This window comes from Loxodonta africana, chromosome 1 (genome assembly GCF_030014295.1).
Source record: "Loxodonta africana isolate mLoxAfr1 chromosome 1, mLoxAfr1.hap2, whole genome shotgun sequence".
Classification (NCBI taxonomy): domain Eukaryota; kingdom Metazoa; phylum Chordata; class Mammalia; order Proboscidea; family Elephantidae; genus Loxodonta; species Loxodonta africana.
Genome location: NC_087342.1, coordinates 238056180 through 238128268, shown reverse-complemented (window position 1 = coordinate 238128268; position 72089 = coordinate 238056180).

Genomic DNA, 72089 nt, shown 5'->3' with positions numbered 1-72089 from the left:
GAGAAAGGACGCTTCCTGCTAGCCACAGGTCTGTGCTCAGGCACAGGTAAATCCAGACTGAAATACTCACTGTTACTCTGGACTGGGCCTATTATTGCTAAACAGTCATGGTGATGCAGCTATACTTTTATGAAAGTACTTTCCCATATCTGCAAACAGGTAACATGCTTGGCTGTAAATAAAAGGTAAGAGGTTCGGGTCCACCCAGAGGAACCTCAGAACACAGGCCTGGCAATCTACTTCCCAAAAGTCAGTCGCCAAAAACCCCATGGAGCACGGTTCTGCTCTGACACACTTGGTAGTTAACTTGGCTGCAACTGGTTGGTTAATATCACATGCAAATAAAATTTTGCTGAAGGTAATTCAGAAGTGGCTGCAGCAGTACCTCAGTAGGGAACTACCAGAGATTCAGGCCTGATTGAGAAGAGGACGTGGAACGAGAGAGATCATCGCTAATGTCAGATGGAGCCTGGCTGAAAGCAGAGAACAACAGAAGGATGTTTATGTGTGTTTTATTGAGCGCAAAGGCATTCAACTGTGTGGATCATAACAAATTATGGATAACATTGCAGAAAATGGGAATTCCAGGACACTTAATTGTGCCCATGCAGAACCTGTACATAGACAAAGAGGCAGTCATTTAAACAGAACAAGGGGATACTGCATGGTTTAAAGTCAGGAAAGGTGTGCATCAGGGTTGTATCCTTTTACCATACCTATTCACTCTGTATGCTGAGCAAATAATCCGAGAAGCTGGACTATATGAAGAAGAACAGGGCATCAGGATTGGAAGAAGACTGATTAACAACCTGTGTTATGCAGATGACACAACCTTGCTTGCTGAAAGTGAAGAGGACTTGAAGCACTTACTGGTGAAGATCAAAGACCACAGCCTTCAGGATGGTTATACCTCAACAAAAAGGAAGGAAGAATCCTCACAACTGGACCAATAAGCAACATCATGAAAAGTGGAGAAAAGGTTGAAGTTGTCAAGGATTTCATTTTTCTTGGATCCATAATCAACACTCATGGAAGCAGCAGTCAAGAAATCAAAAGATGGATTGCATTGGGCAAACCTGCTGCAAAAAAAAAAAAAAAAAAAGCTGCAAAGGACCTCTTTAATTCCCAATATTTAAAAAAAAATAATCGGGTGAGTTATATAGAACTGATAGTATCTTTATTTTAATGATTAGTAAATAGATATTGTTAAAGACCTGCTTGAATGCACACAGAAATAGTACAGTTGGGACTAGAAGCCGAGCGTATTTACTTCTGAAGGAGCCATGAGTCCTGGAACACAAGATGTTCATAGGTTCCCTTTCTATCTCTCTATCTCCACACTGATGGCTCAGTTTACAGTGAGCACGCCACGTGACTGCAGACTCCAGGAGCGGACCCTTACCATAAGTAGACTAGTGTAGAAGGACATGTTCTCACCAGTGTGTGGACATGCTGGCTGCGGAGCTAAGCAGAGCGTGAGAAATTATCACCACAGATCCATGGCTGTGTTTCTAACGGAGCAACGTCAGAGCGTGGGATTCTGCGTATACCATCTGTGCTGTCAGAGATGCCGATCCTGGGGCCTTTATGCTACGTTAATGTTCTTTTCTCCTGCAAATATATATTAACATGTACATGTGTGTGCATCCGTGTAGTATATATGTGAGCACATAACTGTGTTTGCATATATATGTGTGCATGTGTGTGTACGTATGCATGTGTATATGTGTGTGGGCACATGCCTGTGTGTGTATGGGTATATATATATGCTTACATGTATGTATATACTTATATGCATATATGTCTGTGTGTATGCTTACATGTATGTGTATGTTTACATGTGTATATGTGTGTATTGTGTATACTTACATGAATGTGTGTATACACACAGACCTATATTTGTTTTACTCAGCTTTATAACCTTCCATTTCTTTCCTATAAAAACTTTAAATCACATCTTCTCAATCATTAGAATTTTATTCCACAATCTATTTTAAATGCCCTGTGCATGGATACACATGTAATTAGAAATAGCAATTCCATTAGGGTGGGCTTCAGTTTATAACAATGTTAGAGGTGCGGATCACCCAGAAGGTCCTCACATTTCTGAGACGGGATCAAAATCAGGCATTCTTGGAGCTTGCCAAGCGGTGCCTTTCTCCTTTCCCGGGGAAGGGTAAGCTTCAGTTCTCACGGCCTGCTCTCCAAAGGCAAACTGCGCCATGAGGCACCACCAGGGCTGGGCTAACAGTGATCTAGGAGTGCATCCCTCCGTGCTCGGCCTCCCGCCGGGGCGACACCTCACTGTGTTCCTTGTCCCATCATCTTCCTGGCAGTCCCCTGAGCCCCCTAAGTCGCAGGTGGCACAGCACAACGTTGTCATGAAGAAAAGTGCAAAGTCATCTGCCAGGGTTCCCCCACCCTGGACCCCAGGTGTGTGGTGGGCCCCAGGTGTGTGGTGCACTCCAGATGTGTGGCGGGCCCCAGGTATGTGGGCTGTGCAGACTTGGCAGGTAAAGTTGGTGGGCCTGATGGCAGCTGCTTTCCTCAGGGTCCACGTGGGCACTCTCGCTTTTCACTGTCTGAGCACCTACCTCTCCGGTATTCCCGCGATGACCACCACGGACAGGGGGAAGGCTAGGTCCTGCTGAGACATTCAGATAATTCCAGATTTGCCCATGAGACGTGATTGGAATCTCTGCAAATTGAAGAAATTTGCACGAGGAGAAAGAGGCTGTGAGGCATTATCTCCAGGGCGTGCTGCACAGGAGCAGAAAGGACATTTGCAGGACCCTGTTAGGAGAACGGAAACCGTGGTGGTGTAGTGGTTAAGTGCTATGGCTGCTAACCAAAGGGTTGGCAGTTCGAATCTGCCAGGCGCTCCTTGGAAACTTTATGGGGCAGTTCTACTCTGTCCTATAGGGTCACTATGAGTCGGAATCGACTCGGTGGCACTGGGTTTGGTTTTGGTTAGGAAGATGAATCATGGCTACCGGCTGGTAAATTGTGAAATATGTAAAATGAAGAGCCTGACAAGCCAATGGAAGATATGTCGTGTGTCAAAAAGACAGGCAAAGAGTTATGAGCTCAAAACAGAAAAAATAAACAAAAAAGCACTATCCATGCCACAGTTGCACCAAAGTAAAATACGTGGCATTCTTTTCTTCAGCCAACAAACATGCAGTCACACATCTTAGGGTTCAGGCCCTGTGCTATGCCCTGGTGCTAAATCTGTTACCAAACACAGACAGGATTTCTGTCCTTGGGAGTCTTACAGCCCAGCAGGAGGTCGTCATGGACCAGACAAGGCACAGGACAGGGACAACCACACTGCGCTGGAAGAACCCAAAGAGGGAGGGACCCATCCGCAGGGGGTGAGGGGGCCAGAGCAGAAGCTTCCCAGAGGAAGTGAGATTCCTGCTCTGATCTGGGGAAGAGGACAGTTCCAGGCAGAGGCAACAGTGTGGGGACATCCTTAGAAAGAGTTGTTAGTTGGAGTTGAGCCGGCTCTAACTTATGATGGCCCCATGTACAACAGAACAAAACACTGCCCAGTCCTGAGCCAGCTTCACAATCAATCATTGGTATGCTGGAGTCCACGGTTGCGGCCACTGTATGTTTTAAGTGTTTCCAACCTAGGGCCCTCATCTTCCAGCACTGCCTTATTTTTAAGCAATTAACGCATACCTTCTACGTTTTTTTGCCAACCCACCCACCCCCCACCAGGTATTTTTGTAAACACTTTGTGTTAATTTTTTTTACAGTAACGTGAAAAAATTGGCATAGCAGCACTAATGAAAACACCTAACGGAGGGAGGGACTGGCAAACCAATGTAGAAGGTGCACGTTATTCGCATGCAGGTGTGGTGTATGGGACAGGGTGGTGTACGGGACAGCGTTCCGCTGTGATCCACTGGGTTTTCATTGGCTAAATTCTGGAGGTAGATCACCAGGCCTGTCTTCCTAGTCTGCCTTAGTCTGGAAGCTCCTTTGAAACCTGTTCGCCATGGGTGATCCTGCTGGCATTTAAATACCAGAGGCATAGCTTTTAGTATCACAGAACCACATAAGCCCCCACAGAAAGACACATTGACAGACAAGAAGTGGTAATAAAGAGTGGGCTTGCTGCACTCTTAAATAAATATAAATACGTAAAAAGCAACTGCAAAAATTAAAGAGAAAATTCTTTTCTAGAAGCAGATAGAATAAAAGGAATTTATAGTCGGTCACGACGGTAGACGAAAGCTATAAAAAATGGAGCAGGGTGAAAACCAGTCCTCCTTTTTTAAAAATATGAGACAATTCCTATAAAAATAGAACCTGTGACCTTTCATCACATCTTTTGAACTCAGCAAACGCTCCTTGAAATTGAACAGCTGAATACTTTAATAGATTCAGGAAGGCTTGAGATGGACTCCTTAGCAATTGGTTTACAACAACCGGTAGCTGGAAACCGTCTGGTAGGTGCTTGGAGTCCTTAAACTGATGTCATGGGACATAAACGTGCCATTTCTTGTTGTCACTTTGAGAGCAGAAGACTGGACATAAAGGAACGTCTGTTCATGATGGTGTTTCCTGTGCTTCTTGTGTGGTGTAATTTCACGGCCTTCTTTCTCTCACTCACACCAGAGACTCGTTGAGCTGCGCCTGCGTATCAGCAAAGACTAGATTATTTATTCATTGACCAAGCGTGGTGCTGCGAGCTGGGGCGCGTGACAGTGTATTTCAGAATCTGCGAGTTCTGCTGAGTGGCTGGAGTGTGAGCTGGAGTGGGGAGTGCCTAGAAAGGCCGGCAGAGTCTTGAGCATTGGCGGCACCAAACTGTCAAATCTTTTTATATAACAGATACAAATTTTTTACTCTATGCTAGTAACTGTGCTAAAAAATTTTAAAAAACAGATGGCGTGGAGTTGCCCCTGATTCATGGCAAGCCTGTGTGTGTCAGAGTAGAACTGTGCTCATAGGGCTTTTAATGGCTGGTGTTTTGGAAGCAGATTGCCAGACCTTTCTTTTGAGGCCCCTCTGGGTGGACTCAGTGGTTAGGCATTCAGCTGCTAACCACAAGGTCAGCGGTTTGAACCTACCAGCCGCTCTGAAGGAGTCTGCTCCCAAGTAAAGATTTATAAATAGCCTTGGAAGCCCTGTGGGGCAGTTCTGCTCTGTCCTACAGGGTTGCTGTGAGTCGGGATCTCCACAGCAGTGGGTTTGGGTTTTGGTCTGGGTGGACTAATCTCCAGCCTTTGGGTTAGCAGCTGACTGTGTTAACCACGGTGCCACCCGGGGACCCCACTACCTGTGCTAGACTGAAACCAAGCGCGTTGCCCTTGAGTCGATTCTGACTCATGGCGACCCCATGTGTTTCAGAGCAGAACTGTGCTCCATTGAGTTTTCAGTGGCTGGTTTTTTAGAAGTAGATCATCAGGTCTTACTTCCGAGTTGCCTTTGGGTGGACTTGAACCTCCAACCTTTTGCTTAGCAGCTGAACACTTTAACAGATTTCACCTCCCAGGAACCCTTATTTGTGAAGATAAATAGGACATACCATATTTTTTAAATCACATATAAGCAAAGACGGTGCCCTGGCCTTCTAACTCAATGAGTGGCCCTGTCTGTATAGGGGGGACAACGAACACTATCTACCCCATACTTTATGGATTTTATTTGCCCTTGTTTCCTTTACCCTGAAAACACCCCCTTCTCTTCCCTCCCTTTCCGCACTCACCCTCCCAGGCCAGGTGCAGAGTATTCCAGCCCAGGCGGGAAATAATTCATTTGTCTCGTAGCTCAAAGCCGCACTAAATCGAAAACATGACTTGTTTTTAAATATCTGTCTCTTGTCTGTCAGGAATAGCTGTGCATCTGAAACAGGGGCTGTGTCGGGAGGAAAGAGACATTCCAGGCGGAAGCTGGGGTCTGATTGTGGAGTGACAACGCAGGCAAGGAGAGAAGCCTCCCCACACGGGTGAGTTAGAGGCTCAGCCGACAGGCACGCTGGCTCAATTGTTTCTATTCCAATTTCAGCAAGTTAACAGCCCCCAGGAGGAACCCGGTGAATACCGAGCTTTTTACCTTGCTCAAAATAGAGTCCCGATTTTCGTCTGTACGATTACATGTTACTATTTAAGGGCGTGGACAAATGGCCATGCGTTGTTTTTTTTTTTTTGTCCCACACAGACTTCATGTTTTGAAGGCGTCTGCCTGCTTGTCGGGTTTAGGGATTGTATTGCTTTAATCAACCACAGTGACTCAGGGCTTCAGAATGAAGTCAATCAGTCCCTCACACTTAGAAAAGGAAGAGCGGTCTCATCCCCTGTCCTTGAGGCACCTGCCCTCACCGCATGCCTGTCCCCTGGGTTTTGCAGAATGGATGGTCCTTGCCTTCGTCTTTTGATAGAAAATTGTCAGTCATGGCATTTTATAGGATGGCCTCACTAAAAAAGATAGCCTGACTACTAGCCTTTAAAGCACCGTTTTTATTACATCGAATTCATCGCTGTCTTGTGATATCTTGTTCGCTCCAGATTCCCGGTTGCCTAGGAAATGAAACAGGGCATTGTTGCAGAAAATGTGAGCTCCACAGATGGGGCTCTTCCAGGTGGCGGGGCGGGGGGGGGGGGCCTCTTTCTCTGGCAGGAATTTCTGCAGCGAGGGGGAGGCTCGTTACGATTTTCCCATGCTGCTTCACAAAAGAGGGCCGGAAAAAACAAACGTGTGATGTGAACAGGCCATATTCCTTTGTCCCGGAGAGCCCAGCCCCTCCATCTCCCAGGCCACGCATGCATAATTCGGGGCTGCTGACTGTGTTTATCGCCTCCCAGCAGAGAATGGGTTGGCCCTGGGAGAGGAGGGGCTGAGGGAGATTCTGGGCCAGTCTAATTAGCAAGGCGCACTTGTCCTTAATATTTACAAGATGCAGAGTTAAAATGACCTGTCTGTCAGGAAGGAGAGAAAGTAAGAATTGATCTGTGAGAACAACAAGGAAGGTAAATGGAAGTGGAATGTCTCTAATTCAAGGAATTCAAGGGCACTGACCCTCTTGAACTTGTGGTTTGCATGCTCGCATGCGTGAGTCAGAACACAGTCCAGCACGATTTCTCTCTGGGCCATGTGCGGGGGCGCTGCCTTTCATTTCATCCAGAGCTTTGTGTAATATGTACGGCTTAGGTCAGCTGGTCCTGTCGGGCTCTTGTTCTTGTTGGCTGCCATTAAGCTGGCCCCTCACTCATTGCTATCCCACTCACCATGGAACAAAACACCGCGTGGTCCCGCGCCAGCCCTATGATTGGTTTTGGATGGGACCATTGTGATCCGTAGGATTTTCATTGGCTGAATTTTGGAAGTAGATCACCAGGCATCTCCTCCTAGTCTGTCTCAGTCTGGAAGCTCAGCTGAAACCCGTTCAGCATCACAGCAACAGGCAAGCCCCCACTGACAGAGGGTGGCGGCTGTGCCTGAGGTACACTGGCTGGAATCGAATCTGGGCCTCCTGCATAAAAGAGGAGAATCCTACCGCTGAGCCACTACTGCCCCCATTAAAGCAGCTCTACTCACCACTTCATGGATTTAAAAACAAAAGCTGTGGCTTCTTTAAGTCACAGAGACTCCGACTAAGGAGCAGAGCCAAGGCTTGAAACCAGGGTGCTGGCCTGGTTATTTTCACTCCTTCATGCTGCAGTCATCTCCGCATCCCGTCGTCCTCTGCTCAGCGTCCCCCGACATCAGCTGGAGGAGGCAGGCTTCTGCTGTGGCTCATTGCTGTCTGGTTTTCTCTCTTAGTTATCTCCTGTCTGTCCAATCTGAAGAATGTGTGTGTGAATGGAAGCAGGAGAAACGAAAGCAAGACAACACCTTTTTTGTTTCCATAGTAATTCAATAGTAATTACAATATTAAGCAAAGTAGGGTTGTTTTTGTTTTTACTTTTAATTTTAAGAATTCAGTGGGAGGCACCTTGCTCTTTAAAAGAGGATCCCCTGATTTCTGATTGGGTGTCTCCAGTTTCCAGCGGTTCTTAACACACTTGACATCCATTAGAATCATCAGTGTTGTTGTTGTCAGGTGCTGTTGAGTCGGCTCCGACTTACAGCAACCCTACCTACAACAGAACAAAACACTGCCCCATCCTGCACCATCTTCACAATCGTTACGCTTGCAGCCACTGTGTCAACCCATCTGTTTGAGGGTCTTCCTCGTTTTCAATGATCCTCTCCTTTACCAAGCATGATGCCCTTCTCCAGGGACAGATTCCTCCTGAAAACATGTCCAAAGTGAGACATAGTCTAGCCGTCTAGCCATTCTTGCCTCTAAAAACCGTTCTGGTTATAGTTCTTCCAAGACAGATTTGTTTGTTCTTTTGCGAGTCTGTGGTATATTCAATATTCTTTGCCAGCACCACAATTCAAAGGCATCAATTCTCCTTCGGTCTTCCTTATTCATCGTCCAAATTTCGCAGGCGTAGGAGGTGACTGAAAACACCACGGCTTGGGTCAGGCACACCTTACCCTTAAGGATGACATCTTTGCTTTTCAACATTTTGAAGAGGTCCTTTGCAGCAGATTTACCCAATGCAATGCATCTTTTGATTTCTTGACTGCTGCTTCCATGGGTGTTGATTGTGGATCCAAGTAAAATGAAATCCTTGACAAATTCAATCTTTTCTCCATTTATCATGGTGTTGCTCATTGGTCCATTCGTGAGGATTTTTGTTTTCTTTATGTTGGGGTGTAATCCATACTGAAGCCTGAGGTCTTTGTTCCTCATCAGTAAGTGCTTCAAGTCCTCTTCACTTTCAGCAAGCAAGGTTGTGTCATCTGCATAACGCAGGTTGTTAATGAGTCTTCCTCCAATCCTGATGCCCCGTTCTTCTTCATATAGTCCAGCTTCTCGGATTATTTGCTCAGTTTACAGATTGAATAGGTGTGGTGAAAAGCTACAACCCCGATGCACTCCTTTCCTGACTTTAAACCACTCAGCATCCCCTTGTTCTGTTTGAACAGCTGCCTTTTTTTTTTTTTTACTTTAACATTTTATTTCTTTGTATCACTTTATCTTCCTCTCCATATGGAAGGTGTATGATTACATTTCTTAGTCCCTCTTTATTATTTTAATGTTGTCTTCTTTTATATAATAACATCGCTGTCACCCTGTTTGGGGCTTTTTTTTCTTATAATCTTGCTTTGTTTTTTTGGATTTCCCTGTCTGGGTTGACTTCTGGTTGCTCTGCCCAGTGTTCTAGTCTTGAGTCGACACCTGATACTATTGATTTTCTAACCAAAGAACTCCCTTTAGTATTTCTTGTAGTTTTGGTTTGGTTTTACAAATTCCCTGAGCTTGTGTTTATCTGGAAATGTCTTAATTTCACCTTCATATTTAAGAGACAGTTTTGATGGATATATGATTCTTGGCAGGCAATTTTTTTCCTTCAGTTTTTTAAATATGTCATCCCATTGCCTTCTTGCCTGCCTGGTTTCTGCCAAGTAGTCCAAGCTTATTCTTATTGGCTCTCCTTTATAGGGGACTTTTCGTTTATCCCTCGCTGCTTTTATAATTCTCTCTTTATCTTTGGTTTTAGCAAGTTTGATTATAATATGTCTTGGTGACTTTCCTTTAACATCTACCTTATGTGGAGTTCAATGAGCATCTTGGATACATATCTTCTCATCTTTCACAATATCAGGGAAGCTTTCTGCCAACAAATCTTCAACAATTCTCTCTGTATTTTCTGTTTTCCCTCTCTGTTCTGGTACTTCAATCACTCGTAGGTTATTTCCCTTGATAGAGTCCCATGTGATTCTTATGGTTTCTTCATTTTTTTTTAATAATTTTTATTGTGCTTTAAGTCAAAGTTTACAAATCAAGTCAGTCTGTCACATATAAGCTTATATACACCATACTGCATACTCCCATTTACTCTCCCCCTAATGAGTCAGCCCCCTCCCTCCTTCCAGTCTCTCCTTTCGTGACCGTTTTGCCAGTTTCTAACCCTCTCTACCCTCCCATCTCCCCTCCAGACAGGAGACACCAACACAGTCTCAAGTGTCCACCTGATATAAGTAGCTCACTCTTCATCAGCATCTCTCTCCAACCCATTGTCCAGTCCCTTCCATGTCTGTTGAGTTGTCTTTGGGCATGGTTCCTGTCCTGGGCCAACAGAAGGTTTGGTGACGTTGACCGCCGGGATTCTTCTAGTCTCAGTCAGACCATTAAGCCTGGTCTTTTTATGAGAATTTGGGGTCTGCATCCCACTGATCTCCTGCTTCCTCAGGGGTTCTCTGTTGTGCTCCCTGTCAGGGCAGTCATCGGTTGTGGCCGGGCACCATCTAGTTCTTCTGGTCCCAGGATGATGTAAGTCTCTAGTTCATGTGGCCCTTTCTGTCTCGGGCTCATAGTTATCGTGTGACATTGGTGTTCTTCATTCTCCTTTGATCCAGGTGGGTTAAGACCAGTTGATGCATCTTAGATGGCCACTTGTGAGCATTTAAGACCCCAGACGCCACACTTCAAAGTGGGATGCAGAATGTTTTCATAATAGAATTTATTTTGCCAATTGACTTAGAAGTCCCCTTAAGCCATAGTCCTCAAACCCCCGCCCTTGCTCTGCTGACCTTCGAAGCATTCAGTTTATCCTGGAAAATTCTTTGCTTTTGGTCCAGTCCAGTTGAGCTGACCTTCCCTGTATTGAGTATTGTCCTTCCCTTCACCTAAAGTAGTTCTTATCTACTAACTAATCAGTAATAACCCTTTCCCACTCTCCCTCCCTCCCCCATCTCGTAACCACAAAAGTATGTGTTCTTCTCAGTTTATACTATTTCTCAAGATCTTATAATAGTGGTCTTATACAATATTTGTCCCTTTGCATCTGACTAATTTCACTCAGCATAATGCCTTCCAGGTTCCTCCATGTTATGAAATGTTTCACAGATTCCTCACTGTTCTTTATCAATGCATAGTATTCCATTGTGTGACTATACCATAATTTATTTAACTATTCATCTGTTGATGGACACCTTGGTTGCTTCCAGCTTTTTGCTATTGTAAACAGTGCTGCAATAAACATGGGTGTGCATATATCTGTTCATGTAAAGGCTCTTATTTCTCTAGGGTATATTCCGAGGAGTGGGATTTCTGGGTTGTATGGTAGTTCTATTTCTAACTTTTTAAGAAAACACCAGATAGATTTCCAAAGTGGATGTACCATTTTACATTCCCCCCAGCAGTGTATAAGAGTTCCAATCTCTCCGCAGCCTCTCCAACATTTCTTATTTTGTGTTTTTTGGATTAATGCCAGCCTTGTTGGAGTGAGATGGAATCTCATCGTAGCTTTACATTTGCATTTCTCTAATGGCTAATGATCGAGAGCATTTTCTCATGTGTCTGTTAGCTGCCTGAATATCTTCTTTAGTGAAGTGCATGTTCATATCCTTTGCCCACTTTTCGATTGGGTCGTTTGTCTTTTTTGTGGTTGAGTTTTGACAGACTCATATAGATTTTAGAGATCAGGCGCTGGTCAGAGATGTCATAGCTGAAAATTTTTTCCCAATCTGTAGGTGGTCTTTTTACTCTTTTGGTGAAGTCTTTAGATGAGCGTAGGTGTTTGATTTTTAGGAGCTCCCAGTTATCTGGTTTCTCCTTGTCATTTTTAGTAATGTTTTGTATTCTGTTTATGCCTTGTATTAGGGCTCCTAACGTTGTCCCTATTTTTTCTTCCATGATCTTTATCGTTTTAGTCTTTATGTTTAGGTCTTTGATCCACTTGGAGTTAGTTTTTGTGCATGGTGTGAGGTATGGGTCCTGTTTCATTTTTTTGCAAATGGATATCCAGTTATGCCAACACCTTTTGTTAGAAAGACTATCTTTTCCCCAGTTAACTGACACTGGGCCTTTGTCAAATATCAGCTGCTCATATGTGGATGGATTTATATCTGGGTTCTCAATTCTGTTCCACTGGTCTATGTGCTTGTTGTTGTACCAGTACCAGGCTGTTTTGACTACTGTGGCTGTATAATATGTTCTAAAATCAGGTAGAGTGAGGCCTCCCACTTTCTTCTTCTTTTTCAGTAATGCTTTACTTATCCGGGGCTTCTTTCCCTTCCATATGAAGTTGGTGATTTGTTTCTCCATCACCTTAAAAAATGTCATTGGAATTTGGATCGGAAGTGCATTGTATGTATAGATGGTTTTTGGTAGAATAGACGTTTTTACCATGTTAAGTCTTCCTATCCATGAGCAAGGTATGTTCTTCCACTTAAGTAGGTCCCTTTTAGTTTCTTGCACTAGTACTTTGTAGTTTTCTTTCTATAGGTCTTTTACATCTTTGGTAAGAATTATTCCTAAATATTTTATCCTCTTGGGGGCTACTGTGAATGGCATTGATTTGGTGATTTCCTCTTCGATGTTCTTTTTGTTGATGTAGAGGAATCCAAGTGATTTTTGCATGTTTATCTTGTAACCTGAGACTCCGCTGAACTCTTCTATTAGTTTCAGTAGTTTTCTGGAGGATTCCTTAGGGTTTTCTGTGTATAAGATCATGTCATCTGCAAATAGGGGTAATTTTACTTCTTCCTTGCCAATCCGGATGCCCTTTATTTCTTTGTCTAGCCTAATTGCTCTGGCTAGGACCTCTAGCACAATGTTGAATAAGAGCAGTGATAAAGGGCATCCTTGTCTGGTTCCCGTTCTCAAGGGAAATGCTTTCAGGCTCTCTCCATTTAGAATGATGTTGGCTGTTGGCTTTGTATAGATGCCCTTTATTATGTTGAGGAATTTTCCTTCTATTCCTATTTTGCTGAGAGTTTTTATCATAAATGGGTGTTGGACTTTGTCAAATGCCTTTTCTGCATCAATTGATAAGATCATGTGGTTTTGGTCTTTTGTTTTATTTATATGGTGGATTACATTAATGGTTTTTCTAATATTAAACTAACCTTGCATAAAAATACCTGGTATAAATCCCACTTGGTCGTGGTGGATTATTTTTTTGATATGTTGTTGAATTCTATTGGCTAGAGTTTTGTTGAGGATTTTTGTATCTACGTTCATGAGGGATATAGGTCTGTAATTTTCTTTTTTTGTGTGGTGTCTTTACCTGGATTTGGTATCAGGGATATGGTGGCTTCATAGAATGAGTTAGGTAGTATTCCATCATTTTCTATGCTTTGGAATACCTTTAGTAGTAGTGGTGTTAACTCTTCTCTGAAAGTTTGGTAGAACTCTGCAGTGAAGCTGTCAGGGCCAGGGCTTTTTTTTGTTGGGAGTTTTTTTCATTACCTTTTCAATCTCTTTTTTTTTAATGGGTCTATTTAGTTGTTCTACTTCTGATTGTGTTAGTTTAGGTAGGTAGTATTTTTCTAGGACTTCATCCATTTCTTCTAGGTTTGCAAATTTGTTAGGGTACAATTTTTCGTAATAATCTGATATGATTCTTTTAATTTCAGTTGGGTCTGTTGTGATATGGCCCATCTCGTTTCTTATTCGGGTTATTTGTTTCCTTTCCTGTATTTCTTTAGTCAGTCTGGCCAATGGTTTATCAATTTTGTTAATTTTTTCAAAGAACCAGCTTTTGGCTTTGTTAGTTCTTTCAATTGATTTTCTGTTCTCTAATTCATTTAGTTCAGCTCTAATTTTTATTATTTGTTTTCTTCTGGTGCCTGATGGATTCTTTTGTTGCTCGCTTTCTATTTGTTCAAGTTGTAGGGTCAGTTCTCTGATTTTGGCTCTTTCTTCTTTGTGTATGTGTGCATTTATCGATATAAATTGGCCTCTGAGCACTGCTTTTGCTGTGTCCCAGAGGTTTTGATAGGAAGCGTTTTCATTCTCATTGCATTCTGTGAATTTCTTTATTTCCTCCTTAAAGTCTTTTTTGAGCAGGGTATTGTTCAGTTTCCAAGTATTTGATTTCTTTTCCCTGATTTTTCTTTTATTGATTTCTACTTTTATGGCCTTGTGGTCTGAGAAGATGCTTTGTAATATTTCGATGTTTTGGATTCTGCAGAGGTTTGTTTTATGACCTAATATGTGATCTATTCCAGAGAATGTTCCATACGCACTAGAAAAAAAAGTGTACTTTGCAGCTTTTGGGTGGAGTGTTCTGTATGAGTCTGTGAGGTCAAGTTGGTTGATTGTAGCAATTAGGTCTTCCGTGTCTCTATTGAGCTTCTTACTGGAAGTCCTATCCTTCTCCGAAAGTGGTGTGTTGAAGTCTCCTACTATAATTGTGGAGGTGTCTGTCTCACTTTTCAGTTTTGTTAAAGTTTGTTTTATGTATCTTGCAGCCCTGTCATTGGGTGCATAAATATTTAATTTGGTTATATCTTCCTGGTCAATTGTCCCTTTAATCATTATGTAGTGTCCTTCTTTATCTTTTGTGGTGGATTTAACTTTAAAGTCTATTTTGTCAGAGATTAATATTACTACTCCTGCTCTTTTTTGATTGTTGTTTGCTTGATATTTTTTTTTTTTTCCATCCTTTGAGTTTTAGTTTGTTTGTGTCTCTAAGTCTAAGGTGTGTCTCTTGTAGGCAGCATATAGACGGATCGTGTTTCTTTATCCAGTCTGAGACTCTCTGTCTCTTTATTGGTGCATTTAGTCCATTTACATTCAGTGTAATTATAGATAAGTATGTGTTCAGTGCTGTCATTTTGATGCCTTCGTGTGTGTTGCTGACAATTTCATTTTTCCACTTACTTTTTTGTGCTGAGACGTTTTTCTTTGTAAATTTTGTGTTCCTCATTTTCATAGTAGTTGAATTTGTGTTTGCTGAGTCGTTATGTTTTTCTTGGTTTTTATTTTGAGTTACGTAGTTGTTATATCTCTTTGTGGTTGCCTTAATATTTTCCCCTATTTTTCTAAGTAAAAATCTACCTTGTATCGTCCTATATTGCCTTGTTTTCCTCTCCATATGGCAGTTCTATGCCTTCTGTATTTAGTCCCTCTTTTTGATTATTGTGATCTTTTACATAATGATTTCAGTGATTCCCTGTTTTGAGTATTTTTTTCTTTTTAAAATTAATCTTAATTTGTTTTTTGTGATTTCCTTATTTGAATTGATATCAGGATGTTCTGTTCTGTGACCTTGTGTTGTGTTGGTATCTGATGTTATTGATTTTCTGACCAATTTCCTTTAGTATTTCTTGTAGCTTTGGTTTGGTTTTTGCAAATTCTCTAAGCTTGTGTTTATCTGTAAATGTTTTAATTTTGCCTTCATATTTCAGAGAGAGTTTTGCTGGGTATATGATCCTTGGCTGGCAGTTTTTCTCCTTCAGTGCTCTATATATATCATCCCATTGCCTTCTTGACTGCATGGTTTCTGCTGATTAGTCTGAACTTATTCTTATTGATTCTCCTTTGTAGGAGACCTTTCTTTTATCCCTGGCTGCTTTTAAAATTTTCTCTTTATCTTTGGTTTTGGCAAGTTTGATGATAATATGTCTTGGTGATTTTCTTTTTGGATCAGTCTTATATGGGGTTCGATGAGCATCTTGGATAGATATCCTTTCATCTTTCATGATGTCAGGGAACTTTCCTGCCAACAGATCTTCAACTATTCTCTCTGTATTTTCTGTTATCCCTCCTTGTTCTGGAACTCCAATCCCACACAAGTTATTCTTCTTGATAGAGTCCCACATGATTCTTAGGGTTTCTTCATTTTTTTTTAATTCTTTTATCTGATTTTTCTTCAACTACTGGTGTCAATTGCCTTATCCTCCATCTCCCCCACTCTGCATTCCAGTTGCTCGATTGTGCTCCTCTGACTTCCTATTGAGTTGTCTAATTCTGTAATTTTACTGTTAATCTTTTGGATTTCTGAAGGCTGTCTCTCTATGGATTCTTGCAGCTTATTAATTTTTCCACTATGTTCTTGAATAACCTTTTTGATTTCTTCAACTGCTTTATCAGTGTGTTCCTTGGCTTTTTCTGTAGATTGCCTTATTTCATTTTCAAGGCCATCCCTGATGTCTTGAAGCATTCTGTAAATTAGTTTTTTATATTCTGCATCTGGCAATTCCAGGATTGTATCTTCATTTGGGAAAGATTTTGATTCTTTAATTTGGGGAGTTGTAGAAGCAATCGTGGTCTGCTTCTTTATGTGGTTTGATATTTACTGCTGTCTCCGAGCCATCTATAAGATATTGTAATGATTTATTTTATATTTGCTCACTGAGTCTTATCTCATTTTGTTTTCTTTCAATATACGCAGATGGGCTACTGGATTGTACTGTCTTGATTGCTGTATCCTTTGAATCACTTATGTCCTCTTACCACCTGGTTTGGGTTGTTACCAGAAATATAAGCCTAAGAGTCCATTCACTATTCTTGAGTAGAATCTGATTTTGGGTCACCAAGTGTGTGGGTTAGACTGTCACCTTTTCACTTAGACAAGTAGTGGTGATAGTTGTGTGTACCAGATTCTAGTAGCAGCAGGGGGCCACATTCCGGGGGGGGGGCAGGATGCCTACAGGCTTCTCCCAAGTGCCAGTGATGTAGGTGTGTCTCTATTCCTAAAACACTTTGGTGGGTGGGCTCTGCAGCTGTACCTTAGGTACCCAATGCACGTACCTCTACATACTGGTAGATGTCACTATCTTCAGACCCCTATGGCAGGAGGTTGGGTGGTTTGGGTGGAGCTTCAGCCCTCAGTTCCCCGTTGTGGGTCAGTGAGGGCTCTGTTTAATAGGTAGAGATATCAGACCTGGGAAACTTGTCTTTCCGGTAAACAATTATAGTCAGATCACTATCAGAATTGCCTTTGCTTTGTAATAGCCACCTTGTTCCCTGCAGAGATGAAAGCCCAAGACTGTGGATCTCATATGCTTGTCTGGAGCTGGTTCTGTATTTTCAGTCCAATTTCGGGAATTCAGGGAAGGATTCTTGGTCCCTGGGTTTTTTGTAACTGCTTCTCTCAGGCCAAGAGAATGGGTTAGGAAAAGACAAAAAAAAAACAAAAAACCACAGAGCACTTCACTCTCTGGCCCGGGAAATTCCAATGTTAATGAAGCTGCCTGGGAAGGGGAGGGGAGAAATCAGATAGATAGGAGAGAGTAGCACCCAGGAATATAGACAAAGTTACTTATCTTGCTTGGTTAGGACTTTTTTATCTGAGATTCCTGAGGGGTGGGTAGCCTGCGTGTTGGCCGGGTCGAGATTGCCCCCGAGGGTCAGGCCCGCGTCCTGTGCTTGTGCTGTCTCCGAAGCCGTGGTCAGCTCCTCTGCTCCCAATCTAAAGCCCAGTGCCAAGGTTCCCCGGCTGGGATGCTGCACTGTAGGCTCCAAAACCAGTCGCTGCCTCCTGGTGACTTCTCCTCCTGTCAGCCACATCACTGCCCTGCCTGCATGCACTGGCTGGGCTTCCCCCAAGGTCACTTCTGGGGGCTAGGGCTGCATCCCGTGTTTGCACCGTCTCAGGATGCTGTGCTTAGCTCCCCAGCGCCCAGTCCAAAGCCCGGTGCCAAGGTTTTCTGACTGGGACGCTGGCTCCAGGCGCCGAAAACAGCCGCTGCTTCCCCGTGGTTGCTCGTTCTCTTATTAGCCGCGTCAGTGTGCAAGCTTCTTGCACTGGCTGAGTCTCTACGGAGGTTACCCCAGGAGGCTAGGGGTTAGGGCTATGTCCCATGCCTGCCCCACCTCAGCAAACCGCTATCAGCTCCACCACTCGGCACCAGGGAACCACGAGGGCTCAAGGCTGTGGAGCAGAGTGCGGGTTCCAGAAGCGGTCACTGGTTCAGGGAGCAGCTTTTCGCTCACCTGTCACTCAGGTCAACTCTTTAGATCTGTGTTTGATGGTCAGGGTTCATAGATTGTCATGTATGTGATCAATTTGCTTTTTTTTTCGAGCCTTTGTTGCAAGAGGGATCCGAGGTAGCTTCTACCTAGTCAGCCATCTTGGCCCTGCTGGTTTCTTCATTTTTTAAAATTCTTTTATCTGATTTTTCTTCAAATATATTAGTGCCAAGTGATTTATCTTCAAGTTCTGAAATTCTAGCTTCTACTTGCTCAATTCTGCTCCTCTGACTTTCTATTGAGTTATCTAATTCTGTAATTTTATTGTTAATCTTCTGAATTTCTGATTGCTGTCTATCTATGGATTTTTCCAGCTTATTAAACTTTTCATTATGTTCCTGAATAATTGTCTAATTTCTTCAGTTGCTTTATCTGTGTGTTCCTTGGCTTGTTCTGCATTTTGTCTCATTTCCTTCCTGATGTCTTGAAGGTTTCTGTATATTAAACTTTTGTATTCTGCCTCTAGTAATTCCAGGAATGCATTTTCGTCTAGAAGGTCCCTGGATTCTTTGTTTTGAGAGCCTGTTGAGGTGATCCCAGCCTGTTTCTTTATGTGACTTGATATTGACTGTTTTCTCCAAACCATCTATAAGTTATTGCCTTAGTTTATTCTTGCTTACTGTGTTGTAGCTGCTTGCTTTGTTTTGTTTTGGTATACCCCTATGGGTTGCTTGAGTGAGCTAGCTTGAGTATTTTCACGTTTGGAGCTCTGGTGTCCTGTCCCCAGCTGGCTAGAGCTGTTATCAGGTATATTAATCTAGGAGTCCATTCAGTTTTCTTGTATGAATTCAGCTCAGGTTTCCAGGTAGCTGATCATCAAGTGTGCAGTACAGGCTCTGTCCTACAGTCTTAGAGGAGCAGGGGTGATTGTTGAATATACCGGTATCTGACTGCAGCGGGGGTCATGCTCTGAACAAGGCAGCGGGCTGAGAACTGACCCCCAAGTGTCTCTGAGGAAAACACGTGTCTGTTCCCTACAGCGTGCTGGTGGGTGGGCTCTGCAGAGGGACCATAGGTACCCAAAGTTTTTGTTGTAAGGACTGGGAGGTACCAGTTATCCCTGGACCCCTGTCGCGGGTGGCTGGGCGACCCAAGTGGAGCCACCAGTCCTTAGGTCCCTTGTGGGTAGGCAAGGACCTTGTTTAATAGGCAAAGCAATGTCAAATGTCAAACACCCACCTCTCCACTGCACAGTTGAAATGGTTGGAGTTCACCAACAAGGGTCTGTTCTCCCGAAATAGGCCCACACAGGTCCATGCAGCAGGGAAAGGTGCTCAAGGTCCACTGACAGTTTATGCCTGGACAGGAGCTGCTTCTGTCCTGAGCTCCCCCAGTTAATGGAGCTAGCAAATTATCTTTTCCCGCCAGTTGCAAATTTTTTTCCTTCCCCAAGGCCAGGAGGATGGCTCTAGGTGCTCACCAGGGTCTATCTCAGGCCCAGGGATTCAGCCACTGAAGCCGGTTTGCGGGTGGCGGGGGGGCGCAGTAAAATATAGGCAAGTACTTAGCTTTTGCTGAGAGCGCAGTTCTCCTCAGGTTCTGGAGGTCTGAGCGAGCTGTGTGGCTGGCTGTTTCTCCCTGAGGAAACTGCGGCCAAACGCTAGGACCAACCCGCCACTGCCACCGCAGCTCCGGGAATGGTGCCTGAGGGCTCCCCATGATTCAGGTCCAGTAACTCCTCTCCACTTCTGAACGGTCTCTTCCTCCCCCTGCCCCACAGTTCATTTTCTAAGCTTGCCTTTGATGCTCAGAGCTCCCAGCTTGTCACAAATATGCTTGTTTCACTTGTTTTTCTCGGGTCTTTGTTGTAAAGAGGGCTCGCCGGAAGCGTCTGCCTATTCCACCATCTTGGCTCTGCCTCTGGACAACTGTCTTTTGATCTAAGTACAGGTTCCTCATGAGCACAGTTAAGGGCTCTTGAATTCCCATTCTTTGCAATGTTATCCATAGTTTGTTATGATCCACACAGTTGAACACCTTTGCGTAGTCAAAACACAGGTAAACATCCTTCTGGTATTCTCTGCTTTCAGCCACGACCCATCTAATATCAGCAATGATATCCCTGGTTCCAGGTCCTCTTCTGAATCTGGCTCTAATTTCTGGCAGTTCCTTGTCAATATTCTGCTGTAGCCGCTTTTGAATGATCTTTAGCAAAATTTTACTTCCATTTGATATTAATGAAACTGTTCAATAATTTCCACATTTGGTTGGGTCACCTTTCTTGAGAATAGGCATAAATATGGATCTCTTCCAGTCAGTTGGCCAGGAAGCTGTCTTCCAAATCAGCGATGGAGCTGTAAAGACATTTGTATGTTCCTGATTACCTCAAGGCCTCTGTAATTAAAATATTCGAGGGTGTGTCTAGAGAGGCATTTGCACGCTTATGTGTGCACCCACACCCCCTTCCACAATCATATACGCATACATTTCTCAGGTAGTTCTGATGGAAAGTAGGATCACATGCCGCTGTTTGCAGCCTTACGGAAAGAATACTTATTTTATAGGCGGTGGTGGTGGTGTATGCTGTTGAGTCCATTCCAACTCATGGTGACTGTATAGCGCAGAGTAGAATTTTATAGGTAGCTGTGTTAAAACAAGAGTGAGGACCCTGATGAGTAACGTTTAGTCAGAGATTAAATAAACACCTCTGTTTCAACTTCTAATAAAATTCACATCACATGGAACCAGAACCAGAGGAGATGAATGGTGGGTCTTTGCATGTGTGTCGTCTGTTTAAAACAAATTTATTGAGATAAAAAATTACCCTCTTTAGTATAGAGCTCTGAGTTTTGACAAGTGTATACACCAGTATTAACCCACCTCCTAAATCAAGATCTAGAACATTCTCATCACCCAGAAGTTTTCCCAGTGACCCTTCCCAGTTAAGTCCTCACTCAACCCCCAGACCCAGGAGACCACACTGTCTGTCAGCATGGCTAGCTCCATCCCGTCTAGAATTTCCCATGAATGGAATTATACTGTATGTACTCGTCCGTGTGTGGCTTCTTTTACTCAACATGATGTTTTGGACATTCATCCATGATGTTGAGTATATCAGGAGTTTATTCCTATTTACTGCTGAGTAGTATAATGAATGATTTCTTTTATAAGGGTCAACACAAAGCTGGTTCCTATGCGGGGGGGTTTAAGATGTCCCAAATGTCCAACTTTTCCAAGCTACTATCTCTAACACCAACTACTCCCTGGCCCTTCAGCCTTCTCCCTCCTGTTTTTGGGTCCCATAATTGGATGCAATGTTTTACAGAACTCATGAACTGTACTTACGGTTCAGTGGTTTATTAGGGAAGTAACAGGGTACAACTCAGGATCAGGAACAACTCAGAAGTAACAGGAACAACTAAAGATACAGTTCTTGATTAGGACAGCTTCTTCCCTCCCTCTGCTGCTGGGCCCTGCTGGGGACTTTCCAGTACAAGTGTTACAGCTCTTAGCTCTATGGATCAGTAAGCCTCACCATAGCCATCTCTGCCAGTCTCCTTTTGCTACTGCTGGGCCATTGTCTCTCACTGTCATCCATATTACAATGCCTCCCTTCCTCCCTCCCTCTCTCTCTCTCTGTGTCCTTTGAAGCCTATTGGGATGGCAAAACTGACCAATCCCCTTCCTAGTGTCCCATACACCTTATTTGCATGGCCCTACCCCTACAATGCATCTTATTTTCATTAGCAGCAAGCTGTCCAATCCCCTTGGTGGACTACTTGCATCTTATTTACATAATCTCACCCAATCATTGTGTGGGCGTTCACAAAGATTATGGCTAGTGGGGCCATATTAAGTAGTTCACAGCACCACCCAAAACCCAAAACCCAGTGCTGTGTAGTATTTAATTGTAAGGACTTTGTTGAGCCCTTCCCTTATTGATGGACGTGAGGGTTGTTCTCAGTTGTTGGCTATTGTGAATAAAAGCTGCTATGAAAATTTTTGTACAAGTCTTTCTGTAGACATACGTTTTCCTTTCTTTTAGGTGTTTAAACCAACCAACAAACAAACCCACTGTCGAGTCAATTCTGACTCATAGCGACCCTGTAGGACAGAGCAGAACCGCCCCATACCGTTTCAAGGCTGTAATCTTTGTGGAAGAAAAGTACTAGATCTTTTCTCCCGTGGAGCTGCTGGCTGGGTTCAAACCATGGACCTTTTGGTTAGCAGCCAAGCACTTAACCATTGTGTCATCAGGGCTCCAGGAATTTTTAAGCTTGCCTTAATCTCTTGCTTCAGTGGAGCCAGACTTCTTTCTGCCCATTGATATGAAGTCAGACAAGTGAGGAGCTCGCTGTGGACTCCTGCACCATGGGGCTAACCAACTATTCGTTTCTCAAAGTATGTCCCATTAATAGTTAGATGGTCAAAGGTTTATAAGAAAAAAGAGCTATCTGTTCAAATAATTTGGAGAAACTGTGGTGTTATGGACTGAACTGTATCACCCAAAAAGATGTGTTGAAGTCCTAACCCACCTACCTGTAAATGTGACCTTGTTTGGAAATAGGGTCTTTGAAGATGTTATCAGTTAATATGAGGTCACACTGGACGAGGGTGGGCCCTAATCAAATATGAGCAGTGTCTTTATAAAAGGGTAGACACAGAGAGACACACAGAGGGAAGACGGCTGTGCGGAGACCCAGCTACAAGCCAAGGAACGCCTGGGGCTTCCAGAAGCTGAAAAGATGAGGAAGGACCTTCCCCTACAGCCTTCACTGGGAGCATGACACTACTGACATTCTGATTATGGACTCCTGGTCTCCAAGGCTGGGAGAGAACACACTCCTGTTCTTATGAGCTGCCTAATGTGGGTGTTTTGTTATAGCAGCATGAGGAGGCTAAGACAAGTGGGTTAAAGACAACTGAAAACAATGCCTTTGTTTTTGTTTGTTCGTTTCAACTGCAGGACTTCTAATGTATGTGTGTACTGTGAATTTCTAACAAAACTTTTCTCTCCTTTGACCATCATCTTGTTTTTAAAAGCACTTTGTAGGACTCAGGAATCTTGGTGGCTCTTTAGTTAAACGCTTGGCTGCTAACTGAAAGGTTGGGGGTTTGAACCACCACCTGCTCTGAGGGAGAAAGACGTGGCAGCCTGCTTCTGTAAAGATTACAGCCTTGGAAACCCTATGGGGCAGTTCTGCTCTGCCCTACAGGGCCACTACAAGTCAGAACCAACTCAATGGTGATGGGTCTGGATTCTGGTTGTAGGACTCATGTCCTATGGAACATAATCTGGGAAGCCAGGGCTTTGAACCTGTTCATTCCAGTTCAAACCCCCTCTAAGAATTTTCATTTCTAACAAGTTCCAGGCGATGCTGATGCTGCTGGTTAGGGATCAATTCTGAGAACCACTAGTAGAGCTGTGGTTCTCAAAATTCATTATACGTAAGAATCACCTGGGGATCTTGTTAAATGTAGATCCTGATTCAGTATGTCTAGGGTGGAAATGCAAATTTTCAGCTAGGATTCGAACCGGGATGAACTGATTCAAAGCCCTGTGGGAAACTCGTTAAATTCTCTTTCTTGGTAGAGGAGTCTGATCATGTAAATGTGACTGGGCCAACCATTCTTTCAGAGAATTTTTCTCGGATCTGTGGGGACCATCAATCTGAAGACAGCATATATGCCTGCAAAAGCTGCAGTTTCTGAAAATAAACTCAACCAAAGGCTGAAACTCGAGGATAACATGGCCTAGTTTAAAGCAAACCACATCACATTTAATAGTTTAAATGAGTCAGCTTCTTCTTTGAAATACGCCTTCATTAATTATCTTAGAAAAAAAAAATTGGAAGTGCTTTTCCTTGTCACTAGACCAGCTGAGTGCTTGAAGGGGACAAAATGTCCCAGCTTTTGTATAAAACACTTAGGGCCTTTCTCTGATGGAAACAAGACTGTGAGCCAGCAGCCTGAGGAACATTTAACATTTTAAAATCAATTACAAATAAAAAATAATGATTTCAGAATTGGGATCTGTGGGTTCTCTTTAAAAAATGGACATGCTTAGAGCAGAGGGCCCTCAAATGCAGGTAGTAACAACTGGCTGAAGCTGACAGTAGCTGACCTTTAGACAGAGGTGCAGTCTCCAGTCCAAGCCAGTTCCCACCACTCCTGACAGTGCCAGTTCTGGGCTTCCACCTTGTATCACTGCCTGGCCCCCAAGTGACTGTATGGATTGGATTGTGTCCCCCCAAATATGTTTTGGAATCCTAACCTCTGTACCCGTGAGTATAATTTTGTTTGTTCTTGGTTGTTCGTAGGTCCCGTGAGTTGGCTCTGACTCTTGGCGATGTTTTGTAAAACCGAACGAAACGCGGCCTGGTCCTGTGCCATCTTTGTGATCGTTGGTATGCTCCAGCCCATTGTTGTGGCTGCTGTGTCAATCCATCTCTTTGAAGGTTTCTTTTGTTTTCACTACTTTACCAAACATGATGTCCTTTTCTAATGATTGGTCTTTGTGGATGACATGTTCAAAGTAAGCAAGCTGAAGTCTTGCCACCCTTGCTTCTAAGGAGGATTCTGTTATATTAACTAGATCATAACTGAGGAGGGGGGGTTCTAAACCTGTTCACTCCTGAGTTAGAAAAGAGCAGATAAGACACACAGCGGGGGCAGACAGGGGCCACGGGAGGACCCCCTACAAGCCGAGGACCGAGGAACATCGGGGCTGCCTATAAGGAAGGAATTGACATAGCCAAGACCTTGATCTGAACTTCCAGCCTCCAGAACTGGGAAAAATACATTTCTGTTCTTTAAAGTCAGTTGCTCGTGGTATTTCTGTTATGGCAGCACTGGGAAACAAAGACACTGAGCATGGAATTTCTGCAAATGCTGAGAGGTATTTTGTTGTGATCATTACATTTAATGAATAAATTGCCACCACCCCCACCTCCTGCGTCAGCCAGGCTAGCATTTCACCTGAGTGGTACTCACACATGGGGATGAAGGATCTGCCACGTGCCATCATGGATGGATTTCAGTCAGTGAGGTGCAGGAGAAGTTAGACACAAAAGAACATGTGCTATCTCTTTCTATTGATAGAGCAAATATGTTGTTGTTAGGTGCTGTCTAGTTGGTTCCGACTCACAGCGACCCTGTGACAACAGAACGAAACACTGCCCAGTCCTGCACCACCTTCACAATCGTTGTTACACTTGAGCCCGTTGTAGCTGCCACCGCATTAATCCATCTTGTTGAGGGTCTTCCTCTTTTTTGCTGATCCTCTGCTTTACCAAGCATGATGCTTTTGTACCAAGCAAACCTATCCTTTTTAAGTCAGGGACCTTCTAGGGGATCGTGATTAGAAGGGGGCATGAGAGGGGCTCCCGGGGCTGGTGGTGGTGTGTTTCCTGTTCTGGTGCAGGTTACATGGAATATTAACCTGTGAAAATTACCAGGCTGTATGTTGTTGTTGCTGTTAGGTGCCATCGAGTCATTACCGACTTATAGCGGCCCTGTGTACAACAGAATGAAACATTGCCCAGTCCTGCGCCATGCCCACGATCATTGTTACGCTTGTGCCCATTGTTGCAGGCACTGTGTCAGTCTGTCTTGTTGAGGGTCTTTCTCTTTTCCGCTAACCCTCTACTTTACTAAGTGTGATGTCCTTCTCCAGGGACTGATCCCTCCTGACAACATGTCCAAAGTGTGCAAGATGAAGTCTTGCCATCCTTGCTTCTAAGGAGCATTCTCGTTGTACTTCTTCTAAGACAGATTTGTTCGTTCTTTTGGCAGTCCATGGGATATTCAACATTCTTCACCAACACCACAGTTCTAAGGCGTCAGTTCTTCTTCGGTCTTCCTTATTCATTGTCCAGCTTTCACATGCATTTGAGGCAACTGAGAACACCATGGCTTGGGTCAGGCGCACCTTAGTCCTTAAAGTGACATCTTTGCTTTTCAACAAAGAAGCCCTCGTGGCACAGTGGTGAAAGTGCTCTGCTGCTGACCGAAAGGCCAGTGGTTTGAACCCACCAGCTGCAGAAAACAGCAGAAAGAAGTGATAGTCTGCTTCTGTAAAGATTTACAGCCTTGGAAACCCTATGGGGCAGTTCTGCTCTGTCCTATAGGGTCCCGATGAGTTAGAATCCACTCGATGGCAACAACAACATACCATGATGTGTAAGCTTTCTTACGTATACTGTGCTTCCATAAAAAGTTAAATAGACATTGGGATCATGGTTGGCATTGCAAAAATTAATTTATTTAACTACAAAACAAGCTCAAGGCAGTCTTCAGTACCTTAGAAGAAAAGGTTATAAAGACTTAAAAAAAAAAAGTCCAAAACAAAAACAAACCTGTTGCTGTCAAATTGATTCCTACTCATAGTGACCCTACAGGACAGAGTAGAACTGCCCCACAGGGTTTCCAAGGAGCGGCTGGTGGATTCAAACTGTCTACCTTTTGTCAGCTGCCTGAGCTCTTAACCCACCATGCCATGAGGACTCCAAAAAAAAAAAAAAGTCCAGGAATCAAAAATCTGTAAAACATGAGTTCTAAAACAAGATAATAGAAGAGGAAAAAGAGAAACATTAATCAGAAAAACAACAGGGGAAAAATTTCCAGGTTAAACAAATACAGTGAAATCTGTGTGAGCTGGAACTGGACAGGACTGCCTTGTCTCTTCTGATCTCAAAAGTTTTCTGCCTTTGACAGGGTCTTCCTTCTCTGATGAGTTTTCTGCCTTACACAGGTTCCAGCTTTCACAGGTTTTAATGTAACATTTTATTTTTTTCAAAATGAAAGATACATGTTTTCATCTTTTCAAAATGAAGATACGTCTTCTCAGAGTAGAACTGCCCCATGGGGTTTCCAAGGAGTGGCTGGTGGATTTGAACTGCCAACCTTTTGATTAGCAGCTGAGCTCTTAAACACTGCACCACCAGGGCTCCAATATAAACATGTATAAAGTGGAAGCTGACTCCCCCAGCCCTGTAACCACCATCATCCGCCCACCCCCATCCTAAGTTCATTACTATATCTCTCTTCCTGGACATTTCGTGTACACACAAATATATAAATGTGGTATTTGTAATCCTAAGTAGTATCATACTATACCTACTGTTTAGCAACTCTGTTTTTTCCCATAAGCAATATATTGTGACGTCTTCTCCTAAGAGTGTATATAGATCCTTCTCATAACTCTTAACCAGTGTGTGGTTTTACACTTACGGATGTCTTTTCTATGAATTAATCAGGACTATTCTGTTTTTTTTTATTCTGGTTGCAGAGCCCTGGTGGCCCAGGGGTTAAGAGCTGGGCTGCTAACCAAAATGTCAGCAGTTCAAATCCACCAGCCACTCCTTGGAAACCCTATGGGGCAGTTCTACTCCGTCCCATAGGGTCACTACGAGTTGGAATCGACTCAACGGCAGCAAGTTTGGATTCATTTACATTCTGGTTGCAGGGGCCCCTGGGTGGTACAAACAGTGAACACACTCGGCTGCTAACTGAAAGGCTGGAGGTTAAAGTCCACCCAGAAGTTCCTCAGAAGGAAGGTCTGTTGATCTACTTCTCAAAGATCAGTCATTGAACACCCTACGGAGAGCAGTGATGCTGTGACAAAAACGGGGTCACCACGAATCAGAGTCAACTCGGCAGCAACTGGTACTGGTTGCAAGCAAAAATCCAGCTCAATCTAACTTGACATCAAAAGGGAGGTTATTGGTCGTCTCAGTCACCTAAGGGAGGTCACTGGTCATCTCAGTCACCTAAGGGAGGTCACTGGTCGTCTCAGTCACCTAAGGGAGGTTATTGGTCGTCTCAGTCACCTAAGGGAGGTTATTGGTCGTCTCAGTTACCTAAGGGAAGTCACTGGTCGTCTCAGTCACCTAAGGGAGGTCACTGGTCATCTCAGTCACCTAAGGGAGGTCACTGGTCGTCTCAGTCACCTAAGGGAGGTTATTGGTCGTCTCAGTCACCTAAGGGAGGTCACTGGTCGTCTCAGTCACCTAAGGGAGGTCACTGGTCGTCTCAGTCACCTAAGGGAGGTTATTGGTCGTCTCAGTCACCTAAGAGAGGTCACTGGTCGTCTCAGTCACCTAAGGGAGGTCACTGGTCGTCTCAGTCACCTAAGGGAGGTTATTGGTCATCTCAGTTACCTAAGACTGCTATAACAGCAATACCGCAAGTGGGTGGCTTTAGCACAGAGAAACTTATTTCCTCACAGTAGAGTAGGCTAGAAGCCCACATTCAGGGCATCAGCTCCAGGGGAGCTTCTCTGTCTGCCGGTGCTGGAGGAAGGTCCTTCTCATCAATCTTCCCCTGGGCTAGGAGCTTCTCCATGCAGGAATCCCAGGTCCAAAAGATGTGCTCTGCTCCTGGCACTGCTTTCTTGGTGGTATAAGGTCCCCCTGTCTCTCTGCTCACTTTTCTCCTTTATATCCCAAAAGAAACCAGCTCCAGACACAATCTAATCCCATAGATTTTGTCCTGCCTTGTCAATACAACTACCACACATCCCGCCTTGTTAACATCATAGAGACAGGATTTACAGCACATAGAAGAATGACATCAGATGACAAAATAGTGGACAATCACAGAATATCAGAAATCATGGCCCAGCCAAATTGATACACACACTTTTGGGGGCCGCCATTCAATCCATGACATTGATTCTTGTAACTGGGGATATCAGAGAGAATTCTCGCTTCAGGCAGGACTGGGTCCAGGGACACAAATGCAGTGGTTAGGAATTCTTTCTCCTCCTCCCCTTCCTCTCTCTTTCTCTATCCCCCTCCCCCTACCCCACAGTTACTGCCGCTGTCTATCAGCCTCGTTCTTATCTACAGCAGATGGGATTTCTCCACTTGTCAGGCAGGTGGCTGCCAGCATTCCAGCATTCTAATCCTGCAAAGCCTTCTCTCCTCTTCTTTAAAATGGCCTGCAGGAAAGGCCACTCATTGTCTTAGCTTGTGTCACACGCCCACCCCAGGGCAGACCACTGTAGCAGAAGAAACAGGTACGATGACGATTGCCTAGGTGAGTATCACATACTTATTCTCTTGACTCAGAGAGCAGAGAGTAAGCCTGGCCACCCTGCGGTAACCACACAGCAGCTGGGAGGCCACTCCCCAGGGGAAGTGGGGTGCTGGGCAGACTGAGAGGACACATGTGAGTTCCTCTGGATGAGTGGCTATCTGAGTGCTTTTTCTCCATAAACAGCACTATATGGATGTCCATGGCTGTGTGTTTCCTGAAACACTGTGGTACTGTGTCAGAGGCCTGTCCAGGGGGCAGGGGGCATAAGGTGCTGAGAGTCCCAGCGCTCTTACTCACTGATGTCTGATGTGGGCAAGTTACTTAGCGTCTTAGGACCCACGTTGCTGCCTGTGATGTGGGGTCATAGTAGTATCTACAGCAAGGAGTAGTTGAGGGGACCATATGGACTAACACAAGTGACATACCCAGAATGTGCGCAGTGAAATGTTAACTGCTGTTGTTATTAAAGTATACTTTCTCCCCAAACTTAAGGCCAAGCAAGTCCTATTTTTATGAAGCATCTTGTGAATCGAATGCTCCTCAGAACATATTTAAAAAAAAAAAAAAAAAGCTGGGAAGTGGAAAGAGAATGGATTTTGGAGTCAGATTCCATGGTTTTGGGGAGATTTTTATTTTTGGCGTGGGTGGTGTCTTTCATTGAGTAATGCCTTTGTTTTCAGGAGTGCTTGGGTGGTAGTAATGTCTTTTGTTTGCTCTCCAAGTTGAACAAGTTTGGCTCAGTGTAAAATTCTATCTCTTTTTTTCCCTCCCCTAAAAAGACTCTATAAACTTTGCTTTCTAAATTTAGACTTGCGCTCAGGGTGTCAGTATAGCATCGCTTTCTACATGCAATCAAGGAAATTGACCACCTTGCACTGATATGTGTCTGTTTCCCTAGGATTCTGCTAGACCGTTTGATGTGAAGCTCATATCTCTCCTCCGTTCAAGGACAATTTCCTCTCTAGTCTCTACACAAGGGGCCCAGGTAGTACAGTGGTTAAGCACTCAGGTGCTAACTGAAAGGTTGGAGGTTCGAACCCACCCAGCAGCTCCACAGAAGAAAGCCCTGCCTATCTGCTCCTGTAAAGATTATAGCCAAGAAAACCCTATGGGGTAGTTCTGCTCTGTCATGTGGGGTGTCCCTGAGTAGAAATCCACTCGGTGGCTCCCATCAAGTCCCCACACGTCGTATCAGTTAATTGGTCACAATAATGATCTGTGATAAGCCTCCCCAAAGCCGGGGCCGTGGCGCTGTGAGCCTGTGGAGCCCTGCCCCGGGCTGGCACTGCCCCACTGTAGGCTGTGGTTAGCTATGGTCCCTCCGCTCCACGGACCTCTTTCCTCTGCCTGAGCTGCTGCAACGCGGCCTGCTTGTGGCTGGGGAAGACTGTGCAGAGAGGCGTGTAAGAGGGAGAAATGCCTTCAGGCTTCGATTCATGACCTGCAGGCTGACTTCCACCCAAGTGTAAACTGGCCGAAGTGGTCTCACGGCCAAAGCCAACACCAGTGGGACCAAGAAATATTCTGAGCCCCTGTGTGGCACAAGCAGTTAATGTGCTCATCTGCAGTCCTAAAGGTTGGCGGTTGGAGTCTGCCCAGAGGTGCCTTGGAAGAAAGGCGCGGCAATCTACTCCTGAGAAATCAGCCTTTGAAAACGTTATGGAGCTCAGTTCTACTCTGACACGCGTGGAGTTGCCATGAGTCAGAGCCGACTCGACGGCAGATGGTTTGATTTATTTATTTTTCCCCATCAGGAGAAGCCCAAGCCGCGTGGCTAAGGGTGTGGCCATGGGGAGGGGAGGCGCTGGGAGCGATCAGGTAACCTACGCATGTGGGGGTGGGGCTCTGCACTTCCCGGGAGAGAGCACCCAGGTCTTTTACTCCTTTTTTTTTTTTAATAATATTTTATAGTGTTTTCAGTGGAAGTTTACACAGCAAATTAGGTTCCCGTTTGACAATTCTACACAAATTGTTCATGAACATCAGTTTCGTTTTTCACAATGTGTCTACATTCTCTTCACTTGCATTCAGGTTGTTCCCTTTCTGTTACTCTAGTTTCCCTGCCCCCTTATCTTCTCATCTTCTCTTTAGAGTGATTGTTGACCCTTTAGTCTCTTACTCTTGGCTGCATAATCTCTCCCTCTCTTCCACTCCGGCCCCATCTAAATCTCTGTTTCTTCCCCTGCCTTCTCTCTCCACTTCCCCATTTCTATCTATTTCTCACTTCCCCTCTCCCTCTTTCCCTCTCTCTGTCTCTCCTTTTCCCTCCCCTCTCCATCCTTCTCTTTGTCTCTCTTTCCGTCCCTCCCCTACCTATCTCTTTCTCATCTTGATTCTAAGTGAATTATACACCATAGTTCTCTAATTCTATTAACCGGAGAGAACCTTCGGCTTCATGAATAGTCAGAGAAATGCAAATGACAACACAAAATGAGACTGTCAACTTGGCCCATCGTTTGGGGAAACGGCATTCTTGTTTGGTGAAGGAGCGACAGTGCGCTTTTCTGGATCTGACCCAGTGAGCCTGGTGGACGCTGGCACGTGTCACCCTGACTGCATATGCCTTCACCTTAATCGGCGTCACCCAGGCCTTTCCTGGTGGGTGCTGAAGAGCTTTTCAGTACAGCCTGCCAACCTGGGATTCACCACCTTATGTCAGAGCCGAGCTGTCCAATATGGCAGCCGCAAGCCAACGTGGCTGCTGAGCCCCGGAAGCATGGCTGGCCTGCGCTGAGATGTGCTCAGCTTCACGGGCTCAGCAAACAAAACTCTCATCTCACTGATACCTTTTGCAGTGATTACACATTGAAATGATATTATTTTGGATATGTGGGATTAGATAAAACATGCTATTAAAGTTGATTTTACTTGCTTATTACTTTTCGTAAGTACCTACTAGAAAATTTAAAATTGCTGTGTGACTTGCACTGTATGTGTCCTGGACGCCGTAAGACACTTAGCAACCTCTTTAAGCCTTTAAGGGTTAGACAATGGCTACTTGAGTTTGTTTTGTGTTTAACTAATGAGAAAATTGAATTGTGCTTATCTACTTGACTTTTTATTGTGTTTTATCTTTTTTACAACGTTGTATTTATTTTTATCCTTTGCTTACCTTATTTAAATGGAAAGGAGGAAATTACAGTGTAAGGCAGGACAGTTTGCGCCTCAAACATGGGACACGGGATAGTTTTTCAAAGCTCCTCGAAATGGTTTCCACCAAGGGCTTCACCCCCATCATGGTGGGAGGAAGATTCAGCCTCTGGGGGTCCCAGGAGCTCCACTGAAGCCTCTCCCTCCTTCTAATCTGATGGGACAACTTCACAATGCCTAAGTCCTGGCGAGAAATCCCAATTCCTTTAAGAATCTTTTTGTTGTCGTTCGGTGCCTTCAAGTTGATTCCAACTCATCGCGACCCCATGTGACAGAGCAGAACTGCCTCATGGGGTTTTCTAGGCCGCAATCTCTATGGGAGCAGATGGCCAGGTCTTTCTCCCCCAGAGCCACTGGCTCAGCTGGAACTGCCAACCTGTAGGTTAGCAGCTGAACGCTTAACCATTGAACCATAAGGGCTCCTTTTAGGAGACTTGAAATGAGTCCTGACAATGCTCAGCTTCAACTTGTATGAAAGAGTTTCCTGAGGCCAGAAGCTGAGTGCAGAAGATGCCCACACCCCCATATTGTCTTGAAGAATTGCAGGAGGCCACAGCCACAGGGGAACCCTGGTGGTGCAGTGGTTAGGAGATCAGCTGCTAACCAAGAGGTTGGCAGTTCAAATCCACCAGCCACTCCTTGGAAACCCTGTGGGGCAGTTCTCCATCCTATAGGGTCACTATGAGTCGGAAGCAACTTGACAGCAATGGATTTTGTTTTGTTTGGTTTTCAGACCAGGAACAGGTTTGAGGTTGCATCAGTGTAAACCAGGTGAATGTTTCATTGTGCCTCAGGTATAATTCCATCAGTAAACATTTCATCATTGCAGCTTCCCAGCTGGTCTGTTACCTGCCCAGTTCCCACTCAAACACCCATCAGGGAGAGCACTGCTCATCAAGGTGCCTGATAGGGGACTACTTTGAGGGACCAGCAACCAGAGCAGTGCTGGCTGCATGTGATTCCACCTAATCTCGTCTTGGTGGAAGCTGCCCCTGGGGCTGACTCCCTGCAGGACTCCTCACACCCTGCTCCTGGCTCCCACTCAGCAAGCCCCTGCCTGTCACGGGCCTGGCCTGGGGAGTCCACTGAGTGTCCCGCTACACGCCAAGTAAATGATTTAGGCTGAGTGAAGTCCAGCGCTAGCGGCAGTGCTGATTCAGTGCTGGAATCCTCGCCCGCCACACGGGAGAGCCGGGTTTGATTCCTGGCCAGTGCACCTCAAGCAAAACTACCAGCCGTCGGTCAGTGGAGGCTCGCTTGTTGCTGTGATGCTGGACGGGTTTCAGCAGAGCTTCCAGGCTAAGACAGACTAGGAAGAAAAGCCTGGTGATCTACTTCTGAAAATCAGTCAATGAAAACCCTACGGATCACAACAGTGCAATCATGGGGATGGCGCAGGACCGGGCAGCACTTCGTTCCGTTATGCACGGGGTTGCCATGAGCTGGGCCAACCGGCTGGGGCTGACTGGCTGGCAGCTAAGAGCAAGAAGAAGCTTGGTGCCAAATGAAATGTATGAACCCCAGCTTCCAAAGGCAAATGGTCTCATTTTCTAACCCTACGTGTGTTGTGAAACACATTCTCATGACCAAAAACCCCTCCTGGAATGTGACAGGAAACAGGAAGCAAAGCCAGACTTCCTCCTTCCCCCACATGCTAACCCCCACCCAGCCCCTTTATTCTGAGTTAGTTACACCTATCTTGTTTAGCAAGCAAAGGACCTGAAAACACCGCCAAATGCTTCTCAGATATCAGGTGACAACGAATACCAGCTTGGTGATTTCTGACACAGACGTACTCAGGCGTGAGTACTCCTCTGACGCCCCACAGAAGAGAGAAGGAACAAGTCTGGATGTGACTGCGTGAGCTTGCTGGTCCCCCTACCCCCACCCCAGAGAGAGGAGCTGGCCTGCACCTTGATTAGAGGATACAGTCACTCCAGGAGGCTTACAGCAAGCCAGAGAGGCACCTGTACCCTGGGCCTGGCAGGCCCTGGTACACAAATTCTCTTAGTGGTGTCTTAGCTCCCAGGTGCTGCTGTAACAAATACCACAGGTGGGTGCGATTAAGATCAGGAACTTATTGTCTCACGGTTCCAGAGGCTAAAGGTCCAAACCAGGGTCTTGGCCATGTTGAGTCCTTCATCAGCTGCCCTGGGCGTTCTTTGGTTCCTTGGTATTTCTTGTAGACACGTGTGCCTGTCTTCCCCTGTGTATGTCTGTGTGTCTACTCTGCTCTTCTTGCAGCTCAGAAGGGACTAGGTTTAGGACCCACCCTATACTGGTATGACCTCCTGAACACAACAAAGAAAACCTTATTTCAAACAGGGTCATGTTTACAGGGACGGGGGGAGGACTTCGACGTATATTTTGGGGACACAATTCCACCCATAACAGGTGGCTTGACTGCTCCCCCTCCTCCCTCCTCTGACCCCAGTGTCACTTCCTGCTGGTCTCTTGGTCCCTGCTGCGTCCTGCAAATTCTAACTGTACCCAACTTGGGGAAGCAGAGGGCCACTGACGAACTGGGGGCTTCGGGCCATCGCTAACCCCAACTTCATCCAACATAAAATGGGGATTTAGCAGGAAGATGCCCTGATAACACCAACTAATGGTCCCCCCACGCCCCACCCCCAACACTTCCTGTTCCGTCAGCACCTCCCCCGGCCCCAGTGGCTACAGCACTTCCAGCTTCATGTGTCAGGAATGAGGTAAAAACCACAAAGGGGGGAGAGCAATGGTAACGTGACTTTGGAGTTTTAAATACCGTAATCCTGGCCTCAGACTATGTATTTAGAAGAATACTGGGTAGAGTTGGCCCCTGGGTGGCACAAATTGTCTGCCCTGGTCTACTAATCAAAAGGTTGGCGCTTTGAACCCACCCAGCCTGGGATCTGCTTCTGTAAAATTACAGCCCAGAGGACCCCTGGAGCAGTTCTCCTGTGTAACACGTGGGGTCACCACAAGTCAGAAACGACTCAGTGACAATGGGTTTGGGTTTGGTTTGGTTGAAGAGACATCAATTTTCCTGTCCCCCCACCCCCACCCACTGAAGACAAGACAGATTCCACGTCCTAGAAGTTTGGGAAGAGGAGCTAGGGGAAAGAGAGAGAATTTGATGCTGGAAGGGTCTGAGAACAGAGGAGACCTGGGCCCACCCCACACCCACCATCCCTAAGACATAACCAGGAGCTGACAAGATCCTGTGTGCCATTCAGATGGGCAGCCTGAGGCAGCCTTGTGGCGCTGCTGTAGAGTGCTCCGACATGCGAACTTTTTATTTCTATGTCTGCTGACGATGGGTAATCTGATTATTCCCAGTTTTTATCTATTAACCATAGTGTCACTGTGAACATTCTGGTACAAGCTGATTCTTCCTTGAGAAACTCTTCTCTGAATCAGCACTGTAGCCCACTTTCGGTTAAAGGCTTATTTAATAATCTCATAGGGTTGTTGCTCTCTTCCAATAAGAGACATATTTTATTTTTGTTAGGGTTTCTTCTGTATGTGACCTGGTGTTATGGATTGAACTGTGTCCTCCCAAAACATGTGTTGGAATCCTAACCCCGTATGTGTGGATGAAGGAGCCCTGGTTGCACAATGGTTAAGAACTCTGCTGCCTGAGACCCAAAGAACTAGGTGGTGCCCGTCTACTGCCAATCACTGCCCTGACAAGGAACACAACAGTGAATCCCTGATGGAGCGGGAGAACAGTGGGATGCTGGTCTCAAATTCTCATAAAAAGACCAGGCTTAATGGTCTGACTGAGACCAGAGGGACCCTGACGGTCATGGTCCCTGGACCCTTTGATGGCCCAAGATTGGAACCATTCTCAAAACCAACTCTACAGACAGGGATTGGCCTGGACTATAAGATAGACAATGATGCTGGCCAGGAGTGAACTTCGTGGCTCAAGTAGACACATGAGACTATGCAGGCGACTCCTGTCTGGTGGTGAGATGAGAAGGAAGAGGGGGACAGGAGCTGGTTGAATGGACACGGAGAATACAGGGTGGAGAGGAGGAATGTGCTGTCTCATTAAAGGGAGAGCAGCTGGGCGTGCACAGCGGGGTGTGTGTGGCTTTTTGTATGAGATACAGACTTGATTTGTAAACTTTCACCTAAAGCATAATATATCAATTAAAAAAAAAAAAAAAAGAACTGGGCTGCTAACCGAAAGGTCGGCGGTTCAAACTTACCATTGGCTTCACAGGAGAAAGACCTGGCAATCTGCTCCTGTAAAGATTACAACCTAGGAAGTCCTATGAGGCAGTTCTACTCTGTCCTACAGGGAATTGACTCAAGGGCACACAACAAAAACAACATACCTGTGGATGTAACTCCATTTGGGAATAGGTTCGTCTTTGTTATGTTAACGATCCACATCGGTGTAGGGTGTGTCTTGCACCTAACCACTCTTGAGATATAAAAAGAGCAGATTAGTTAGGCCGGGAAGCGAGCACCAGGGGGAGAAGACAGATGCCACGTGGAGATCTCCAAGCAATGCCGAGAAGAACGCTAGAGAAGCTGAGACAGGGACCTTCCCCCCGAGGCAACAGAGAGAGAGCCTTCCTCCAGGGCTGAAGCCTTGAATTCGGATTTCTAGCCTCTTAAAACTGTGAGAAAATAAATTTTTGTTTGTTACAATCACCGGCTTGTGGTATTTCTGTTATGGCAGCATCAGCAAACTAAGACAACTAGTGTTCCAACTTCTGTGTTAGGCTAAAGGCCCCAGCCCACCTCCTCCAGCTGACCTACCCCAGTCCTTATCTTCCCGTTGGCCAGCACTTCCCGTTCTAGCCACCACCAGGGAACAAATGCTTTACTGGAACAACCAGACTGGAATTGCTAATTATTATACAGCATCCAGTCCTGGGGTGTAAAAAGCTTGGGAGGTGGTTAAAGACCAAAATAAGAGTTTTGCCACGAACGACACTAACTGCCCAAACACATAAGAAGCATTCTTGTTGCCAGCTGGGAAGGTAACGTTGTTATCCCCTTAGACATCTGTAGTCCTGGAGAGGGGCTGCCCAGGGACGGGGCTGATGGAAAGGAGAATGTTTCTGACATCTGCAAGGTGCTGAGCTCTGGAGAAGACAGCAAGCAGAACTGGTGAGGAATCTCCCGTCAAAAGCATGCAGACACAGCCTCACACGCTGGGCTAAACCAACAGGGGGACAAGGAATGGCGGACAGATTGGGCAGTGACGTCAGAGGCCGCCGGCTCCAGGGAGCAGGCTGCTTATGGACTAAGTCTGGTAGCAGTCAGAGGGAGAGGGCTCCTGAAGTGCCATGGGGACAAGAGGCTCATCAGCCAAGGTGAGGCTATCACCCCGCCTCCCTCCCCCGCACCCCACGTGTGAACTCTGTGCCAGTTAAGGATACGCCATATGCCAGGTGCTTGATTCTCCTCTTCCAGTCCCCCGGAGATTTTATTTTCATGTCATTTTTTAGTGTCTTTCTGTGGATTGGGGGGAAAAAACAACTTCTGTAGGCTACCATTTCAGAAATGATTCCTAGATCTGTAGAAATGCAAGACGTAGAGAGAGACGTTAATAAGCAATGAGGGGACGGGGTGGAGGAAAAGGGCAGAATCGAAGCAACAATGACACACAGACAGAAAGGGGAGAGCCGTAATGAGCAGCAAGCTGGAGCCGGAGCTCCCTGGCAGGACGCCCCCTCCGTCCTCCAGTGTGGCTCGCCTGGTGTCATCGCTGGCGCAGCCCCATGCAGAGAAAGAGAGGATTGGCTGCACTGATGATTCAGCACAAACTGAGCTCAAAGTGCCTCTTATCCGACAGACGGTGAGCTGGCTTAGTGTGTAACTAGACAGAGACTGCGATTATCTGTTCAAAGCACAATCGGAAAGCTGCAAGGAAGTGGCAATGTCAGGGTGTCTCTCTGCTGGCTCAGAGCAAATGTTCTATGCATCTCACTCCACCATTCCTCCTCTCTCCCGCTTATTTCTCCCCTCCTCTCTCCCTTCCTTCTCCCGTTTCTTTCTCTTTCTCTTTCAATAAAATAATAATAATAATTAAAAAACAGTTGCCGTCAAGTCGATTCCGACTCATGGCGATCTCACGCTTGTCGGAGTGTGATCCGCAGGGTTTTCAATGGCTGACTTTTCAGAAGCGGATCACCAGGGTTTTCTTCCCAGGCACCTCCGGGTGGACTCGAACTTCCAATCTTCTGGTTAGCAGCAAGCACTTAACTGTTTACACTACCCAGAGACTCTGTATAACCAATAAAAGCCGTAGGAAAAAAAAGATCACCAAACGCTCGTGTAGTAACAATTTGGAGAAGCTCATGAGGACAGGTTATCTCAGGTTACTCTCTTTAAAATTTATGTTCACCGTTGTGCCTAATTTTACTGAAACTTAGCCCTGAATCTTTGGTAGAAAAGCCCTGAGTCTTCCAATTTTCTGATTGTCAGGAGATTAAAAAATCCTCAGTTTCCCAATTCGGACTTCTGCACACTGTGGAAAACATTGTGAAGTAAGCAACTTTCATTTTCTCCCCATGTCTCCCACTTAAATAACCTGAGAGTGGTGTTCCTGGGTTTCTCACTGGTGGCCTGGGTGCCTCCATCTCCTGCCTTTTCCAGCCCTCAGTCTGTTTCCTGCAGTCTCTCAGCAGCTCCCCTGTTAATCTCGTCAACTAACCGAGAGAAGGGAGGGCAGGTCCTGGCTGAGTCGGCTGCCACGATGAGTTGTTGGGCTTTACATTTTAACAGGAGGGTTCCCTGAAGCAGCAAGGTCAAGGCAGGTTTTTAAAAGAGGAGTTCTACCAGGTTCTCAAGTTCTCATTTCAAGATCTAAGCAGTAGAGCTGCTGTGACAAACAGGACACCGTGGTGGTGTTTGTTGACGTGTAAGTTGAGTGGGCAGGGCAGGCACCCAGCTGCTCTGTTCCCTGGCACACAGTGAGGGTGCTGGAACTGTTGCTTGAAGGAAGGTCCTTGATGTGTGAAAAGAAGCAGATACCAACTCACTGCTCTCCTTTTTCACAGGAAGAACTACACCTGAATCTCTCTTCATGATGTCATCAAGAGCAGCATTAGATCCAAGCTACAGAAAATTAAAAATAGCATAAAATCACATATTGAATTTAAAGGAGCATATTTTTTATTTGCCTAGTGCTTTATAATTTCCAGGGCACTGAGCACTTTCTATGCTGCAGGGATGGTTCTAACCATTACATGTATTTTAGCTCATCTAGTCCGATGGCACTCGGTCTGGGTAGTCCTCAAAACAAGCCTGTGAGGCAGGGTACTATAACAATCATCCCGTCTTACAGTTGAGAGAGCTGAGGCACAAGGAGTTAGTTTCCACTTTAAAGTCACAAGAAATGATCGATTAGGGCACGAGCCTTACCCAGTTGCATCTGTCAGTTGAATTCAATAAGCATTTATCAAATACCGATGGCACTAGTTTTTTTAGTGTACAACTATAGGGTCTCTATGAGTCGGAATCGACTCGACGGCGCTGGGTTTTTTTTTTTAACTATGTGCAAAGCCCCGTGCAGTCACCGTCTTCTTCAATGCACCTTCTCATTGGAGGCTGAGAAAGCTGAGGTCCGTTCCAGGTGGGAATGTCTTGTTCCTTCTAATTATTATACACGTACAATTCAAAAGCCGCTTTGCTTCTGACAATGAGCAGCCAAGAAAAGGGCTAGGGATCCAGCTGGATAATGACTGGCTTGGCATTTTGAACAAGAAAAACAAGGTAGAAGGGACGCCCTTTGTCAGCAAGCCCCCTTCACCGCGTGCCACACTTTACCATCAGGGGAGGTATGCTGTTCAAACAGCCACAGCTCCTGCCCCCAGGAGCTTGGGATGGTGACTCTCTCCTATAATGTCTAGTGTCTCCAAGGCACGCTTCTGTCTACTTCACAGCCGTCCTCCCTGGTTGCTGCCAAATGGAGGAGGCGGGGAGCCCAGGCAACTGCAGCTGGAGTCAGACTCAGTCTGATGCAGATCCCACTCCAGCTGTTGGAGCCCAACCGCCTTCCCCAATTTCTGCCTCACAGGCAAGGCCCGTGGGGAGGGAATGTGGGTGTGTTGTCACTCATTCTCTCCAGATGTAAGCCACAAGCTGCAGCAGAAGATAGGCACTCTCAGGGCCAGAGGGTGCTAGGGAGACCCAGCAAAGCTCCCTCCCCAAGGGGGTGATGCTCCATTCCTGTGAGAGCTTGTCTGCCTGGAGCCCCTTTCCCATACAGGGCAGCATGGGGGCTTTGTGGTTTGACAGGCGTCGTAGCTTGAATCACATCCCCCTAGACAATATGGAGAAGTCCTAGCCCCGGCTTCTGTGAATGTGACCTTGTTGGGGGAATAGGGTTTTCTTTGCAGATGTTATCAGTTACCTAAGTCCTACCGGAACAGGGTGAATCCTAACCTAACCCCTTTCGAGTGGTGTCTTATCAAAGAGAAGAGATACGGAAACTGTCCCATGCAGCGGGAAGAGAGGCACAACGTTCCAATGGAGGCAGAGACGTCCACAAGTAGCAAAGGAACACCAAGGATCGCTGGCAGCCACCAAAAGCTGGGAGAGAGGCACCCAAGAATTCCTCTCTCGGAGCCTCAGAAGGAATTGACACAGTTCAGACCCTGCTAGACTTCTAGCCTCCAGGACTGTGTGAAAATAGTTTCTGTTCTTCCAAGTCACCCCCTTTGTGGTATGTTTTGTTATGGCAGCTCTCGGGGACAAAGACACGAGGCAAGGGTAGTTGAACTCACGGCGCTTCATCGCTTGGATTTTTGCGGGGAGGCGCCTCTGTGTGGCCAGGCGTGGAGGGCTGCTGCTGAGCATGATTGGTGGGGATAAGGGCCACCACAGACTCTTTGTGGGGCTGGTGGGCAGCTCAGCTGCATTCCCTACCTCCCTCCTCAGAGATTAAGAGCACAACATCTCATCCTGGTGCAGACGGCAGATGAGCAGGGACGTTTCAGCACTGTACCACCAGTCCCTGACACTCGCAGCTGTGAGGGGTGATTCTAGCTTATCACTGCGTGCTGGGAGCCGTGAGCACACGGCCCAGACTCTGCAGTAAGTCAGGATGAAGTGGAACTCTGACTTGTCTTTTCTGAGAGATTATTTCATCTCTATTTACTATGCCTCCCATGATATGTCAACCAAACTTCCTGTTGACTAACATCTGTTGAAAATTAATAAGGCCTATGCGAGAATTCTTAAGGTTTTCAGTGGCTAAATCTTTTCAGAAGTGGACTGCCGGGTCCTTCTTCCTTTTTTTTTTTTTTTCTTTTCTGTCTTCTCCATGACCTGTTGCTTTCTTCCTGTGTGATGTACTTGATGTCACCCCACAACTCATCTGGTCTTTGGTCCTTAGTGTTCGATGTGTCAAATCTATTCTTGAGATGGTCTCTAAACTCATGTGGGATATATTCAAGGTCGTACTTTGCTCTTGCGGACTTGTTTTAATTTTCCTCAGCTTCACCTTGAACTTGCATATGAGCAGTTGATGGTCTGTTCCACAGTCAGCCCTTGGCCCTGTTCTGACTGATGATATTGAGCTTCTCCAATGTCTCTTTCCACAGATGTAGTTAATTTGATTCCTGTGTATTCCATCTGGTGAAGTCCACATGTATAGTTGCCATTCCTGCAATTGAAAAAAGGTATTTGCAATGAATAAGTGGTTGGTCTTGCAAAATTCTATCATGCATTCTCCAGCATCGTTTCTATCACCAAGGCCAAGTTTTCCAACTACTGATCCTTCTCTGTTTCCAACTTCTGCATTCTAAACCAAAAAATCAAACCCGTCTTTGAGTCAATTCTGACTCAGCAGCCCTATAGGACAGAGTAGAACTTCCTCATAGAGTTTCCAAGGAACAGTTGGTGAATTCAAACTGCTGACATTTGGTTAGTAGCTGAGCGCTCAACCATTAAGCCACCAGGACTCCTTTCCCAATTCGTCTCGTCATTATCAATGCATCTTGATTGCAATTTTGATCCATTTCAAACTGGAGAAGTTGGTAAAAATCTTCAATTTCTTCATCTTTGGCATTAGTGGTTGGTGTGTAAATTTTCATAATAGTCATATTTAACTGGTCTTCTTTGTAAGAGTACAGATATTATCCTGTCACTGACAGCGTTGTACTTCAAGATAGATCTTGAAATGTTCTTTTTGACAATGAATGTGATACTGTCCCTGAAAGCTATACTACCGATATTTCAAATAACAGCAGTTCACCCACGGTGGACATGTTTCAGAGAAGCTTCTAGACTAAGACAGGCCAGGAAGAAAAGCCTGGAAATCTACTTCTGAAAACAAACCAATAAAAACCCTATGGATCACAACAGAAGAGTGTGATGTGTATTGATTGTTTAATGAGAAACTAATCTGCTCTGTAAACCTTCATGGGAAGTACAATAAAAAAATAAAATAGACAAATAAATAATAAATAAAAGAAGACTGTGAGATACAGTGCCGAAGATGAGCCCCCCAGGTTGGAAGGCCGCAAAATGCACCGTGGCCACAACAACGGCCTCAGGCACGGCCTGATGGTGAGGACGGAGCAGGAGCAGGCAACGTCTAGTTCTGCTGTACACGGGTCACCATGAATCAGAGCCAACTCCATGGCAGCTAACGACAGAACACGTGAGTCCCAGGCACATGCAATACCCGAACAGTGTCCCAAGAGTAACAGGAGAAGCAAGGGCGGGACGGGGAGGAGAACTGGCTTTTCCATCTCAGATTTGCCACCAGTTTACTGAGCCCCTGCGGGCCACCGTTTTCCGTCTGCAAAGAGGTGGCACAGTTGGAATTGTTAAAGTCCCTCAGGACAAAGGCCCTGGGAGGACAACACGCGTCTCTGTGGAGTCCTCTCTGTGACCTGGGTGGCAGGCTGTGAAACTGTGAGTCAGGGCTTGGAAGCTCCATCCCTGACCCAGTGAAGACAGAGCTGCTCTCAGAATTCAGAGATTGAGAGGTAGGTGGACCCGGAATCCCCAGGACCTCAGCTCAGTGTCAGCTGCTGACAGTGACAGCTTGCTGTCTGCACTGGGGACAGGGACAGGGCATGTGGCATGCTGCTTCCGTGGCAAGTTTTGACTAGAGCCAGCTCAGTGATGACACCTCTCCTGTCTCCCCTGCACCCAGGCCTGGGCTGGGGCCTGGTCAGTGACGACACCTCTCCTGTCTCCCTGTACCCAGGCCTGTACTGGGGCCTGGTCAGTGACGACACCTCTCCTGTCTCCCTGTACCCAGGCCTGTACTGGTGCCTGGTCAGTGATGACACCTCTCCCGTCTCCCTGTACCCAGGCCTGTATTGGGGCCTGGTCAGTGACGGCATCTCTCCCATCTCCCCCTGCACCCAGGCCTGTTCTGGTGCCTGGTCAGTGACAACACCTCTCCTGTCTCGCCCTACACCCAGGCCTGTGCTTGTGCCTGGTTGGTGATGGCGTCTCTCCCATCTCCCCCTGCACCCAGGCCTGGGCTGGTGCCATGTTGTCGTGTCCGCTTGTTTGCAGGGAAGCGCCGTCTGTCTAAGCCCTGCTGTGTAAATAAGAGGTCCAGCCCGGGAGGAACGCAGCATGGCTGGAGCCTGAGGGTGTGGGAAGGCTTCCAAGGGTTCTCATTGCCCCAAACTAATGAGCAAACGGCCCTAGAACTCAGACAGTCAAAGAGGAGCCCCACCACCTGCCACACTGCCACCTGTCACCTCCAAGCAGCAGGCTCTCGGTGCCATTGGCATGTGGGGAAGGCAAAAGGGACTTGGCAAAAGGCTCCCAGATGTCCAGATGGCTGAAGTTGACCCCAAAGAACATGCCACATTTAGACAAACTATCGACCAGTGCAAAACAGGGAGGGAAAAAGAACAACAACAAAAAAACCTCCCAGAAGCAATGAAAGGTGGCTGCTTTTGGTAACTCAGTTTCTTACAAGACGCTTGGCTGACACCCACGGTGGGACAGAAGTGTCATGTCTAACACACGCCTGCTCTTGCTGGTTTGCTGGCCCCGGGCGTCAGAACTCAGCATCACACGCTGGCTTCCAGGCTTTGAGCAATGGGGTCTTGCTGAGTCTGGAAAAGAGGAGGAGGCTCCCCTGGACCTCACAGTGCACGTTCAGCTTTGTCTAGAGCCTGGAGCCTGGAGGCTTCCTCGCCATAAAATTGTCATGCCTTATGTAAGACTGATTTCTTCCCATAAATGCAACAACAGGGCTTTCTTCCTCCTTTCTCTGAGAACGCCCACATCCCAGCAAGCAGCCCCCGGGGACCATTTCGACATCTTCCTTGACTTTGGGGTAGGTGGTGGGTGGTGAGGTGCAGGGATGATATTGGAAATGCCCATCATCACCATTGTGCAAATCAGGGAATTAGAATTCTCCAGAATGATTCCTTTGAGGAATTGTCCAGCATTACTAGTGGGGGCCAATCTTACAGTAAATCACAGCAATAACCACTCAGTTCAGGTAAATACACCTTTTTTTTTTTTTTTTTTTTTGCCTTTACCCGCTACAGAGAACAGTTAGGCTTCAGAAAAAAAACCAAACCTGTTGCCATTAAGTCGATTCTCACTCGCAGCGACCCTCTAGGACAGAGTAGAATGCCCCGTAGGATGATCACCTTTTTGTTTAAAGCAGTTTACAAAGCGTTTTCACATTCATTGTTTTCTGAGAACATCACAACAAATCTGTGAAGAGTCTGGTATATAATGCTATTAACAGTGGTCCCCACACTCAGTGGTTGACAAGATCACCTCCAGGATCTTCAGGTTGGTATTGCATTGCTGGTCTACACGGGGCTTCCCTCCTCACTGTGTCTTTGTAAATCAACTGCATCTGCTACACACACACACACACACACACAGAGATGGAGATAACAGGGGTTTAAGGTCCCAGACCCTTTTCTTCATGCTGTAATCTTCAGGAAAGGATCCAGCCCACCTGTGGGGAGACATTAACTGTAAAACACAGCAGCCTTGGTAGAGTTATAGTTGCCTCAGTATTTTCATTAAATGTTTTTGTCCCAGGGGCCGCATGGATACCCTGGGTCCCCCGAATCAAGAGAAAACAGTGTTTCTGCCTGCTTATTCCCCTTCTCTTAGATGCCAACACCCCCTTGTGTCTGTATTCTCCCTGCTCTGAACTGAGAGACAAGAACACACATCCCTGATGGTGGGAACTTATCCTTGCAGACAGTGTCACAGCCCTGTGCATAGTGGCTGCGCTGAGCTGAGTTTTATGTCTCTTCTTCCTCCCCTCCCCCACTGCCGTCTCCATCTTCTGTGCCTTTCAGGCTGAATTCAGCATGTTTGTCAAGAATATTTTCTGTTGCATTGCTAATTATTAGCAACCTTAAGAATGACTTTAAATGTAAAGACATTCTACATAATGAGTAATATCTAACCTACCCACTCTCCAGGTAAATTTTCATCTTCAGAGAGGAAGCCAAAAATACTACTTTAGAAATTGAAGCAAGCCCCAGAAGCATGGTTAGAAGGCTATCTTGGAAGCGGTTAGCTTCAGCACATGAACTAAATGGGGCGTTGCCCTGAGCGCTCAGCAAGTGGGGATGGTGTGTTCAGCATCACCTCTTGGGCTAGTGGGTCCGAACACAGAGCATAATGATACTTGCTCAGTTTCTCAGTGAAAAACGGTAGTGCTCAGAACCTGTCTACCTTCGGGGGGATAATGACCATCAGTATCAGCCCAAGGCTGATTCCCATGAGGCAGAGGTCAGACACTCTCCACTCTCCAATCTTCTTACCGTTTCTGACACCAGCCATCCTACAGCACTCTCTTCTTCTCTGCTAGTTTGATAATTTGTTGCAATGGCCACAAAGAACCCACGGATCATACTTACAGTTAAGTGGTTTATTAAGGACGTAACAGGGTACAACTCAGGATCAGGATGTACGTAGGCAAAGCCTGGAAGGATCCCTCAAAGGCGAGAGTACATCCTTGCCTTCTTCAGTACACAACAGCTCTCTCAGCTCTCCTTGGCTGAGCAAGCAAGCAGGCAGGCCCTTCTCTCCGCCAAGTGGGGTGTTTCTCATCGCCTCAGGACAGGCCTCGCTGCCTTCAGCTTTTCTGCTGTCAGCCTCTCCACTGCTAACTAACCCAGCTCAGAGCCAGTTTTGTTCGTTTGTCTTCGTTACATTCCTGGCAACAGGTCTCTGCTGTTACCGTGAGCTCTGCTGAAGGGGCCTTTCCTCTCATTGTCTTTGGTGTTTCAGCTCTTGACCTGTGGTACAGCTCTTGCAGAAGGTTCCTTGCCTCCTCACTCTCTGCTTCTTTTCTCTCCTTGCCTCTCCTAGCCTCTTCTCCTGTCTATTGTTTTCTTCCTTCTCTGTCTGTCAACCTCTGTGGGGTTGGCTGCATATATATGCAAATTTGTTGTCAATTTAAAGGCCTGACCCTCCTGCTGCAGCCATGAACTAACCGATCCCCTCTTGGTAGTCCACAGATACTTCATTTGCATAGTAGGCCAGAGTCAATTCATTTGCATAAGTATATTGACCAGTCCCTGCAAGATGCATGAAATAGACCCAATCCAAGGGCAAGCTGCAGCCCAGGGCCAGACAAAAAGTATCAAACCATGAGTTGTTTACAGCTTACCCAGGAAATGTCAATCAACCTGGACAAATGTAACAAACACTCTGGGGTAGAAAACTAGGGCAAAGGTAACTCCTCAGGGCTTAGGGGAGAATCTCTCAAGCTGTTTTTCAGAAGGACTAAGGAAAAAGGCCACATAAAGGAGCACACTTCACCATATTCAGTGTTGTGTCATTATTCTGATCTATACACAAGCAGGTGTCCCTGAGTGGTGCAAATAGCTAAGCACTCTACTACTAACCTAAAGCCACTCAGCGGTGCCGTGGAAGAAAGGCCTGGCTATCCACTTCTGAAAAGTCTCGGCCTTGAGAACCCTGTGGAGCAGTTCTAGTCTGCACACACGGGGTCTCTGTGAGTCGGTGCTGACTCGGTGGCAACATTTTACGGTCCCTGGGTGGCACACTTTGTGCTCCGCTGCTACCAAATGCTGGTGGTTCAGATAGACTCGGCGGTGCTGCCGAAGAAAGACCGGCAATCTGCTTTCATAAACATCACGGCCGAGAAAACTCTGTGGAGCAGTTCTGTTCTGTAACACGTTAGGTCAGCCTGAGTCTGAAGTGATGGTGGTAGTGGGTTGTGGGCTTGTTTTCTTAGCAATGACGCCGGTAGACCCTCAGCTTATTTATAAGAAACCTGCCTGTGGGAACACAGTTTGAAACTTCATCTGAGAAGAACAACGGAATTCTTTGGGAGCATGAGTGGGCTGCCCTGCTGGCACAAGAAGGACAGGATCCCAGCAACACCTCGTACTTAGAGGCTTGAACAGTATAGTTTGCTTATGTTCGTGCAAGAACTGAACAAGGATAACCCAGTGTCATGGACTGAACTGTGTCCCCCCAAAATATCTGTCAACTTGGCTAGGCCGTGATTCCCTGTATTATGTGATTGTTCACCATTTTGTTACCTGTTGTGATTTTCCTATTGTTGCAAATCCTACCTGTATGATGTTGATGAGGTGGGATTAGGGGCAGTTATGTTAATAGGCGGGATTCAATCTACAAGATTAGATTATGTTTTAAGTGAATCTCCTTTGAGGTATACAAGAGGGAAGCGAGCAGAGAGACGTGGGGGACCTCATACCACCAAGAAAGCAGCTCCAGGAGCAAAGCCCGTCCTTTGGACCTGAGGTTCCTGTGCTGAGAAGCTCCTCAACCAGGGAAGATTGATGACAAGGGCCTTCCCCTAGAGCCGACAGAGGAAGCCATTCCCTGGAGCTGGCACCCTGAATTTGTACTTCTAGCCTACCAGACTGTGAGAGAATAAACTTTTGCCTGTTAAAGCCATCCGCTGTGGTATTTCTATCATAGCAGCACTAGATGATTGAGGTTCCCAGGCATGTTACTTGTTCCAAGGTGACCACTGGAGCTCAACCTTCCACTGCTTCTCTACTGCAAAGTATCAATAGCTGCAGCAGCTGGAAGTCTCTGCCCAGACGTGGACCTTTATTGTCTCTGTGTGTTTCCCTTTTAGCCTCAGGAAATGAGAAGTAATGAGAAAAACTCTGGTGAGAAATCCTGGGCTCTGGCGCCTGCTCGGTTCCCGAGGTGGGCACCATGGGCTCACTCCAGGGCAGGCTGTGTACCTTGGGAGAAGCGGCTGAACTTCCCTGATCCTGACACCTTCGTCACAGAGAGACTTTTTTGATGGTTAGATGAGGTAGTGCCTTATACCTCGTAGGTGTTTGCTAATTCTTATGAGTCCCTGGGTGGTGCAGACAGTGAAGCTCTTGCCTGCTAATCAAACAGCTGGAGGTTAGAGTCTACCAGAAGTTCCTTGGAAGAAAGGCCTGGCGATCTACGTCTGAAAGGTCACAGCCAAGAAAACCCTATCGGGTGCACTTCTGCTCTGACACATGGAGTCGAGCTGACAGCAACTGTTTTGTTGTGGTGGTAAATTTATTTGCTTATTTTGTTAGTTCCCTACTTTCATTTTCTACTACCTCAGTTTCCCTCTTTCTGCATAGGAGTTTGGAAGTAGATAATATTGAAAGCCCTTTCCAGCTGTAAAAGTCTATTTAGGTCTGGGGAAGATAAAGCTAATTAATCCTCTTGGCCTTCTTATGGATGTTTTTGAATGAAATTCAGACTGAAGACAGTAGGAGGAACTGGACTGGGCTCCCTCAAAAATTCAAAAGCAACACTGCCCGGGACGCTGTTCCAGGTCCCCATTGCATCGCATAGTCGGAGTCAGATAGACCCTCTCTGACCCTCACAGCCACCACCCATCTGTCTGTCTGTCCCACTGTGATAGCTTGCGTGTTGCTCGGACGCTAGAAGCTATGCCACAGGTATTGCCAATACTAGCAGGGTCGCCCATGGCAGACACGTTTCAGCAGAGTTTCCAGACAAAGACTAAGAGGAAGGGCCTTTCGATCTGTTTCTGAAAATCGACCAGTGAGACCCTGTGGATCACAACAGAATGTCGTCTAATTGATAGAGCGCTGAAAGATGAGCCCCCTGGGTTGGAAGACACTTAAAATACACAGTGGCTGCAACAATGGACTCGAGCACACCAACAATCGTGACGATGGCGCAGGACCCGGCAATGTTTCACCCTGTTGTACGTGGGTTCCCAGGAGCTAGAGCCCACCTGATGGCAGCTAACGACAACAATGACACTTACTGACATCACCTTATTTAAACACAAAATCGTCCCTCCGCTGCCTCATGGAGAATTTTCTAAGTGCCTGTTTGGACGGTTTGAGTGTTACCTTGTGTGGGCTGCTGGTGGGAAGAGAGGAGAAAACGGCCAGTCGTGGGCACAATTGGGAAGCAGGCGATATTTGTGTAATAACTGTTTTTAATGCTTATGATCTTAAATGTGACATAACTTCCACAACAGGACATACTGGACCACTTAAACCTGCAACCTGCCTAGGTGTGCTCCATCGGCCTTCACGGCATCATCCCTCCAGCGTCCCCTTGAGGTTCTTTTCTCTCAGGTACCAACTTAGTCTGATAGCCACTCATTTCACCAAAACAAAACAAAACAAAAAAAGTTGCCTTCAGTTGACTCAGTGACACTGTAGGGCGGAGTAGAGCTGCCCCAAAGGGTTGCCAAGGCTGTAAATCTTCATGGAAGCAGACTGACACATCTTTCTCCCTCGGGGCAGCTGGCGGTTTGAACCCCCAGCCTTTCAGTTAACAGCCAAGTGTTTAACCACTGCACCACCAGGGTTCCTTCTCGTTTCACCATCAGGCAGGCGTTAATCTTCCTGGTTCCCAGTAGGTGTGATATCTCCCCCTAGGGTCCGTCTTCAAGGTTCTTCTCAGCCTTTTCAGTTGTCACAGATAACTGTCACTGAGGCTTGGAAGCCGGGATGCTAAATATCTTGAAATGAAGTGAATATTCCTGACAAACATCCCCACAGGTGAAAAACCAGTTTCTAAGTGATAGTGGAGGCTAAGCCTGCTTTATCTGCAAACTCCAGCCTTCATGCAACAGCCTGGGCGTGCACTGAACTGGGTAACACAGTTAATTCACCGGATGACTAGCCAAAATGCTGGCGGTTCGAACCCACCCAGAGGTGCCTCAGAAGACAGGCCTGGTGATCTGCTTCTGAAAGACCACAGTCTTGAAACCCTATGGAGCAGTTTTACTCTGCACTCATGAGTCGGCGTCGACTTGATTGCAACTGACAACAACAACCACAACCACATAAGCCGCAGGCAGACGGCACCCGTTTGGGACGCTCTCACTCGTTTGTGTCACTCGACTGGCCACACAACATCTGGGTGTTGGTCACATCATTTTTTTTTTTTTTTAATAATTTTTATTGTGCTTTAAGTGAAAGTTTACAAATCAAGTCAGACTGTCACATATAAGCTTCTATACACCTTACTCCATACTCCCACTTACTCTCCCCTTAATGAGTCAGCCCGCTCCCTCCTTCCAGTCTCTCCTTTCATGACCATTTTGCCTGTTTCTAACCCTCTCTACCCTCCCATCCCACCTCCAGACAGGAGATGCCAGCACAGTCTCAAGTGTCCACCTGAAACAAGTAGCTCACTCCTCATCAGCATCTCTCTCCCACCCATTGTCCAGTCCCTTTCATGTCTGATGATTTGTCTTCAGGGATGGTTCCCGTCCTGTGCCAACAGAAGGTCTGGGGACCATGACCGCCGGGATTCCTCTAGTCTCAGACCATTAAGTCTGGTCTTTTTATGAGAATTTGGGGTCTGCATCCCACTGATCTCCTGCTCCCTCAGGGGTTCTCTGTTGTGCTCCCTGTCAGGGCAGTCAGCGGTTGTGGCCAGGCACCATCTAGTTCTTCTGGTCTCAGGATGATGTAGGTCTCTGGTTCATGTGGCCCTTTCTGTCTCTTGGGCTCATAGTTATCGTGTGACCTTGGTGTTCTTCATTTTCCTTTGCTCCAGGTGGGTTGAGACCAGTTGATGCATCTTAGATGGCCGCTTGTTAGCATTTAAGACCCCAGAGTTGGTCACATCTTTAACCATTGCATCCATGGTGACTTGACTTTTAATGAAGAGCCCAGCGAGCATCGGAGCACCTACTCCAAGAACTCCTTAGAAGCATTTATATATCAAAATACATCTTATTTTATTAACTCACTTTTCTTTCATGTCTCCTTTATGTAAAAATTTGGTCCCTTCGTGATGAAAATGGTTAGGTATGTGGCTACTAACCAAAAGGTTGGGGGTTCAAATCTACCCAGAGGTGCCTCAGAAGAAGGGCCCGGTGATCTACTTCAAAAAAAACCAGTCATTGGAAATCCTACAGAGCACGTTCTGCTCGGACATTGGGGGGCGCCGTGAGTCGGAGCTGACAGCGTGGCAACTGGTTTTTCATATTAAAATTAAGAAAGTATATTGCTTTTGTAAGAGGTTATATTATCTACGAATCTCACTTGAAGATCATAAAGGAGTATTACAAAATCTTTGTTATAAGAGGGGTATCGGGTCTGATAAAAATTGAAGATGTTTTACAAAAATGGCTCATGGTGTGACCCTTCTCGGGGGTGATGGTGTGTTTTCCCCATTTTTCATTTAAGGCTTTTTAAAGACTTAAATGCCTAAAGAATCTCTGTCTCCTTGTGGGATTTCAGTAACCATGGCAGGGAAGGGTTCTGGAATCAGTGGAAACTGTCCCAGGTCCTCTGAAACTGTGCTGTGCAGGTGGCTACTGGATCTGCCTTTCCCACATAGGTGCTGTGCTTGACAGGCTGGTCCAGACTTCACGAGCCTGAAATGAGGATCACCTCGGAGCCAAGCGAGACATTAAATCAGTGCTTATCAAGGCCGTGGAGGTAATTAAGCCAGTTTCAGGTCCTGAGAAGGGAGAGGGGAATTATGAATCCCTAACAGGGGCCAATGGAGCCCTGGTGGCGCGGTGCTCAAGAACTCGGCTGCTAACCAAAAGGTCGGCAGTTCAAATCCACCAGCTACTGCTTGGAAACTCTATGGGGAAGTTCTGCTCTGTCCAATAGGGTCGCTATGAATGGAAGCAGACTCTACGGCACCTAACAACAACATGGGCCAAGGGAGCCCCTGGCGGGTGCAAATGGCTAAGCAGTTGGCCGCTTACAGAAAGGTTGAAGGTTTGAGTCCACGCAGAGGTGCCTTGGAAGAAAGTCCTGGCAATCTACTTTGGAAACATCAGCCACTGAAAACCCTGCAGAGGACTTAGATTTCTGCTCTGACACACACGGGGGCGCCGTGAGTTAGAGCCAACCAGATGGCAACTGGGTTTTTACCACGAGCAAAGGGCTGCCCGGCACCCTCCGCTGCTCCCTCGGATTGAGCTGGAACACGCTTGCCTTCAAAGTAGACCTTCGCTGAGTCGTCCGCAGTGTACCTTTCACGGCCATGTGGCCTGCAGAGGTTTTCACTTCCTTCCCACCACCGACAATCCCGATTCCGCCTCTAGAAACCTGCTGCAGCCGTACTCAGCCCCCTATAGTCAGCCCCCCATAGTCAGCCCCCATTCAGATCCTTGCTCTGGAATTCAGCTCCTCCCCAGACGTGGAAGGTTCCCAGCTGCTCACTGCTACCTCACAGCCTGCCCCCGTTTACTGGGAGCACAGGAAGAAGAGGGGTGAATTGTGGACCTCGTTCTCCACTGGCAGACGGTGGAAAGCAAAGACAGCTATTCCCGGCGCAGGCAAACCCTCTGTTTCCACCCGTGTTACCCAGGACATCGCCTTAATGACTTACTCATGCATTTGCTTTCCTTCTTTCTCGCTCTTTTCTGGGTATGTCATGGGAAGGGATACAAGCTGAAATGTCCAGATACACACTGGCTGCTTTTAAGCCTCACGCTGGAGAGCTAAGCGCTTATGAACAAGTCTGTATGGTCTACAGGCTAATCCTGGCCATTTCTGGAGAGCCGGGATGCTAAACATCTTGAAATGAAGGGGACGGTCAAGATATTTGAGATTCCAAGATCAAAGAAAGGCCTTCTGGCCACGACAGTGTCTTGTATTTGAAAGCTGCTTTGAAGACAGGTTACAGTTACTCATAATTGTTCATTCTAAGGCAAGCGATGTATGTTTTTGTCTGTTTCAGGTTTCTTTGTACGTTAGTAAAACTACAGTTTAAGTTACTCCCACCTCCTGTTCTACCCTGGGATTTTAAATTGTGCTTCACCCAATTGCTTTAGGTTCCTGTGGCACAGGACTGCAGGTTCCTGAATGTTCATTCCAAGGCGGAGGCGGGGGAAGAGACAGGACTTCAGAATCATTTTGCTGCTTGTCCCTGAAGGAGGTGGGAGCTGTCTTCATCTGGTGGTGCTCCCAGTCCCCCGATAAGAACTAAGAAGGCACACAGGCCACTGCACCTTTTAATGTCCCTACATGGCATCAAGACATGTCCTGGTGGCCCTGGCTGCCTGCAGCTGGCCCTGCGGGCCGTGAAGCGTGACCGTGGAGAAGCAAGCGTTGTCACCACGGCCCTCCCGATTGCACCGTCGGGCCACGCACAGCCCCTCCCTGGGACACTGCCCCCTCGTGCTCACCACACCCGGTGAAGCAGGCTTCTCTCTGCTCTTTAGGGGAGGAGGCTGGGCTCAGAAAACTTAAGTCTGAGAGAAAGCGTGGCTTGGGCTCCGAGTGGCTGACCTGTGTTTGCATCTTAGCCTACCCTGGGAGCTGTGTGACTTTGGGTGTGGTGGCAGACAGCTCTGTGTCTATCAAAACCTGTCTCCTTCCATCCCAGCACAGAGCGGGACGCTTCCCCAGCTGCTGCCTGGCAGGGCCTCACTGCTGATTCAGGCCACGGAAGTCCACAGACGTTCAAGGGCGAGCCTTTCTCCTTCTCGGTGTTACGGATGGAATCTTGTCCCTCTGAAATGTGTGTTGTAAATCCTACCCGTACACATGTGCATATAGTCCCACTTGGGAATAGGGGCTTTTTTGTTACGTTAACGAGGCCGTATCACTGCAGGCTGTCTTAAGCAGATCATTCCTGAGATACAAAAGAGCAGCTATGGAGGGAAGACACAGGCCACATGAAGATCGGCAAGGAACTGAGGAACAAAAGCTGAAAAGAGATAATGTCCTTTCTCCAGAGCCGACACCCTGAATTCAGCTAGCCTCCTAAACTGTGAGAAAATAGATTTCTGCTCATGAAAGTCACTCCCTTGTGGTATATCTATTACAGCAGCATGAAGGCACTAAGACACTCTGGGAGCGCTCCAGTCCCCAGGGGAGGATGGGAGGGTAGAGACACAGAGGGGCCTCTGACTGACCTCATAGAAGCCACCTGCCAACCAGGAGCTCAGGCATCGATTTCTTTCTAATGTAACTTCTCTTGGATGAAGCCCCTGAGAATTGGGGCTCATTCGTTACAGCAGCTGGCATTACCACAACTCACAAGAGTCTGTACCCACCCTCTGGGATCCTTAGATTTCTCATCCATAGCATGGGGGAAAGGAGCCCTGGTGGCGCAGTGGTTAAGCGCTTCGCTGCTAACCCGAAGGTCGGCGGTTTGAACACACTGTCGTCTCCACAGGAAGAAGATGTCACAGTCTCTTCTGTAAAGATTTCCAGCCTTAGAAACCCTATGTGGCAGTTCTACCCTGTCCTGTAGGGTTGCTACGAGTCAGAATCGAGTCAACGGCAACAGCCTAGCACGGGGAATAACACCTGCCATGCCGAATTCAAGTAAAGATTGAAAGACACGAAGTATTTACGTGCTTCTTGAACAACGTCCGGCTGGAAGTGCTTGACGCGTATTTGTTCCCTTGCTTTCAGTGCGGCCGCTCCATCTCCTTAATCCTTTAGCTGCCCTCTTCTGAGCCTTCTCCCTCCTTTGTTCATCTGTGGGAGACGCACTCACCACAATTGCCCACCGTGTTCAGTGAGGGGAGTTCCAGGATTTAGTACTTCCTTACAGCCTGCTTCTCACCATTGCACTGCTTCAGTGTCAATATTCCCCCAATTCCACACGGGGTGTTAAGTGGTACAAGAGGCAGCACTCCAGGGCGAACAGACCTGTCTAAAAAAGCTGCTCCTAATAATAGCAGTGTGTGAGTCCTGTAATCATCAGCTGCTGAAGGCTCTCCCTGTTGGTTGGAAACTGGCTGAAATCACATGCTAATAGCTCGTAATTACATGTCTCTGCCAAGTGCTCTCTCAACAGAACAGCTCTGCATGGGCTCCTGGGGGATGTAGCACCTGCCGAGGGACTCTTAGGACCCCATGGGGCCGCAGCAAAGGCAGCACCTGAGCCCCAAGGTTGGTGTGCACACCTTTGTTTCCCAGGAGGTGAGACAGAGCACCTCCTTCAAGCCCAGCCCATGGGCACCCTCCGTGCAGGGTCATTGTCAAAGACAGAGCTCAAGAAGGACGGAATTCAGGCAAAGCAAGCGCAAGCTGAGTGCTCCCTCTCAAAGGAAAGACTGAGGGGTTTGCATGGCAGCCTCAGGGCCCTGTAGGTGGATGTCAGTCTCATGACAAACTTCTCAGATGAGGGCCACCAAGTCTAAATTTCAAGAATGACAACTAAAGGATTGCGTGTGTGTACACTTATGATTCACATATATAAATGTTTATACATCATATACAAAAACACTAGACTCATGGCAACCCCATGTGTGTTGGAGTAGAACTGTGCCCCATAGGGTGTTCACTGGCTGATTCTTCACAAGCAGATTGCCAGGCCTTTCTTTTAAGACATCGCAGGGTGGACTCAAATCGCCAACCTTTTAGTTAGCACCGAGCACATCGACCGTTTACTAGACAGCCATACGTCATTTTACACACACACACACACACACACATATCTATACTCATTGCCGTCGAGGTCATTCCACTCGTAGTGACCCTATAGGGCAGGGTAGTACTGCAAATCTTTAGAAAAGCAGACTGCCACATCCTTCTCCCACAGGGCAGCTTGTGGGTTCTAACCTCCAACCTCTCGGTCAGCAGCTGAACTCTTAACCACTGTGCCACCAGGGCTTCTATGCGTATATATAAACCGTTGCCATCCACTCAATTCCAACTTACAGTGTCCCTATAGGACACAGTAGAGCTGACCCATAGGGTTCCCAAGGAGCAGCTGGTAGATTCGAACTGCCAACCTTTTGGTTAGCAACATGGTTCTACCACTTTGCCACACACATACACATGCACACCTGCACACACGCGCACACACACACGCATTCATTTATCTTTTATTAATCACTCATGTACCAGCCACTCCCTACACACGTTACATCACTCATCTGCTGCTCGCACCATTAACCCGTTTACAGATGAAAACCCTGAGGAGACTCGGCATCTGGTACAAGGTCACCCACCTGGGAACCAGAAGGGCCACCATGTGAATCTGCACCTGACTTCAAAGCCAGTGATAACCACCAGGATACACTGCTTCAAGAGTTTTATCTGGCTCTGGATAAAATCGTCTAGTTACTTCGTAATTACGGCAGAACACGGAGAACACAGACGACTCTGCAGCAGTCATTGCTCTCCCCAGCGTTACGGTGGCTCAAAAAGACCCAAGCTGATTCACCATGCGTTGCCATTTTGCACATGTCATTCAGACGGTGGCTACTCACCCTCATGATCATAGTACAGGAAAAAATCCACTTCTCCCAAATCATTGCAGATTGCAAAACAACCAGGGACCGAGCAAAGGTACTTCAAGTGTGGACTTCAGCCCAGTGAATATTCGTAAAAGTGAAACTTTGACCTAGTGGCCCAGTTGGAGGCCATACAAGGCAGCCTTGGGGATCCCAGCGGATGAGACGGGAGGAGAGGCACAGAAGAATATTAAGAAGCCGAGAGGTAAGCAAGTTTGAAAACGGGGTGAGAAATGACAGTGGCAGGGAGTGGCCGTTAGGAGACGCTGCACGCTGGAGGGGAGACAGATGGACTGTGCAGGGCGGTCTGTGTGGGTGTGGATGGGGGACTTGATCTGTTCAGTATGTGAGGGCATCCGCACAGAGTGAATCGGGCCTCAAAGACCCAGACTAGAAGGGCCTTGGCTTGTCCATGACCAGGAGAGAATGGTGGGGAGAAGGCAGGGGATAGACAGATGGAGAGTCCCTGGTTTACGTGGCTGGGTTGGAGGGGGGCAGAACAGAAAACAGGGCCAGCTACAGCGGCATGTGACCCGTAGAATCCTGTGCTCAGATGGCCCCTCAATTGGCCAAATGCTCTGCTGTTGCCATCTTGAAATTTGCAGTAATTTTGTCTTTGAACTTGTCTTCTATAAGTGAGGTGTCCCTGGGTGGTACAAACAGTTCGCATGCTCTCTGCTAACCAAAAAGTTGGTGGTCCAAGTTCACCCAGTGGCACCTCTGAAGAAAGGCCTGGTGATCTCCTTCCAAAAAACCCAGCCACTGAAAACCGTATGGAGCACCGTCCTCCTGTGACAGAGATGGGGCAACACGAGTCAGGGCAGGCTCTGTGGCAACTGGTTGGCTCAGTAAGCGTAATCCAGTGGGGCCATGGCGTGTGTGTGAGCGCAGGACTGAGGTGCGGTGAGCATGGCCGTCACTCTGTGAGCCCCACTCTCCTGGGGCGTTTACAGTGCCCCGGGAGCCAGCTGTCCAGAGGACCCCAGTGTGTGGGGTTCAGGCTGGGCTTGTTCTTCGGTTCTTTCAGCCTGAGAAATGCGGAGCCCGTTCCTCCCTTTTGGCCTCCTATCTCCAGGTCTTTGCCCATGTCATCATAATATTTTACTTTGTCTTCTCGAGCCGCCCTTTGAAATCTTGTGTTCAACTCTTTTACTTCATCGTTTCTTCCTTTCTATTTATCTACTCAATGTTCAAAAGCAAGTTTCAGAGTCTCTTTTGACATCCATTTCATTTTTTCTTTCTTTCCTATCTTTTTAATGATCTCTTGCTTTCATCACATATGATGTCCTTGATGTCATTCCACCACTCATCTGGTCTTTCGTCATTAGTGTTGAACGCGTCAAATCTGTTCTGTGCTCGTCTCTAAGTTCAGGTGGGATATACTTGAGGTCGTGCTTTGGCTCTCTGGACTTGTTCTAATTTTCTTCAGCTTCAACTTGAACTTGCATAGGAGCAATTGATGGTCTGTCCCACAGTCGGCCCCTGGCCTTCTTCTGACTGATGATTTTGAGCTTCTCCATCGTCTCTTTCCACAAATGTAGTCGGTTTGATTCCTGTGTGTTCCATCTGGTGAGGTCCATGTATACAGTCTTGTTTATGTTGTTGAAAAAAGTTTTTCCAATAAATAAGTCCTGGGTCTTACAAAATTCTATCACATGATCGCCAGTGTTGTTTCTATCACTAAGGCCATGTTTTCCAACTACTGATGCTTCTTCTTTGTTTTCAACTTTCTCATCCCAGTCACCAGTAATTATCAACGCATCTTGATTGCATGTTTAATCAATTTCAGATTGCAGAAACTGGTAAAAATCTTCAGTTTCTTCATATTTGGCTTTAGTAGTTGGTGCATAAATTTGAATAATAATCATATTAACTGGTGTTCTTTGTAGGCATGGCCCTGGTGGTGCAGTGGAATCCACCAGCTGCTCCTTGGAAACCCTGTGGGGCATTCTTCTCTGTCCTTTAGGGTCGCTAGGAGTCAGAATCGAATCGACAGCAACGGGTTTGTAGGCATATGGATATTATCGTGTCACTGATGGCATTGTACTTGATAGACAGATCTTGAAATGGTCTTTCTGACAATGAATGTGGCATCATACGTCTTCAATTTGTCATTCCCTCATCCCCACAGACCATATGCCTGTAGGATTCAGAATGCCCAGGATAGCTATCTTCAAGTGTTCCTTTTCATTTTTGGCAACTTCCAGTTTTCCTAGGTTCATACTTTGTACATTCCACATTCTAATTATAAATGCATGTTTGCAGCTGTTTCTTCTTATTTTGAGTTGAGCCATATCAGCAAATGAATGCCCCGAAAGTTTTACTCCATCCAGGTCATTAAGGTGCACTCTGCTTTGAGGCGGCAGCTCTTCCCCAGTTGCATTTTGAGTATCTTCCAACCTGAGAGGCTCCATTTCCTGGCGCTTTATACCAGACAATGTTTCACTTCACTGGCCAGTTTTTTCAGAGGTAGACCACCAGGTCCTTCTTCCTGGTTTGTCTTAGTCTGGAAGTTCCACCAAAACCTGTCTACCATGGGTGGCCCTACCGGTATTAGAAATACCAGTAGCATACATTCCAGTATCACAGCAACACACAAGTCACCACAGTAGGACACACTGACAGACAAGTGGTGGATAAGAAATGTAGCTGCTGTTAAAAGTAAGTGTCTACTGTGTGTGATCTATGCCTCTTGACCTATATACAGGCAGTACATAGACCAAGAGGCAGTTGTTCAAGAAAACCAGGGGATACTGCATGGTTTAAGGTCAGGAAAGGTGTGTATAAGGGTTGTATCCTTTCACCGTACTTATTCATTCCGTATGCTGAGCAAATAATCCAAGAAGCTGGACTATATGAAGAAGAACGGGGCATCAGGATTGAAGGAAGACTCATTAACAACCTGTGTTTTGCAGATGACACAATCTCGTTTGCTAAAAGTGAAGGGGACTTGAAGCGCTTACTGATGAATATCAAAGACCACAGTCTTCAGTATGGATTGCACCTCAACATAAAGAAAACAAAAATCCTCACCACTGGACCAGTGAGCAACACCATGATAAACAGAGAAAAGACTGAAGTTGTCAAGGATTTCATTTTACTTGGATCCACAATCAACAGCCATGGAAGCAGCAGTCAAGAAATCAAATGACACATTGCATTGGCCAAACCTGCCAAAGACATTTTTAAAGTGTTAAAAAGCAAAGATGTCACCTTGAAGATTAAGGTGCATCTGACCCACGCCATGATATTTTCAGTCACCTCCTATGCATGCAAAACCTGGACAATGAATAAGGAAAACCAATGAAGAATTGATGTCTTTGAATTGTTGTGTCGGCAAACCATATTGACTATACCATGGACTGCCAAAAGAATGAACAAATCTGTCTTGGAAGAAGTACAGCCAGAACGCTGCTTAGAAGCAAGGATGGCGAAACTACGTCTCACATACTTTGGACATGTTGTTAAGAGGGATCAGTCCCTAGAGAAAGACATCATGCTTGATAAAGTAGAGGGTCAGTGGAAAAGAGGAAGACCCTCAATGAGATGGACTGACACAGCGGTGGCAACAATGGTCTCAAACGTAACAGCGGTTGTGCAGATGGCACAGGACCATGCCGTGTTTCATTCTGTTGTACACAGGGTCGCTATGAGTGGGAATTGACCTGACAGCACCTAACAACAACTATGTGTGAGTCATTTTACTTCCTTTATCATTTCTACAGCAACCTTGCATAAATAGCATTATTTTTCTCATTTTACAGGCAAAAAAATTGAGGCTCAAGAAGTTTGCATTGGTTACTAATGGACCCACAAGCTTGTAAAGTTGCTGAATCTGAATTTGCTATCTCATCCAAGAGATTTCAAAATCATCCTATTTGGTGATATCCCATGCTTATCCTCTCTGCTAGTCTGTTTTGAGGTCCTTCCTGTCCCCCTACGTACGTGGAAAAATTTCATAGGACACCATTGCTGGTTTATTTTTTTTTTCCCCTCGTCTTATTCTTAAGTTTAAGCAGAAAATTCCATGAAGACATTCTCTGGAATTTACACTTGTCAACTACCAGGAACAATTAGGACTTTGTCATTCTCAAAGAAGATTATAGAATCCACACAGTTTCCTGGGCCTATCTGGTGGCCGAGAAACTAATGAATAAGAAGTTCGTCCGATGCTGTCCCTAAGATGCTGCCACTGAGAGTGGTCCCTTCAAAACTAAGGGCTTGAAGCCCCTTTAGGCTGATTACCCCAGACAAAGACATCTGCCCGTGCTGTGACGTTCCGTTATTATTGTTAGTTGTCACCGAGTCGGCTCCAATTCGTGGCCACCTTATAAACAACAGAACGAGACGTTTCGTTACTACGCTGCCCTGTACGTCTGCATTGCAGCGGGACCTTGAGGAGACCTTGTTTTTCTCAGAGCGGACACTGTGTGTACTTGACCGGATCTGTACTCACGGGTGCTGACGCTGCTGACAACTTCCCCTTTTTTTTTTTTAACAGAGTTACAGAACCTGCGACACTATTCTTAGCGTGAGAGTGGTACTTTCCCGGAAAAGCAGTCAACCAGGTTATTGGCAAAACTTGTTCGCTGTGTTTCATTTTTAAATTTTTAATCAATTTAATGAAAATCTCTTAAAGAAAATCTTGGCACTAAATTTTGAAAAAGTAGTCAACCCCCAGCGTTCCAGGAAGATCATCCCTGAATCAACAAAAGGAACTTAAAAACAATGCCCTTACCTGAGAGTTGTGTGAATTAGCTGATGCCTCAGTTTCCTAGTTGTGCTGGTGGCTTTAAAGAACTGAAATTTATTTTCTCACAGCTCTGGGGATAGAAGTCCAAATCAGTGCCTCAGCCGTGTTGATTCCTTCCTTGCAGGAGCCCTGGGTGTTCCTTGACTTCTTGGCGAACCTCACGTGGTACCTGTCTCATCTGCTCTTCTATAACTCAGGAGTGATTAGATGTAGGACCCAACCTACTCGGGCAAGATCTAAGGCACACAGCAAAGAAAACCTGTTCCCAGACAGGATCACATTCACAGGTATAGGGTTAGGATTTCAACACGTTTTAGGAGTGGACACAATTTAATCCATAATAGCTGGTCAATAAATAATTACTAGACATGTAGAAACAGAGGAGCCCTGGTGGCACAGTGGTTAAGTGCTCGGCTGCTAACTGAAAGGTTGGTGGTTTGAACCCAAGAGTCGCTCCACTGGAGAAAGATGTGGTAGTCTGTTTCCGTAAAGATTTACAGCCTGGGAAACCCTATGGGGCAGTTCTCCTCTGTCCTACAGGGTCTATAGTAAGTGATGGATTTTGAGTTTTGGGTACGTAGAAAAAAAATTGTGTCTCAATGAAAAACTACAGCACACCCTTCTAAGTCAGCTGTCTGAGTCTGGCTGTGTTCATTGTTTCTGAGCTATTTTGCAACTCTTTGTAAATAGTAGGTAACAGATAGCTTTGTAAACTCTGTCCTGCCTAGTAGTGATTTTTACTGGCCTCCTCCTCCACTGTAGAAAAATGACCTTTGTCTCCACTTACAATTCGTTTCAGCAATCCTTTACTCCACATATCTGAGCCTGATGGCGCGAGCAGTTTGTGATCAGTTGCTAACCTAAAGATTGGCAGTTCAAAACCCATCCAGAGGCTCCACAGAAGAAAGGCCTGGCGATCTGCTTGCATAAAAATCACAGCCACAAAAATGCTCTGGGGCAGTTCTACCCTGTAACACGGGGCGTCTCCAGGGGCAGATCTACCCTGTATCACCGGGCGTCTCCGGGAGTCGGGACGGACGCAGTTCTACCCTGTAACACGGGCGTCTCCAGGGGCAGATCTACCCTGTATCACCGGGCGTCTCCGGGAGTCCGGACGGACGCAGTTCTACCCTGTAACACGGGGCGTCTCCAGGGGCAGATCTACCCTGTAACACGGGGCGTCTCCGGGAGTCCGGACGGACGCAGTTCTACCCTGTAACACGGGCGTCTCCAGGGGCAGATCTACCCTGTAACACGGGGCGTCTCCGGGAGTCCGGACGGACGCAGTTCTACCCTGTAACACGGGCGTCTCCAGGGGCAGATCTACCCTGTAGCACGGGGCGTCTCCAGGGGCAGATCTACCCTGTAACACGGGGCGTCTCCGGGAGTCGGGACGGACGCAGTTCTACCCTGTAACACGGGCGTCTCCAGGGGCAGATCTACCCTGTAACACGGGGCGTCTCCGGGAGTCCGGACGGACGCAGTTCTACCCTGTAACACGGGGGTCTCCAGGGGCAGATCTACCCTGTAACACCGGGCGTCTCAGGGAGTCCGGACGGACGCAGTTCTACCCTGTAACACGGGGCATCTCCAGGGGCAGATCTACCCTGTAACACGGGGCGTCTCCGGGAGTCCGGACGGACGCAGTTCTACCCTGTAACACGGGCGTCTCCAGGGGCAGATCTACCCTGTAACACCGGGCGTCTCAGGGAGTCCGGACGGACGCAGTTCTACCCTGTAACACGGGGCGTCTCCAGGGGCAGATCTACCCTGTAACACGGGGCGTCTCCGGGAGTCCGGACGGAGGCAGTTCTACCCTGTAACACGGGCGTCTCCAGGGGCAGATCTACCCTGTAACACCGGGCGTCTCAGGGAGTCCGGACGGACGCAGTTCTACCCTGTAACACGGGCGTCTCCAGGGGCAGATCTACCCTGTAACACCGGGCGTCTCAGGGAGTCCGGACGGACGCAGTTCTACCCTGTAACACGGGCGTCTCCAGGGGCAGATCTACCCTGTATCACCGGGCGTCTCCGGGAGTCGGGACGGACGCAGTTCTACCCTGTAACACGGGGCGTCTCCGGGAGTCGGACGGACGCAGTTCTACCCTGTAACACGGGGCGTCTCCAGGGGCAGATCTACCCTGTAACACCGGGCGTCTCAGGGAGTCCGGACGGACGCAGTTCTACCCTGTAACACGGGGCGTCTCCAGGGGCAGATCTACCCTGTAACACGGGGCGTCTCCGGGAGTCCGGACGGACGCAGTTCTACCCTGTAAAACGGGCGTCTCCAGGGGCAGATCTACCGTGTAACACGGGGCGTCTCCGGGAGTCCGGACGGACGCAGTTCTACCCTGTAACACGGGCGTCTCCAGGGGCAGATCTACCCTGTAACACGGGGCGTCTCCAGGGGCAGATCTACCCTGTAACACGGGGCGTCTCCGGGAGTCCGGACGGACGCAGTTCTACCCTGTAACACGGGCGTCTCCAGGGGCAGATCTACCCTGTAACACGGGGCGTCTCCGGGAGTCCGGACGGACGCAGTTCTACCCTGTAACACGGGCGTCTCCAGGGGCAGATCTACCCTGTAACACCGGGCGTCTCAGGGAGTCCGGACGGACGCAGTTCTACCCTGTAACACGGGGCGTCTCCAGGGGCAGATCTACCCTGTAACACGGGGCGTCTCCGGGAGTCCGGACGGACGCAGTTCTACCCTGTAACACGGGCGTCTCCAGGGGCAGATCTACCCTGTAACACCGGGCGTCTCAGGGAGTCCGGACGGACGCAGTTCTACCCTGTAACACGGGCGTCTCCAGGGGCAGATCTACCCTGTAACACCGGGCGTCTCAGGGAGTCCGGACGGACGCAGTTCTACCCTGTAACACGGGCGTCTCCAGGGGCAGATCTACCCTGTAACACCGGGCGTCTCAGGGAGTCCGGACGGACGCAGTTCTACCCTGTAACACGGGCGTCTCCAGGGGCAGATCTACCCTGTATCACCGGGCGTCTCCGGGAGTCGGGACGGACGCAGTTCTACCCTGTAACACGGGGCATCTCCGGGAGTCGGACGGACGCAGTTCTACCCTGTAACACGGGGCGTCTCCAGGGGCAGATCTACCCTGTAACACCGGGCGTCTCAGGGAGTCCGGACGGACGCAGTTCTACCCTGTAACACGGGGCGTCTCCAGGGGCAGATCTACCCTGCAACACGGGGCGTCTCCGGGAGTCGGGACGGACGCAGTTCTACCCTGTAACACGGGGCGTCTCCAGGGGCAGATCTACCCTGTAACACCGGGCGTCTCCGGGAGTCCGGACGGACGCAGTTCTACCCTGTAAAACGGGCGTCTCCAGGGGCAGATATACCGTGTAACACGGGGCGTCTCCGGGACTCCGGACGGACGCAGTTCTACCCTGTAACACGGGCGTCTCCAGGGGCAGATCTACCCTGTAACACGGGGCGTCTCCGGGAGTCCGGACGGACGCAGTTCTACCCTGTAACACGGGCGTCTCCAGGGGCAGATCTACCCTGTAACACCGGGCGTCTCCGGGAGTCCGGACGGACGCAGTTCTACCCTGTAACACGGGCGTCTCCAGGGGCAGATCTACCCTGTAACACCGGGCGTCTCAGGGAGTCCGGACGGACGCAGTTCTACCCTGTAACACGGGCGTCTCCAGGGGCAGATCTACCCTGTATCACCGGGCGTCTCCGGGAGTCGGGACGGACGCAGTTCTACCCTGTAACACGGGGCGTCTCCGGGAGTCCGGACGGACGCAGTTCTACCCTGTAACACGGGCGTCTCCAGGGGCAGATCTACCCTGTAACACCGGGCGTCTCAGGGAGTCCGGACGGACGCAGTTCTACCCTGTAACACGGGCGTCTCCAGGGGCAGATCTACCCTGTAACACCGGGCGTCTCCGGGAGTCCGGACGGACGCAGTTCTACCCTGTAACACGGGCGTCTCCAGGGGCAGATCTACCCTGTAACACCGGGCGTCTCCGGGAGTCCGGACGGACGCAGTTCTACCCTGTAACACGGGCGTCTCCAGGGGCAGATCTACCGTGTATCACCGGGCGTCTCCGGGAGTCGGGACGGACGCAGTTCTACCCTGTAACACGGGGCGTCTCCGGGAGTCGGACGGACGCAGTTCTACCCTGTAACACGGGGCGTCTCCAGGGGCAGATCTACCCTGTAACACCGGGCGTCTCAGGGAGTCCGGACGGACGCATTTCTACCCTGTAACACGGGGCGTCTCCAGGGGCAGATCTACCCTGTAACACGGGGCGTCTCCGGGAGTCCGGACGGACGCAGTTCTACCCTGTAACACGGGCGTCTCCAGGGGCAGATCTACCCTGTAACACGGGGCGTCTCCGGGAGTCCGGACGGACGCAGTTCTACCCTGTAACACCGGCGTCTCCAGGGGCAGATCTACCCTGTAACACGGGGCGTCTCCAGGGGCAGATCTACCCTGTAACACGGGGCGTCTCCGGGAGTCCGGACGGACGCAGTTCTACCCTGTAACACGGGCGTCTCCAGGGGCAGATCTACCCTGTAACACGGGGCGTCTCCGGGAGTCCGGACGGACGCAGTTCTACCCTGTAACACGGGCGTCTCCAGGGGCAGATCTACCCTGTAACACCGGGCGTCTCAGGGAGTCCGGACGGACGCAGTTCTACCCTGTAACACGGGGCGTCTCCAGGGGCAGATCTACCCTGTAACACGGGGCGTCTCCGGGAGTCCGGACGGACGCAGTTCTACCCTGTAACACGGGCGTCTCCAGGGGCAGATCTACCCTGTAACACCGGCGTCTCAGGGAGTCCGGACGGACGCAGTTCTACCCTGTAACACGGGCGTCTCCAGGGGCAGATCTACCCTGTAACACCGGGCGTCTCAGGGAGTCCGGACGGACGCAGTTCTACCCTGTAACACGGGCGTCTCCAGGGGCAGATCTACCCTGTAACACCGGGCGTCTCAGGGAGTCCGGACGGACGCAGTTCTACCCTGTAACACGGGCGTCTCCAGGGGCAGATCTACCCTGTATCACCGGGCGTCTCCGGGAGTCGGGACGGACGCAGTTCTACCCTGTAACACGGGGCGTCTCCGGGAGTCGGACGGACGCAGTTCTACCCTGTAACACGGGGCGTCTCCAGGGGCAGATCTACCCTGTAACACCGGGCGTCTCAGGGAGTCCGGACGGACGCAGTTCTACCCTGTAACACGGGGCGTCTCCAGGGGCAGATCTACCCTGCAACACGGGGCGTCTCCGGGAGTCGGGACGGACGCAGTTCTACCCTGTAACACGGGGCGTCTCCAGGGGCAGATCTACCCTGTAACACGGGGCGTCTCCGGGAGTCCGGACGGACGCAGTTCTACCCTGTAAAACGGGCGTCTCCAGGGGCAGATATACCGTGTAACACGGGGCGTCTCCGGGACTCCGGACGGACGCAGTTCTACCCTGTAACACGGGCGTCTCCAGGGGCAGATCTACCCTGTAACACGGGGCGTCTCCGGGAGTCCGGACGGACGCAGTTCTACCCTGTAACACGGGCGTCTCCAGGGGCAAATCTACCCTGTAACACCGGGCGTCTCAGGGAGTCCGGACGGACGCAGTTCTACCCTGTAACACGGGGCGTCTCCAGGGGCAGATCTACCGTGTAACACGGGGCGTCTCCGGGAGTCCGGACGGACGCAGTTCTACCCTGTAACACGGGCGTCTCCAGGGGCAGATCTACCCTGTAACACGGGGCGTCTCCAGGGGCAAATCTACCCTGTAACACGGGGCGTCTCCGGGAGTCCGGACGGACGCAGTTCTACCCTGTAACACGGGCGTCTCCAGGGGCAGATCTACCCTGTAACACGGGGCGTCTCCAGGGGCAGATCTACCCTGTAACACGGGGCGTCTCCGGGACTCCGGACGGACGCAGTTCTACCCTGTAACACGGGCGTCTCCAGGGGCAGATCTACCCTGTAACACGGGGCGTCTCCAGGGGCAGATCTACCCTGTAACACGGGGCGTCTCCGGGACTCCGGACGGACGCAGTTCTACCCTGTAACACGGGCGTCTCCAGGGGCAGATCTACCCTGTAACACGGGGCGTCTCCGGGAGTCCGGACGGACGCAGTTCTACCCTGTAACACGGGCGTCTCCAGGGGCAGATCTACCCTGTAACACCGGGCGTCTCAGGGAGTCCGGACGGACGCAGTTCTACCCTGTAACACGGGCGTCTCCAGGGGCAGATCTACCCTGTAACACCGGGCGTCTCAGGGAGTCCGGACGGACGCAGTTCTACCCTGTAACACGGGCGTCTCCAGGGGCAGATCTACCCTGTATCACCGGGCGTCTCCGGGAGTCCGGACGGACGCAGTTCTACCCTGTAACACGGGGCGTCTCCAGGGGCAGATCTACCCTGTAACACGGGGCGTCTCCGGGAGTCCGCACGGACGCAGTTCTACCCTGTAACACGGGCGTCTCCAGGGGCAGATCTACCCTGTAACACGGGGCGTCTCCGGGAGTCCGGACGGACGCAGTTCTACCCTGTAACACGGGCGTCTCCAGGGGCAGATCTACCCTGTAGCACGGGGCGTCTCCAGGGGCAGATCTACCCTGTAACACGGGGCGTCTCCGGGAGTCCGGACGGACGCAGTTCTACCCTGTAACACGGGCGTCTCCAGGGGCAGATCTACCCTGTAACACGGGGCGTCTCCGGGAGTCCGGACGGACGCAGTTCTACCCTGTAACACGGGGGTCTCCAGGGGCAGATCTACCCTGTAACACCGGGCGTCTCAGGGAGTCCGGACGGACGCAGTTCTACCCTGTAACACGGGGCGTCTCCAGGGGCAGATCTACCCTGTAACACGGGGCATCTCCGGGAGTCCGGACGGACGCAGTTCTACCCTGTAACACGGGCGTCTCCAGGGGCAGATCTACCCTGTAACACCGGGCGTCTCAGGGAGTCCGGACGGACGCAGTTCTACCCTGTAACACGGGGCGTCTCCAGGGGCAGATCTACCCTGTAACACGGGGCGTCTCCGGGAGTCCGGACGGAGGCAGTTCTACCCTGTAACACGGGCGTCTCCAGGGGCAGATCTACCCTGTAACACCGGGCGTCTCAGGGAGTCTGGACGGACGCAGTTCTACCCTGTAACACGGGCGTCTCCAGGGGCAGATCTACCCTGTAACACCGGGCGTCTCAGGGAGTCCGGACGGACGCAGTTCTACCCTGTAACACGGGCGTCTCCAGGGGCAGATCTACCCTGTATCACCGAGCGTCTCCGGGAGTCCGGACGGACGCAGTTCTACCCTGTAAAACGGGCGTCTCCAGGGGCAGATCTACCGTGTAACACGGGGCGTCTCCGGGAGTCCGGACGGACGCAGTTCTACCCTGTAACACGGGCGTCTCCAGGGGCAGATCTACCCTGTAACACGGGGCGTCTCCAGGGGCAGATCTACCCTGTAACACGGGGCGTCTCCGGGAGTCCGGACGGACGCAGTTCTACCCTGTAACACGGGCGTCTCCAGGGGCAGATCTACCCTGTAACACGGGGCGTCTCCGGGAGTCCGGACGGACGCAGTTCTACCCTGTAACACGGGCGTCTCCAGGGGCAGATCTACCCTGTAACACCGGGCGTCTCAGGGAGTCCGGACGGACGCAGTTCTACCCTGTAACACGGGGCGTCTCCAGGGGCAGATCTACCCTGTAACACGGGGCGTCTCCGGGAGTCCGGACGGACGCAGTTCTACCCTGTAAAACGGGCGTCTCCAGGGGCAGATCTACCGTGTAACACGGGGCGTCTCCGGGAGTCCGGACGGACGCAGTTCTACCCTGTAACACGGGCGTCTCCAGGGCCAGATCTACCCTGTAACACGGGGCGTCTCCAGGGGCAGATCTACCCTGTAACACGGGGCGTCTCCGGGAGTCCGGACGGACGCAGTTCTACCCTGTAACACGGGCGTCTCCAGGGGCAGATCTACCCTGTAACACGGGGCGTCTCCGGGAGTCCGGACGGACGCAGTTCTACCCTGTAACACGGGCGTCTCCAGGGGCAGATCTACCCTGTAACACCGGGCGTCTCAGGGAGTCCGGACGGACGCAGTTCTACCCTGTAACACGGGCGTCTCCAGGGGCAGATCTACCCTGTAACACGGGGCGTCTCCGGGAGTCCGGACGGACGCAGTTCTACCCTGTAACACGGGCGTCTCCAGGGGCAGATCTACCCTGTAACACCGGGCGTCTCAGGGAGTCCGGACGGACGCAGTTCTACCCTGTAACACGGGCGTCTCCAGGGGCAGATCTACCCTGTAACACCGGGCGTCTCAGGGAGTCCGGACGGACGCAGTTCTACCCTGTAACACGGGCGTCTCCAGGGGCAGATCTACCCTGTATCACCGGGCGTCTCCGGGAGTCGGGACGGACGCAGTTCTACCCTGTAACACGGGGCGTCTCCGGGAGTCGGACGGACGCAGTTCTACCCTGTAACACGGGGCGTCTCCAGGGGCAGATCTACCCTGTAACACCGGGCGTCTCAGGGAGTCCGGACGGACGCAGTTCTACCCTGTAACACGGGGCGTCTCCAGGGGCAGATCTACCCTGCAACACGGGGCGTCTCCGGGAGTCCGGACGGACGCAGTTCTACCCTGTAACACGGGGCGTCTCCAGGGGCAGATCTACCCTGTAACACCGGGCGTCTCCGGGAGTCCGGACGGACGCAGTTCTACCCTGTAAAACGGGCGTCTCCAGGGGCAGATATACCGTGTAACACGGGGCGTATCCGGGACTCCGGACGGACGCAGTTCTACCCTGAAACACGGGCGTCTCCAGGGGCAGATCTACCCTGTAACACGGGGCGTCTCCGGGAGTCCGGACGGACGCAGTTCTACCCTGTAACACGGGCGTCTCCAGGGGCAGATCTACCCTGTAACACCGGGCGTCTCGGGGAGTCCGACGGACGCAGTTCTACCCTGTAACACGGGCGTCTCCAGGGGCAGATCTACCCTGTAACACCGGGCGTCTCAGGGAGTCCGGACGGACGCACTTCTACCCTGTAACACGGGCGTCTCCAGGGGCAGATCTACCTGTATCACCGGGCGTCTCCGGGAGTCGGGACGGACGCAGTTCTACCCTGTAACACGGGGCGTCTCCGGGAGTCGGACGGACGCAGTTCTACCCTGTAACACGGGCGTCTCCAGGGGCAGATCTACCCTGTAACACCGGGCGTCTCAGGGAGTTCCTTCCGGACGGACGCAGTTCTACCACTGTAACACGGGCGTCTCCAGGGGCAGATCTACCTGTAACACGGGGCGTCTCCGGGAGTCCGGACGGACGCAGTTCTACCCTGTAACACGGGCGTCTCCAGGGGCAGATCTACCCTGTAACACCGGGCGTCTCCGGAGTCCGGACGGACGCAGTTCTACCCTGTAACACGTGCGTCTCCAGGGCAGATCTACCTGTAACACCGGGCGTCTCCGGGAGTCCGGACGGACGCAGTTCTACCCTGTAAAACGGGCGTCTCCAGGGGGCAGATATACCGTGTAACACGGGGCGTCTCCGGGACTCCGGACGGACGCAGTTCTACCCTGTAACACGGGCGTCTCCAGGCGCAGATCTACCTGTAACACGGGGCGTCTCCGGGAGTCCGGACGGACGCAGTTCTACCCTGTAACACGGGCGTCTCCAGGGGCAGATCTACCCTGTAACACCGGGCGTCTCAGGGAGTCCGGACGGACGCAGTTCTACCCTGTAACACGGGCGTCTCCAGGGCAGATCTACCCTGTAACACCGGGCGTCTCAGGGAGTCCGGACGGACGCAGTTCTACCCTGTAACACGGGCGTCTCCAGGGGCAGATCTACCCTGTATCACCGGGCGTCTCCGGAGTCCGGACGGACGCAGTTCTACCCTGTAACACGGGCGTCTCCAGGGGCAGATCTACCCTGTAACACGGGGCGTCTCCGGGAGTCCGGACGGACGCAGTTCTACCCTGTAACACGGGCGTCTCCAGGGGCAGATCTACCCTGTAACACGGGGCGTCTCCGGGAGTCCGGACGGACGCAGTTCTACCCTGTAACACGGGCGTCTCCAGGGGCAGATCTACCCTGTAGCACGGGGCGTCTCCAGGGGCAGATCTACCCTGTAACACGGGGCGTCTCCGGGAGTCCGGACGGACGCAGTTCTACCCTGTAACACGGGCGTCTCCAGGGGCAGATCTACCCTGTAACACGGGGCGTCTCCGGGAGTCCGGACGGACGCAGTTCTACCCTGTAACACGGGGTCTCCAGGGGCAGATCTACCCTGTAACACCGGGCGTCTCAGGGAGTCCGGACGGACGCAGTTCTACCCTGTAACACGGGGCGTCTCCAGGGGCAGATCTACCCTGTAACACGGGGCATCTCCGGGAGTCCGGACGGACGCAGTTCTACCCTGTAACACGGGCGTCTCCAGGGGCAGATCTACCCTGTAACACCGGGCGTCTCAGGGAGTCCGGACGGACGCAGTTCTACCCTGTAACACGGGGCGTCTCCAGGGGCAGATCTACCCTGTAACACGGGGCGTCTCCGGGAGTCCGGACGGAGGCAGTTCTACCCTGTAACACGGGCGTCTCCAGGGGCAGATCTACCCTGTAACACCGGGGCGTCTCAGGGAGTCGGACGGACGCAGTTCTACCCTGTAACACGGGCGTCTCCAGGGCAGATCTACCCTGTAACACGGGCGTCTCAGGGAGTCCGGACGGACGCAGTTCTACCCTGTAACACGGGCGTCTCCAGGGGCAGATCTACCCTGTATCACCGGGCGTCTCCGGGAGTCCGGACGGACGCAGTTCTACCCTG